General features: G+C 29.5%; 8 protein-coding genes and 1 non-coding gene across 10 annotated transcripts; 5 read left to right on the forward strand and 4 right to left on the reverse strand.

Annotated features, from left to right (window-relative positions):
• Nucleotides 1-1,699: 1,699 nt before the first annotated feature.
• Nucleotides 1,700-2,618, reverse strand: LOC124910127 (protein LURP-one-related 4-like). Its single transcript, XM_047450743.1, has 3 exons — nucleotides 2,364-2,618; nucleotides 2,005-2,277; nucleotides 1,700-1,907 (listed from the first exon to the last, which is right to left on the reverse strand). The coding sequence occupies exons 1-3, from the start codon at nucleotides 2,616-2,618 to the stop codon at nucleotides 1,767-1,769; spliced, it is 669 nt and encodes a 222-aa protein (XP_047306699.1). The 3' UTR covers nucleotides 1,700-1,766.
• A 9,244-nt stretch (nucleotides 2,619-11,862) lies between these two features.
• Nucleotides 11,863-16,787, forward strand: LOC124945741 (probable LRR receptor-like serine/threonine-protein kinase At1g63430). Its single transcript, XM_047486229.1, has 13 exons — nucleotides 11,863-12,207; nucleotides 12,389-12,524; nucleotides 12,597-12,668; nucleotides 12,749-12,892; nucleotides 12,986-13,123; nucleotides 13,191-13,307; nucleotides 13,392-13,456; nucleotides 13,862-14,125; nucleotides 14,209-14,414; nucleotides 14,819-14,951; nucleotides 15,034-15,191; nucleotides 15,261-15,479; nucleotides 16,274-16,787. The coding sequence occupies exons 1-13, from the start codon at nucleotides 12,117-12,119 to the stop codon at nucleotides 16,535-16,537; spliced, it is 2,007 nt and encodes a 668-aa protein (XP_047342185.1). The 5' UTR covers nucleotides 11,863-12,116; the 3' UTR covers nucleotides 16,538-16,787.
• LOC124910939 lies at nucleotides 13,614-13,714 on the forward strand. The gene has a single exon (XR_007096540.1). It is a non-coding gene; the product is annotated as a U6 spliceosomal RNA (small nuclear RNA).
• Nucleotides 16,788-18,854: 2,067 nt separating the features above from the next.
• On the forward strand, nucleotides 18,855-21,151 carry LOC124944803 (tubulin beta-2 chain). The gene is made up of 3 exons (XM_047485145.1): nucleotides 18,855-19,343; nucleotides 19,415-19,684; nucleotides 20,277-21,151. Exons 1-3 carry the CDS (start codon nucleotides 18,950-18,952, stop codon nucleotides 20,948-20,950), a joined length of 1,338 nt encoding a protein of 445 aa, XP_047341101.1. The 5' UTR covers nucleotides 18,855-18,949; the 3' UTR covers nucleotides 20,951-21,151.
• A 37-nt stretch (nucleotides 21,152-21,188) lies between these two features.
• On the reverse strand, nucleotides 21,189-22,917 carry LOC124944804 (serine racemase). 2 transcript variants are annotated; one of them, XM_047485147.1, is made up of 7 exons: nucleotides 22,766-22,917; nucleotides 22,433-22,645; nucleotides 22,254-22,340; nucleotides 21,947-22,177; nucleotides 21,791-21,864; nucleotides 21,529-21,715; nucleotides 21,189-21,454 (listed from the first exon to the last, which is right to left on the reverse strand). In XM_047485147.1, the coding sequence occupies exons 2-7, from the start codon at nucleotides 22,621-22,623 to the stop codon at nucleotides 21,208-21,210; spliced, it is 1,017 nt and encodes a 338-aa protein (XP_047341103.1). In that variant the 5' UTR covers nucleotides 22,624-22,645; nucleotides 22,766-22,917; the 3' UTR covers nucleotides 21,189-21,207. The 2 variants fall into 2 exon arrangements, with proteins under 2 accessions (XP_047341103.1, XP_047341104.1); XM_047485148.1 differs by lacking the exon at nucleotides 22,766-22,917 and having other exon boundaries at nucleotides 22,433-22,730.
• An 851-nt stretch (nucleotides 22,918-23,768) lies between these two features.
• Nucleotides 23,769-25,303, reverse strand: LOC124944805 (probable phospholipid hydroperoxide glutathione peroxidase). Its single transcript, XM_047485149.1, has 7 exons — nucleotides 25,127-25,303; nucleotides 24,915-25,021; nucleotides 24,728-24,804; nucleotides 24,572-24,633; nucleotides 24,372-24,490; nucleotides 24,124-24,291; nucleotides 23,769-24,043 (listed from the first exon to the last, which is right to left on the reverse strand). The coding sequence occupies exons 1-7, from the start codon at nucleotides 25,287-25,289 to the stop codon at nucleotides 24,011-24,013; spliced, it is 729 nt and encodes a 242-aa protein (XP_047341105.1). The 5' UTR covers nucleotides 25,290-25,303; the 3' UTR covers nucleotides 23,769-24,010.
• A 247-nt stretch (nucleotides 25,304-25,550) lies between these two features.
• Nucleotides 25,551-39,983, reverse strand: LOC124944802 (lysine-specific demethylase 5B). The gene is made up of 33 exons (XM_047485144.1): nucleotides 38,390-39,983; nucleotides 37,884-37,941; nucleotides 37,107-37,229; nucleotides 36,784-36,841; nucleotides 36,566-36,702; nucleotides 35,827-35,985; nucleotides 35,665-35,751; nucleotides 35,112-35,276; nucleotides 34,041-34,193; nucleotides 33,776-33,967; nucleotides 33,611-33,682; nucleotides 33,394-33,489; nucleotides 32,991-33,077; nucleotides 32,785-32,901; nucleotides 32,488-32,695; nucleotides 32,339-32,403; nucleotides 31,356-31,414; nucleotides 31,137-31,268; nucleotides 30,895-31,054; nucleotides 30,475-30,810; nucleotides 30,064-30,243; nucleotides 29,904-29,965; nucleotides 29,594-29,672; nucleotides 28,878-29,027; nucleotides 28,645-28,778; nucleotides 28,302-28,422; nucleotides 28,155-28,225; nucleotides 27,603-27,747; nucleotides 27,162-27,311; nucleotides 26,849-26,944; nucleotides 26,656-26,751; nucleotides 26,019-26,224; nucleotides 25,551-25,934 (listed from the first exon to the last, which is right to left on the reverse strand). Exons 1-33 carry the CDS (start codon nucleotides 39,727-39,729, stop codon nucleotides 25,721-25,723), a joined length of 5,508 nt encoding a protein of 1,835 aa, XP_047341100.1. The 5' UTR covers nucleotides 39,730-39,983; the 3' UTR covers nucleotides 25,551-25,720.
• A 3,669-nt stretch (nucleotides 39,984-43,652) lies between these two features.
• Nucleotides 43,653-46,611, forward strand: LOC124945340 (serine/threonine-protein kinase BSK7-like). Its single transcript, XM_047485758.1, has 11 exons — nucleotides 43,653-44,008; nucleotides 44,196-44,320; nucleotides 44,402-44,622; nucleotides 44,696-44,831; nucleotides 44,907-45,040; nucleotides 45,115-45,220; nucleotides 45,300-45,385; nucleotides 45,469-45,657; nucleotides 45,720-45,872; nucleotides 45,977-46,090; nucleotides 46,174-46,611. The coding sequence occupies exons 2-11, from the start codon at nucleotides 44,239-44,241 to the stop codon at nucleotides 46,414-46,416; spliced, it is 1,464 nt and encodes a 487-aa protein (XP_047341714.1). The 5' UTR covers nucleotides 43,653-44,008; nucleotides 44,196-44,238; the 3' UTR covers nucleotides 46,417-46,611.
• Nucleotides 46,612-49,672: 3,061 nt separating this feature from the next.
• LOC124910128 lies at nucleotides 49,673-54,043 on the forward strand. Its single transcript, XM_047450744.1, has 11 exons — nucleotides 49,673-50,037; nucleotides 50,182-50,244; nucleotides 50,406-50,927; nucleotides 51,061-51,195; nucleotides 51,900-51,983; nucleotides 52,454-52,595; nucleotides 52,660-52,898; nucleotides 52,980-53,201; nucleotides 53,272-53,364; nucleotides 53,442-53,558; nucleotides 53,633-54,043. The coding sequence occupies exons 1-11, from the start codon at nucleotides 49,693-49,695 to the stop codon at nucleotides 53,921-53,923; spliced, it is 2,253 nt and encodes a 750-aa protein (XP_047306700.1). The 5' UTR covers nucleotides 49,673-49,692; the 3' UTR covers nucleotides 53,924-54,043.
• The last annotated feature ends 12,932 nt before the right edge of the window (nucleotides 54,044-66,975 follow it).

Raw genomic sequence — 66,975 nt, forward strand, 5'->3', positions numbered from 1 at the left:
AATGTCACGTTCTGGACAATTGTTTTAAAATATCCACTTAGCTTCGTTTTCTTGGTTAATAAATTAAACTAATAACTCTTGAGATTCTGTATGTATATATGACTTATATTAATAGTTCAATAATTGAACATAAAATCAAATAGATCCTTGAACTTAGAGATGATGATCAGCTAATTACTCTAATAACTTTTGAAATTCTACACTGTAGCTATTGGATCGATCGTGGTCTTAACTATGGGTGAAGTCTTTTGTTGCATCTTTCCCTGTTTGTGTCAATTTTGTATTTATCGAGATCTAGCAATTAGTTTTCTTTTTCTGACTCGGGTTTATTTTTATGTTGATTAATATGACCTCTTACCTCTTATTAATTCAAAACGTTTTTAATTGGATTTAAATTTGAGACCGATTAATTAAATTTTGAAAAGAAATATTACTTGATCTTGGCTACCCATAAAAAGAATTTATTTTTAGAACTAAAATGCTAGTTCATTCCTTTAATAAAAACTATATTCCTAGCTCTTTAAGGAAAATGACAATTTTTTTATCAAGTATTGAAGATGACATTAGTCTATTTTGGGTAGCCAACCAAAATAAAATATTTTGTAAACCTCACTTCTCTATCAACTTTAAAGTTGACATTTCAAATTATATATTTATTAACATCACAATATAACTCATGCATTATTGTTTGAAGCAGCCAAAATTTATAATTATTTTAATCTTAGTCTAATTTAGATTTTGAACATTTATATTACATATAGATAGTTCAGATGATGACTATAAGGAAAATTAGATATTTGTTTCTAGATTATCCACTATTTAGATAATAAGTGAAATTAATTAATTGTCAATTTTCATGGGAACATTTTTTAATTCGCAATATTGTATAGTTTATTTGGCTATATTTTGAGAAAAAACTTTATTTATTTTTTGTTGAATTAAACGTACAATAATAATGTGATAAACTAATTAAAAATAAGTTATTATATAAATTATAATAAATTTAATTAAAAGAATTACGATAATATAAAATATATATATAATATTAGTCAAAAGAAACATTATCGATATATGCAACAATAGTAAATTATTACTGATTTAGAATATTAAGCTCTCGAAGAAACTAGGTCGACCTAATAATTATATATGTACTGAGTTTTGAAGATTTTATTATATTCTCATAATTGAGTTGTATTCTTCTCTTATGTTATTTAGCTTTCCTCAATCCACGTTTCTTATTTTTACAAACGAATTTTTTCGCCCATCTCAACCATGTTAGTGGCATTTCCCACTTTAAAATATTTAAGTTAATATTGTACTCTTCTTTCTTTTTAAATGAATCCAAAAACTCGATTATTTAAATTAAACAAAACAAAAAATGGTGCTAAAAGATGTATGAAGCCATAGAGGATAAGTCATTCCGGCCCCTTTCACACAGCATGTGTGACACATATAGGTCCCAACTCCAAAAAAATATATATATAAAGGACATCAAATTCAATTTTCTATCTTTGCCAAAGAAAAATTATAAAAAACACAACGTGACTGATTAAGCTTCTAGTATATACTTATTATCTCTTTTATTTATAAAATTACCAATTCATCCTTAAAAAAAGGAAAATTAGAATCTCATAGATTATGAATTAAATAACCCTTTTATACATGAAAAGATAAAAAAAACAAATCTCAAGAGAGACCCTTGAAACTCACATCTTTCCAAATGAAAAGGAAAAATAAAAGGATTTTGTTTGAAGTATGATATTAATTTACATGATAATATTGGTCATCAATCCATACACAATCACTATAGCCATAACAAGCGAATGATCTTCATGGGGTTCGACCACCAAACTCAACACATCTTCTCCCAACAACACGCCACCGCATGATGATTCCTTTTGTTTCACCTATTCATCGAGACATAAAAAAAACAAATAAATTTATGTGTCTCAAAATGATAATCAAACTCGTGACATGCAAAACAAAACAGTCTAGTTTAACTACTTGAGCAACAAGGTCGCCATGGCTGTCTCTGATGACAAAAGCCGCTTTGCCGGCGCCGGAAGTTTCTTCAATTCTATAACTGCTCTCTTTACTTTCATAATCACATCCCATAATGACGTGGCAGTTTCTAAGAGAGGATTTCTTGCTACTGTTTTTTCTTGTCTGAAACCAAGGAATTATCTCCTTCTTCCTCGTCCTTAATGTGTCTTGATCATCATTCGGAGACCCTTTATAACCGTTCCAACACCCATTACCATTCCCAATATACAATTTCTGCATACATAATTAACTAGTTAAGAATCTAAATTTATTAATGTTCTTCATGAAATCAAATATTATAGATAAGGAATCATTATTACCTTGGTGCAGGACTTGAGGAGAGAGAAAAGAACATTTCCATGGAGATCCATGAGATAAACTTGTCTACTTTTTTTTATGCCGTAATTATCTACACGATAGACAACTTGACCTCTTGAATCGAAAACTGTGCATCCATTTCCATGGCATATAAGGGATTTCGTCCATATTGTGTATGTTTCTTTACTATTAATACTATTACTATTATTTGAAGAACTGCTTGTTGTGGGTAGATGTTGAGGATAAACTTTCGCCATTGTTGGAAGCATCGACCTAATTAATATCAATTACAGGAGAGAGAAAGAGATGAAGAAGAAGGAGGATTGTGGGTTGTAGATAGAGAAGAGAATAGAATAGAAGTATTCTTATATATGGGTTTTATATATAGATGAATCTTGAAGGGGAAGTAGTTAGGTCAAAGTTATTAATTAATATTCAAACTTTAGTAGGATGTCACCATTTATAGAGAGAGAGAGCTTGAGCACTTTTTCTAATGGTTTCAACTTATGAGTTTCAATGATAAGACTTTTTTGCACGTTAAAAACATTAGTTTCTAGGGATTTTTTATTCTTCTTATGTATAAATGAAAGAGACTCTTCTTTAGTTTTATTGTACATAAGGAAATGTGTTAGCATTTTTTTATTTTAAGAATCAAATTAATCTACAAACTTAAATCAAGAGCAAAGAAAGTTGGTCTACCTTATGTTAATTTTTAAATTAAATTTGATTTTTACAATTATTAAATTATTTTTTAATGAGTCATCGTCTTACTATCAATAATTGTATTCGTCTAAGACATATTGTTCATAACACAAGACGTTATCTGAAATTCATTTTAAAAAAATTGTGAAATTGGCTGAGAGCTCATCCAATTTCACAAATGACATTATTTAGTTGGTTAATTGTTATGTTATTGCATTTGTGGCCTTGTTAGTGCAATTTTTTTATTTTTTTTTCCTTTTGTTAAAACTTAGCCAGCCTTACCTAAAGTCCGGCCATGAGCTCATCACCCATTTGGAGGTTGTTTGATGCAGTGGTTTTTTAGTTTTTTTTATAAGTTTTATGCTAAAACAAATTTATTCGAGAAAATATGAATGGATGAGGATAATTTGATCATAAATATTTAAACATAATAGAGAAAAACTCAAGTAAAACCCAAAAATTCTATTCCTCAAACGAGACCTTAAAGATCGTATTTGTGACCAACAATTGTTTTCATAATTTAATTTTTTTCTTATATATGTTTGTCGTTATGTTTAAATGACTTTTATTTTATAAACTATTTTTTAATAAAATAAAATATAAATTTTGAAAATTGTTAAAGTCCGTTTTTAATGCAAAATATATCGTCGGCACTTGCTGCAAATAAATAGTTTTTTTAGTGATCACCTATTAACATGAGTTACATGGTAATAGTACATGGTAATAGGTTAGAAAAGGGTTAGATTTGATTAGTATAATATATTATTAATTTACTCAAAGTGAGAATATTCCACGCCAAACTAGACTATCAGCTTACATAATTCTCAACTAAGTCAAAAAGCTTACAGTAATAATACTGGTCATTGATGTTCTTATTGCGGTATTGCCGCCCTTTCTTCTCCCACAAATCATAATTATTTAACTAGAATTATCTAGATATGCATCTTATTTTATATTGTAATTAAATTTTGACTTATGCTAATCGTATAGTTTAATTATTTTACAAAAAAAATTAATCACTAATTATCTTACTTTTAATCTTGTTAATTAAAAAACTAATTAATAGAGATTATTGACGTACAGACATAAAGACAAACTTTAGCAGTTATCATTTGAACCGTGTTTGGATGTTTCTCTCTTTCTCTCTCTTAGTGGACAAGCAATAATTGATAATATAAATAAATGTAGTGGTAAACAACATAAAAGTTAGACATTTGTTTAATTAAGGGGCAATTAAGATGTTTAATTAATTTAATTAATTAGTTAATTAATCCCCCATCAGCATTAAACCTTATCTCTTTCTTTGCATATAATATATTCTTTCATTATCTCAGACTTATCCCAACGTACAATTATTGAAGTCAGAAACATTGTTCTGTTATTTTAAATACATTATCATTTTTAGAAGAAAAAAAAAACTATTGTCATTTTGTTGATTTAAACTTATTTTAATACAAAAAATAATTTAAATTTTGTATATATTAAACTATTATGCTTCTGGAAGTATTAGTTGCTTTGTGGAAGAGAAATGATTAATTAATTAAGTTGATTCATGCATGAATGAATATATATCACTTTCTTTTTAATTCACACAAGAAAAATTCAATTAAAGCTATATAATTAAATATATATAATAATATTTTTAATTATATATAAAACTAATGACTAATGAGTTCCTCTAATATTGTTGTGCCCTCTCACTTCAAAAAAAAATATTAAGAACAATGTTTGAAACCTAAAATCTTAAAAAAAAATATTATATCATTTAATTAACTAAATTAAATTAAACTATATAATACAAAATTATTAATCTTTACAATATAACATAAAAAAAAATATATATATATTTTCACACAAGTCCCCAATTTTCGGAATTGTTCAGGTCAGTCCTGACTTCAAATGCATGTATTCTTAATCAGAATAAAAAAAACATATTAGAGAATCCTCTTAATATTTAGTTATCCTTCAAAATAATAATAATTATTAATATTATTTATGTCAAAATAATTATTTAATTGAAAAGAGAATAAAATCATTAATTAGAAAATGGATCTATACTTAGATTCTCATATCTTACCAAATGAAAGTTGTATCTATTTCCAAAAACCACACACACATATAATATATGTTTGGTTTAATAATAATTTGATTAAAGATCTGCTCAATAAATTCTCATTTGACATGAGTGCATAATAAAATATACTTACCAACAAAATAATTAGTTACATAAAAAAAATAAGATGAGATACACAAGTGTAAGTTTTGAATGATATAAATAAAAATAGTTCAAATAAAAATGTATATGCACAAAAAATAATAATAATATGAGGAATATTGCATGCATTAATGTTCATTAAATTCAAATATGATCAATTCATCCAAAAATATTTTGATTAAAATATAGTTTTGATTCGAAAATAGTGATCCAATAATATTTTACAGTTTTCAAATAAACTTTAAAAAATACTTAACTAAAAACTTAAATTGTAATTGAGATTTTTTTTTAAAGAAAATAATAATTAAGAAGTTTCTCGAACATATCAAACCATGACACGTGACATTTTCCAACTCCCTTAGGCCTTGGGCATGCAAGGACAAATGACGTCGGACACCTTCTATCTCTTGATAAAATTAAAATTTAATATTTGAAAACAAAAGGTTTATTATATTTATGGAATTAATAAATGTGACACTATCCGAATAAACCAAATAATTAATTAGGTTGCTTTTGCTTTATTAGAGGCAAGTTTGCATGTTTAATGGCTTAGTGGGCCATCTTATGTTCAGAAATTCTCTTCCAAAACAATAAATAAGTAAATAAATCCCATTACCATTAATATGAGATAAAATATAATGATGGCAGCCATTATAACTACTTGCTTATTTGTTTAATTTGAATGTGTTTTTCTTTTTGATGTCATTATCATTACAACTCGTTTAAGCACTTTAAACAATATCATTAACAGGTAATAACACCTAATTAAGGTATAACTAAGGGTACCCATGGCCTAATAAGGGTCCCAAATTGATATTATAGTTATTCCTCCTATTTTGTGCCCCAAAAATGGTTATCATTCAAGTTCCCCTAGGGACCTACTCTAACGGAAAAATAAAATTGAATATCATCGGTTTATCTGAAGTCCCGGGTTTGAATCTGTCAGACAACACGTCTGGATAAATTGGTTGAGTGTATTTGCGGGCGAGATACATGGTTATTTCGTAGAAATTAATCGCATTTCGAATGAGTTACCGTTTTTCAAAAACAAAATATATAAAATGGGAAGGCTTGCACCTGCTAGTAAGGATCATTATAGGAAGAGCAAACCTACTCCACATTTAGTACTTTTTTTCATTTATCCTTAAAAATTAATAGCATCCTTAAAGTCCTCTCCTACGCTACAAATAACTTTCTCGTACCAATTAAGGTATAAGTCACGGCATTTGCTAGTGCTGTCAAGTATCATAGTAATTAAATCGAAAATTTTGGACGAGACAATGACAGGAAGAAGAATTTAATGTTTATAATTTAGTGGTGTTAATTAAAAAATAAAATTGTTAAGCTCCAAATTTGATGCAACTCCAATCTTGTCCAAGTTTAGTTTTTTATTCAAATAAACTCATCTTTTATTTAAATGTCCATTTATATATTAAAATCTTACCATTCATAATGAGCTTAACTATTTTAGTTTAAGCTAAACTCTTAAACTAGTCAACTATTATTACATAATTTTTATATTTTACGATTCTATAGATTATTTTAATTTCACAATTTTATACGATCTTACAATAAATAAAGTGAATTTATATTTGCATATTCGAATACAATTAATTTTGTAATTATAACTTTATTTAATATAATTTATTCATTATTATTATTTAAATTAATTAATATATACCTAATATATTTTAAATAAACTCTTACCATTTTAATTTTAAGTAATCTCTATTTTACAAATTTATAAAGTAAAACTATTCAATATCAGTGCATTGCTGGTTTTCACCAACAGCAACTCATAGTTTGGTAAAGGCCAGGCCCAACCCAATCCTTTTTATTACTTTTAGTTTGAAAATTGGATTCTAATGTGTTGGGTTTAGCCCATATATATATATATATATATATATATATATATATATATATATATATTTAATAAATATATATATTTAATAAATCAAACACGGTTAAAATATTAAGTTAATTTTTAAAATCTTGCGATTTTACGATTTCATTAAAAGTTAACGAGTCTGATTTTAAGTAAACTCTTAAATAGATAAATTCTTACGATTTTAGATTAAAATAATAAGATTTTACGATTTTTTGAGTTATATAAATAATTTCAATTTTACAATTTTATACTATTTTACATTAGAAAAATATATATATTTATAAATTATTATTTTTTATTATTTACTCAATTTAATATAATTAATTTTATAAATATATATTTTTTATAGTGTTATTTACTTATTATTATTTTGTAATTAATTTTATATTTGAATATATATTTTTGTAAGTTAATTATATATAAAACATTTAATTATATATAAATAATAATAACATCTAAACTATATATTATACCATTTAAATAATTTTACGTAAATTCGTAATTTTGACTATATTTTTTAAAATAATTATTAGAATCCAATTCAACTTTATTTCCAGACCTAAAGGCCCAACAGTAATGACTTACACGTTAGTCCAGGAACCCCTGTAGCCAAGAGGCCCACTATTACTAATGGGACAGTGGGGTACACAATTAACAAAATTAATACTCAGTTTGTCAAACATTTGCTCTTGCAAAACCTTAAAAGTTGTAGGTTCTTATTCTTTTGTTTTTTTTATGTACATTTGCAGCTAAATACTTGTCAAGTATATTATGTTGAATTCTATTGTTTTGTATTTCTTATATACTCAGATCATTTTGTTGTTAATTAGATAAAATGTTTGTAGAATAAAATTTTATTACTTTGTTTTTGTAAATTATAATGAAAATGGAAAACACAATTGTAACCATAAATTTGCACTAAATGAGTTTAAGAATCTTATAGAGTTATTAGGGTTATCAGTTGTTTTATTTAGAATTCCGTGTTATGATTAGAAAATATTTGAAATTGACTTAAAATGTAAAATTGGTGAGCTTGTTTAAATATTTATGGAATAGTAAATTAGATTAAAAATTATGAAATTATAGAGTAATTTAACTTTATTTTATTAAATAAAAAGTTATACGACTTAACCACCACAGCACTAAAATAAAAATTTCTATGGTGGTTGCAATAATAAAAAGACTATCCTTCTAATTATTAAAATAAATAAAATAATTAAGCATACATGAGATATTATAAAAATTGGCAATAGTGTAACTTAGTTCTTGAAATGTTTATTTTTCTATCTCATACTTCACTTGTTTCAAACCAAATATTATAAACTAATCATTTTATTGGAAAACAAATAAATAAATTAACAATGACTTATGACATAAAGACTTCATAATTATATTATTTTTATTATTATTTAGATTAGTATCAACAAATTTATACCCAACCACAATGAACGACTCTTATTACTATTATTATATTTATGTTTGTCACTACTGTATTGTCCTTTACATGTACCTCTCTCACTATACACAAATAGTCAATTTTCTTTAATAGAATATTAATAATTAGTTCTTATTTTTTTTTTATGTATTTATTATATAATTAATGATGGGTCTCTCTGCCTTGCCCTTAGTATTACATTAAAAAAATAACCCTTTTATTTTATTTGACTATTTTCACATGCATATGCCAATCATCCTAGCTACCTAATCATTAATTACAAATTAATCATTTTGGCAACTTAAATAGCATAAAACTAAACAAATAGTCATTGAAAATGATAATTTAATAAAAATTAAATATTATTTATAATTTCTTCTTATTATTTTTTATCACTTAGCTTGTTAAAATCAGTTTCTTATAAATAGCATTCAATGTTATTATTGTTATATTATATAGTCTCTATATGCTCTAGCTTATTTTAGATATTACTGTACTTGATGCATGTGATTGTTTTATATAATTTATAAATATTTTGTGACAAAAATAAGAAATGAAAAAAAAAACATACATTAAAATATGCTAAATATACATAAATTCAATGATTGTACCAAGTACTTCCCTCAATTATTTAATTCACCCAAATGTCTCTTAATTTGTGATCTCAAACCCATATATATAAGATAAACTTCAATTAAAAATTTAAAAAATAATAATACAAGCTTAAATATATTACTATAAATTTAATCACTACATAAATTACCAATTAAGGGTTCAAAATCACCCAAATAATCAATAATGTTCAAACATTTCAAGATATATAGAATAACTTATTTTTGTCACAATCTATAATAATTTTTAAAGATTTTATATTAAAGAATTGAACTTATAACTAGTTTTTTTTATGCGAAATTGACCTATTCTATATGTAAATATTAGTACTACCCTCTTATAAGGGGATATATGATAGTGTCATGTTAATATAAAATAATCAACTCTTAGAAGAAAATAAATAAATAATAAAGTTGGAAAATAATAGGAGATATGGGTTGATAAGAAGGTACAAATTATTTAAAGAGGAGACATTATACAACACACCTACACCTTGAATAGGGAAAACATTTATTAGAGAGACCTAAAAAGAATATAAAATTTTAATTTCAATAAAACAAATACATATGGTCCACATGTAATAGTCCTATTTTTTTTTTTTTTTTGTCACTATCTTATTTAAATTCACCTCACTTAAACAAACATAAATGTCTAAATTACTCTATTTTTTATATAAAAAAATATTTATATATTTTATTAAATTCGAATTGATGACATTAACCTACCAAAGTCACATTATTTTTTTATTTTTCTTCTATTATTGATTATTTACAAACTCTCATAGTCTCAATTTAAAACATCTCAAGCAAACTAAAGTTTATAAATTGTTTTTGTCATGAAATATTATTAAAAGATAAGAATACATACTATCAAAATACATTAATGTAAAAGTAAAAAAAAAGTATATAATACAACTCATTTAGAAATAACTTTTTTAGTACTCTTAATACCAAAATTCATTTTTAGAAAGCATGTCCTATCAAAAGTATTTGAAATTAACTAAAGTTGAGATTATTTGAATATTTATAGATTTTCTACATCCCTTTTGACTTCAATATCAATTATAATTATTTCCTATAATTGCGCACTTTGCATCCCAGCTGTGAGATTACCTATTTTGGTGTTTTATAATGCATTTTTCTTGGTCCACTTTACAATCATGCATCAACTATTATTATCAAATAAGTTCATGAATTAGGAAATTATACACACACAAAAAAAACTATAACTCATTTTAAATATATATATTTGTTGAAACTATGTTTGTTATCAAATTAGTCTATTTTGACTATAACAACAATAAATATAAAGAAAATTAATATAATAGAACATTATGATCGGCCTTAAACAAAATAAAAAATAAATCACTTCTATATTCTCTTATTATATGCAAAATTATAAAAAATTGAAAATAAGTGAATTATATAATAACCATTTAATAATATATGTTATTATATAATTTTATTTTAATGATTTTATTTGGATTTATTTTATAGATTATAATTAAATTATTATGTAATCTTATAATTTTAAAATAAATTACTTTCGAATAAAGATAAAGATCATTTTTTGATTTACTGTCTATAAAAATCCGTTAGAAACTAGTAAAATTATCAAAAACAGAATAAATTAAATAAACCAACCGGAATTTAAGTCGATTTAATGACAATGAAACCACCTTCAATGATTAAAAATTAAAAAAAAAATATTTAATTACAAATAATTATACCTGAAATTCTCTTAATATTTTTTTTTAAAGAGTAAAACAGATGTTTGAAAAACAAATAGTACAATATTATTTAAATAAATAGATTTCAACTTAAATTCATTTATATACAATTTTTAATTATTGTTGTGGATATATTTGTTTAAGTATTTTATTAGTAAATATTTTATGTACAATTTAAATATACAGGTCATATCCAATCATTCTAAGAGAAAGAATGAAAAAGGGAATTTGGAGGCTAAAATGAGTGTCCAAAAAAAATATCTTTTCTCTTTAATCACACTTTCTTCACCCTGATCCAACATTATTTTCTCCTAATGACTCTCAGAAGAGATCAGCTACTTGCTGTGTTATTTATATAAAGATATATATTTAATCATTAAACTATGTTTCTTATAAATGATACAGCAATGGGATAAGGTGTGAGACAGCTGATCCCTCCCCAATAACTCCTTTAATTTTAAATTGATTATAACTATCCATTATCGATAATACGTTTATATGTACCAATAATGACAACATTTAGAAAAATTATATTTTAAATATTTATTAAGATATTAATTTAAATAAAATAAATATATATATATATATTAACAAATTTAATAATATTTATCTATTCAAATTTCAAACTTATCTGCAATTCAATTAAAAATGTTTTCAAATTAAATTGCCTCAATAAAACCGCCTATTTAAAAATATATACAGATTGAGATTACAAATATAAACTGGTTACTTTATTTATTTTTGTTTTGTTTCTTTATTTATTTTCTTCTAAAAGAAAGAAAGCGAAAACTAAGAAAGCAACCTCAATGTCATAAATACTTTGATTCAGACACCTCTCTGCTCTGTATATTGACGAAATTAAACGAAAATCACCATTTTTATATGATAAGATTAATAAATATTACAGAAATAAAACATTCTTCAAGCTCAGATCTCTCTCTCTCTCTCTCTCTCTTCTGCAACTTACCTCTCTTTGAATCCAAGTCTTCCTCCATTTATTACTTCTTACTTCACTCTCATACTCTCTCTGAAGACTCATGCTGCTTCAGTAATTTGCGAATTCGGATTTACTCAAACCCTAACCGCTGATGAAACTGCAATTCTACTTCAATCGTTCTTGGACGACTTCTCTGTTTCTATGACTTAAATTTGTGCTACTACACTTTTTGGAAGGATGATGAAGCGGTTTACTTCGTTTCATTTTACTGTATTGCTATATTTGGTGCACATTGTCTTACAATCTGACTCTCTTGTACCAGAAGAAAGTAAGTTGTATCAATTTATCTTAGATCTTAATTCATTCATTGTTAGAGGTAGGTTTTGATTAGATTTAAGCATTGTTTTTAGTTGTTGACTTGTTTCAATGGAGAAATGACTTGATATAACAAGATCTGTTCTCTAGATTTGTGTGATGACTGATGAGACTCTTCTTCTGTTTATGTGTAGAATTAGCTCTTACGAAATTTAAGGAAGCTATATACGAGGATCCATCTCATGCTTTGTCAAATTGGAACGTTCTGGAAGATCATTGTGATTGGTTAGGAGTTTCTTGTTTTGTAAGCCGAGATCATGTCCAAATCCTGTAAGTGAGTTTAGTTTAGAAATTACTTTTGTTCATCAGATTATATGACAATTAAGATCATATGTTGTACAGGAATATTTCGTGGTCATCCTTGAAGGGATTTCTTGCACCAGAGCTGGAGAAACTATCTTACTTGCAAACACTGTAATGTTCTCTTCCGAAATTCCTTAGCATCATTTATTTTCATACTGTATCTAACACGAACGGAAATAAATTATCTATAGAATTTTGCATGGAAACACGCTGATCGGCACCATCCCCAAAGAAATTGGAATGCTGAAATACCTAGAGATCTTGGATTTGGGGAAGAATCAGCTGACAGGACCAATTCCTCGTGAGCTTGGGAATCTAGCTAACCTTGTAAAGATGTAAATGGAAGTCCATATTATATTTTTTCCGTGGATTAAATAAAGAAATTGCTTTGTTTCTTACTTTGATTTCTCTTCACTTAACTATCACAGTAACCTGCAATCCAATGGTTTGACTGGGAGCTTACCATCTGAGTTAACTAGGTTAAAAAACCTTACAGAACTCAGGCTCGATAGGAACAGGCTTTTGGGAAGTGTTCCTGGAAACAATCAGTCAGACTCAACAGAAAAGTAAGTTTGAAACTCATCCACATGTTTTTATTTTTTTTCAAAATGCTGAAGATTCTTTCTTCTGCAGGTATGCATCAAGTCTAAATGCTACTGGTTTCTGCGGTTCATCTCAGTTGAAAGCTGCAGATTTTTCATACAACTTCTTTACTGGGAGCATTCCAAAATGCTTGGGTTACTTGCCAAGGTAATCTTATATAGTTCACCACAATACATATGCTTTGCACATGAAGTGCTGAGAATTGAAAATCATTTAGCTCTTCTAATACAGCTCAAGCTTCCAAGGGAACTGCCTTCAGCACAATCATATCAAACAGCGTTCTTCAGCACAATGCGGTAATTTTATATTTCGTTTATGGGTTTTATAATGATGCATAAAACCTTGAAGATGCAGATTAACCTTAATTATAATAACCTTGTTTCCTTCTTAAACTTGTAAACCTCTTATGAGCAACAAATACTCACGATACATTAAAATATAGTAAATAGTTCAGTTCCTTCAGGGACATCCAATATAATTGGAACAATACAGAGAAGATTAGTTTGATCCTGCGTAAGATGACCCTCACAAATCGTGAAATTGTTCAATTTATTATTATTATTTGAAAAAAAAGGAAGAGTAAATAGTTCAGTAGCTTACTGATGGCTGCTTTTAGACCATGCCATCTTCCATCTATTGATATTGCTATTGTAAACTGCCCTAAACAAATTGTTATTGTGTTTTATTTTATCCTCTTCCAGCTGTTCGTCCACCTCCCAGTAGCCTCCCGGTGTTCTCAAAACACCCATCTCGGGATTTAATAAAGCATTCAAAGGCTTCAAGACCTCCTCCTGCTTCTAAACCTAGATGGGTATTGGCCATAGAAATTGTAACTGGAACAATGGCAGGTTCCATTTGCCTTGTTGCTATTTTGACAGCAGTTCAGAGATTTAAAAGTAAGTCTTCAATCATTATTCCCTGGAAGAAGTCAGCAAGCACTAGGGATCACTTGGCAATTTACGTTGGTGAGCTGAGCTGTTTTACATTATTGTAACTTCGACTTGCAGTCTGAAGTGAGTGTGATTTGATGATTCGTTCTTGTCTGCAGATACGGAAATGTTGAAGCAAGTAATGAAATTTAGCAGAGATGAACTTGAGATAGCATGTGAGGACTTCAGTAATATTATTGGATCTTCTGTAGATAGCCATGTCTATAAGGGAACTTTGAAAGGCGGTCCAGAGATTGCTGTTATATCCCTTTCCATAAAAGAAGAACACTGGACTGGCTATCTTGAACTTTATTTTCAGAGAGAGGTATAGTTTATAATACCCATTTGGAAACACTTTTTTTCTTTCAGATATCTCATCTGGAAAATTATTAGGATTTCATCCAATTATCCCCTTGTCCCATCATCAATCACTTTATCAAGATCATTCAAATCTCTATACTAAATTTACCCTTATTTTATTTTGGTAACATTTTAAATTATTAAATACAAAAGATATTTTAGTCATTTAACCCTAATAACCTTAAATAATCCATACTTTAATCAAACAACACCCTCCCTAAAAGTCGGATTTTTTTAATAAAAAACTCTACATCAAACAATTTCTTAGTCAGACACACATTCAATTTTTTGGCGGTTTCTCATATGGATTAAGATCCAAAATCATAAAGTGTATCTAACATAACGTAATTTGTTTTCTCACATTATCAGGTGGTGGAATCAGCTAGATTAAATCATGAGAATATCGGAAAACTTCTTGGTTATTGTAGGGAGAGTTCGCCATTCACGAGGATGCTGGTTTTTGAATATGCATCCAACGGAACTCTGTATGAGCACCTCCATTGTAAGTAAAAAGCTTGATTTAGAGAGTTTCTACTTACTAGAACCTTTAAACTGAGCTCTCTCTATGTATGTCATTTGATCAGACGAAGAAGGATGCCAGTTTTCTTGGACACGACGAATGAAGATAATAATAGGAATTGCTAAAGGACTCAAATATCTACACAAGGAAATCGACCCACCATTCACTATATCTGAGCTTAACTCAAGTGCCGTATATCTTACAGACGATTTTTCTCCAAAGGTATAAAAACTTGTATAAATATGAAAAAATCACTCATTATAATAATTGTTGATTTGATCTGTTGTGCAGCTAGTTGATTTTGAAAGCTGGAAGAGTATTCGTTCGAGTTCCATAAAGAACTCTGGCTCCATGGCCACCAAAGGCCCTGTATGCCTTCTTCGGAATTCCGTGGAGGCACGCGATCTCTATGTGGAAGGGAATATTTATGCCTTTGGTTTACTTATGTTGGAAATAATCAGTGGAAGGCCTCCATATTGCGAGGATAAGGGCGGACGGCTAGTGGATTGGGTAAGAATCTTGACAACTTTAAAATTTGAATCCCTATCTGAAGATGAATTTACCATTATATGATTGAATCTTAGTTGCCCCAAAATTAACCAAGAGCTTACTGGATTATGGGTAAAAAGCTTAAGCTTGTTTGATCAATCTTAAAAAATAAAATGTTTTTTTGAGTTCTTTTACCAAAATAGAAAATACCCTTTAAACTTTGATGATATATAATAGATTGCCTTAAAAATGATTTTTTTTGTTATTTTAATCATTTTAGTAATTAGACTGAAGTTGAGATAGTTGATGAGATGGTGGTTCATTTAAGCTTGTATGTTAGGTTTTGATTTATTTGGTGTTATTTACTTTTTTTTTTGTAAATGGTTTGTGTGAATACTCAAACCCATGATCTTGAGGACTATTTGGGGTTATTTACTAATAATCTCGATCAGTATAGGTTATTCAAAAGGGAATTATTTGGATAATAATAAATTAAGGTATAAACATATATTGATTAAAAAAAATAGAAAATATTTTGGTTGATGATTTGCATTACTTGGAGCTTGTTTGATCTTGAGTTTTTCAGAATTTTTTATGATTTTTTTTTTTTTAAATTCCCTGTTTGATAAATTAGTGTCTTATTTGAGATTTTTTAAAGTTGAATTACTAAAATGTGTTATTGTATTTAAAATTTAATAAAAGTAAAGTAGACTAAACCAAATACATATACATATTTATAGACTGTTTGGTTTCTTCTATATTCAATTGGAGATTTAACAACATTGGTTTGACTACCTAAATCTGTTAATTTTCAGGCTAAGGATTACATGGAGAAGCCTGAAGAAATGAAGCATCTTGTTGATCCAGAGATTAAACATTTCCTCGAAGAAGACCTAGAAGTTATATGCGACGCAATTAAACGCAGCATCCATCCGGATCCTTGGAAACGAGCATCCATGGAAGAACTAAGCAGTTATCTGGAGAGCAAAATCGACACTTCTGTGTCATCAGAGCTTATTAAGTCATCTTCTTTGGCTTGGGCTGAACTAGCTCTTTCACCTGACGAGTTTCAAAGCTAACCCCTAGTGTGTTTGTGTCTGTTTCTGTACATTATTATTATTATTATTATTAATTGATTAACTTGTTGCAATATCTATATATTTCTATTTTTTATTTTTGTTGTTTGTTAATGGACAGACAATCTGTTAATGTTACGGCTAAGCATAGTTAATTCCTCTCATAGATTTAATGTATTATTTGTTTAGGGTATTGTTGCTGAAACAGATATAAATATTTTAATTATTATATTTATCTTAACTTTATATTCTAGTGGACTGATTGCAGTTCTTTATTGTTGAGTTTTGATGATATATATTTAGAATAGTTCTATTTTATTTATAATCAAAATTATTTTAAATGATATACATCAAATCTTCTATTATGATATTTGTTAGGGATGGATATCTTCCATCCGATTCGAGTGGACAGGGAGAGGTTTATCAATCAATTTCCACTAGTGGGAATATTATTATTATTTTATTTTTGAAAATAAATCAAATTTTTTATTAATAAAAAGCCAAGATCCGTATTACAAAAGGATAGAGAAAAAGTAAAACAGATTTCAAATATTGTCATCTCATCTAAGCCAAACGAATACACATAACATTAATATTTTAAGATTGAGATAATTGAACTTACAATTTGTTCCTTTGAAAACATTTATATGGTTTTTTTTTTTTTCAAGATTACAATAAAGAAGAATATAATTAATGAATTTTTACTTTCAAACAAATGTTACAAGCTAGATGAAATTCCTTATATGTCAAAATTCTCTTTTAATAACTTCTAAGTTAAAAAATGATACTTTTGAAGAAATTTTTGAATGATAAATATAGTTGGTCTTTAAATCGGGAGAATATGTAAGAAAAAACTTGTATGAATGATTAATTATCTAGTTATCAACAAAACAATAATTACTCTAAATTGGATTAATTAATTCGGACATAAAAGATACTTATTAATTTTCTATATATATTATCCACAACCACCACCTTTTTGTCTGAGCTGATGTAAGTTAAGCAATCTTCATCAGTCTCCCCTTCGTCTCAAAGTGTCATCATTCTTTTCAGAAGTGAACAATAAGCTTAATCAATGCCTTCTTATTACTATACCCAGTTACCACCCACCAGAATAAAATTAAATAAATAAAATATATTGACTTAGATTTTTAAAATTTTATTGTAATAAAAAAATATTTCAGTTATACAAAAATTGATATACACGTATAAACAACACTATTTATATGTTTTTGTTTATAAAAATTATAGAAATACATTCTCAAGGAGGGTGAAATCAGTCAGCTGCTCAAAGAGGTTTTTTTTTTTTTTTTAAAATGTGATACCGAGTCATTGAGAAGTTTGGATCGAGATGTTTGATATAACATATCTACATATTTTGGATTATCATCCCGGTTATTTTCAAATGAACTATTTGGTTGAAGAGAAATCATCAACGTCGAATTTTTAATGATTGTAGTTGAGGGTACATTTAATTTATAATGCTATTATTATAAAATATTTAAAATTGGTTTAGGAAAGTCAGTTGAGATGATGGAGGAGTCAATCATTCTAAACCTATTAATTTGATAATTTTTTATTATGTTAATGTTTGGTGACTTTTTATTTTATTTTTATTTTTTATTTTATTTTTTTACCACAACCTTTATTTTTTGTTGTGCTTAAATTTATTATTATTTTTTAATATAAATGAATTATTCTAAATTATTATTTTTTTTTAATAAAAATACAGTCTTCTAGAACAAATACATTAAAATTTTTTTAAATGTTGGGAGTTTCAAATCATATAATATAATAATATATATATATATTTGAATTTAAATTTAGATCCCCGTTTGTTTTAGTGGTTGTAGCAACATACCACTTATTTTATTTTAATGGTAGCGTGATAGCTTTTTTTGAATATTGCAACATACTCCTCAGTTCTAAGGAAAGTTATAATAAATAAATTATTTATGTGACTATAATGGTATATGAGTTTGAATTTATTTTCTTAAGATTAGTTTGATTTTGAATTATTTAAATCCCTTGTAACATTTTATAATAAAATATTATGTATTTTGTTATAAATATTCCAAAAAAAAAAAAGGCTACTGATAACCCCACATCAAAAGATATTTTCTATAAAAATTAAAGATCAAACAAGCTTTAAGATAAAAGTAAAACCAAACTATCCTTATAAAGAAAAAGAAAACGTTCTGATTCAAAAAAAATTCATTTCCCACTAAAATGTAACGGCACGTTAGCGTTTTACAGTTGTCATTGGTTAAAGTAAAAAAAGACGTAACGGAAACCGTCGTCTTCGACCTATAACTCTATTTCACGCCATCCCATTTCTCACCGCCATTGCAACTCTGCTTCATCTCTCTACATTTCTTCATCTCTGCTTTTCAAATCTCTTCAAAAGGAGTCAAGATGCGTGAGATATTGCACATTCAAGGTGGCCAGTGCGGAAACCAGATTGGTGCTAAGTTTTGGGAAGTCGTTTGTGCCGAACATGGAATCGATTCAACTGGAAGGTATAGCGGTGATTCAGATCTACAGCTTGAGCGAGTAAATGTCTACTATAACGAAGCTAGCTGTGGACGTTTCGTTCCTCGAGCCGTGCTTATGGACCTCGAGCCTGGAACTATGGACAGTGTGCGATCTGGTCCGTATGGACAAATCTTCCGTCCTGATAACTTTGTATTTGGACAGTCCGGTGCTGGAAATAATTGGGCGAAAGGTCACTACACTGAAGGCGCTGAGTTAATTGATTCTGTTCTTGATGTTGTTCGGAAGGAAGCGGAAAACTGCGATTGCCTCCAAGGTAACTAACTACGATCCGTTTCTCTACTTGAATTTTCAATTACTTAATCGTGTTGGTGCATTTTCTTTTAGGTTTTCAAGTTTGTCATTCGTTGGGAGGAGGAACTGGATCAGGAATGGGAACGCTGTTGATATCGAAGATAAGGGAAGAGTATCCGGATAGGATGATGCTGACCTTTTCCGTTTTCCCTTCACCGAAGGTGTCTGATACAGTGGTGGAGCCGTATAACGCGACCTTGTCTGTTCATCAGCTTGTCGAGAACGCTGACGAGTGTATGGTTCTCGATAACGAAGCTCTCTATGATATTTGCTTCCGCACGCTCAAGCTCACTACTCCTAGCTGTAAGTTTCTCCATCATTCTCTATTCATACATATTCCTTATCTACTTGTTTTGAATTGCTTGCAGTAGATTCAGTGTTTATTGTCATAATCATCAAATCTGATTAGAACAGAACAGATTATTCACCAGTTTACTAGTAATCAATTCATATTCATACCTTTACCCACAAAACCTGTAGATGAAGTAACTTCACATGCATGAAGTAGACTTTGCCAGAGCCATGTGCAATGGCAATGAGAGATTCCTTTTTGTTTCTTCACTCAAAAGGGAATAAAAATAAATGTAATCCAGTTGTTTCACTTGATTCTCAACCCTACTTTATGATGTTAAAGATTATGCCTAGATTGTATTATACATGTTAGCTTGTCAGTTCTAAAAAGTCTTTGTCTAATTGAAGTAAAAGGTCATAGCTTTGAGTATAGTGTTAGCTTCTTCTAGAACATAAGATTATGAAACTGTTGCTTCATTTAGATTCATACAATCTTTCTATTTAGCACTCTAGTTTTCATCTTCAAATCAACTAGATGATCTGGAAGGATCAATAGCTGATTATTTACATAGTAACTCATTTTCATTATTATTATTATTATCAGTTGGAGATTTGAACCACTTGATCTCCGCTACAATGAGCGGGGTCACATGTTGCCTTAGATTTCCCGGGCAGCTAAACTCGGATCTACGCAAGTTAGCAGTTAATCTCATCCCATTCCCAAGACTTCACTTCTTTATGGTTGGCTTTGCGCCACTAACCTCACGTGGGTCCCAGCAATATCGGGCACTAACAGTCCCAGAACTGACCCAACAAATGTGGGATTCCAAGAACATGATGTGTGCAGCAGATCCTCGCCATGGCCGATACCTAACCGCTTCAGCCATGTTCAGAGGTAAAATGAGCACGAAGGAGGTTGACGAACAGATGATGAATGTGCAGAGCAAGAATTCGTCGTACTTTGTTGAGTGGATACCACACAATGTGAAATCTACTGTTTGCGATATACCACCAACTGGCTTGAAAATGGCTTCGACCTTCATTGGAAACTCGACGTCGATTCAGGAAATGTTTAGGAGGGTGAGCGAGCAGTTTACGGCTATGTTTAGGAGGAAAGCTTTCTTGCATTGGTACACGGGAGAAGGGATGGACGAGATGGAGTTTACAGAAGCTGAGAGTAATATGAATGATCTGGTTTCGGAGTATCAGCAGTATCAAGATGCAACTGCTGATGAGGAAGGGGAGTTTGAAGAAGAAGAGGCTTATGAAGAAGATTGAAGAGAAAAGAAAGTAAGTTTCATTCTAGGGTTTGGTTTTTAATTACTTTTGGGTAATTTGTGGTGTTATGTTTGGAATATACTATTCCATGGGGATTGGATTGGATTTTGGTTTGCCTAACAAAATATGCAATTTCTCTTCATCAGAGAAACTGCATTTTCTATTACTACTATATTATATATTAGTTGGTTGTTGTTTTTACCTTATATTTCTCAATACATATTTTTGTTTGTTTGAGTAGACAAATCTTGTTTCATTTAATTATCCATGGAATTCCAAAGTAGACCAAGATCTAAGTTACCACCCGAAACTACAATTCCAACATTCCTGCATTCATTCCAAGTTGGATTTTTCCTAAACGTGTCTGATAAAACCGCAGCAAGACCTATGGCTCCACTAGGCTCAACTGCCACTTTAAGAACCTCGTAACAAAGTCTCATGGCGGCTATTATCTCCTTATCCTCCACAACTATGATATCATCCACGAGGTCTCTCACAACGGGCCTGATGATTGGTCAAAATTATAAGTTTTAAGATTGAAATGAAAGATAAATAGCTAGCAAAAATAGTATTTTTACCATGTAAGATCTCCAAGAAAGGCTCGAAGGCCATCAGCAATAGTACTAGTCTCATGTAACTTTATGATTTTTCCAGCTGATTTCGATAGAGCAGCATCGTTTGCTCCTTTAGGTTCAGCACCCAGAATTCGAATCGACGGGTTGATGGATTTGGCAGCCAAAGCAATCCCTGAAATCAAACCACCACCTGCATAGGGCAAGCAATGACCATAAAATGATATATGACGAAGAAGTATCAAATCAAGCTAATATTGAAACAAACCACTTATAGGAACCACTATTGTGTCTATTTGAGGAGCTTGTTCCAAAAATTCCAGAGAAATTGTCCCCTGTCCACTGCCAAAAATTAAATCTTTGTAAGTCACTAATATATCCATCCTACTAACATGGCCAATTTATATAGTTCTTGTTTGTATACCTTATAATGCGTCCATCATTATAAGGATGAAGAAAGACAGCACCAGTTTCTTGTAAAACTTTGGCTGCAGTTTCCTCTCTAGACAGCAAATTAGCCTCACTCCAAATAATCTGTCCACCGTATCGCCTCACATTCTCAACTTTGCATTTAGGTGCGTTTTTTGGTATAACGATATACGCTTTCACACCTCGAAGTTTCGCAGCCAAAGCCAATGCTGCAGCATGATTACCACTAAAATTTGACAACAATTAACTAGTGGAATTTTGATGCATCAAAATTTTGACCAGGAGAGATCAAGCTAGCAAACCTGCTATGAGTTAAAACTCCTTTAGCTGCTTGTTCTTCGTCGAGTGATAACATTGCATTGCAAGCTCCACGGAATTTAAAAGCTCCACTAGTAGTAATCGATCCACAACAAAGAAGGAAATCAATTTGAAGTTAAACAAAGGAAATCTCGGTTATCTGTTCTCAGTTTTCAGTTCTCACCCCTTTTGAAAACATTCGCACTTGAAGAATAAGTTCCTTCCTGCCATAATATTTAGAGATTCTGAGGTGAGAACTGGAGTTTTGTGGATAAATGGAGAGATCCGAGCATAGGCAGCTCGTATAGATGAAATATCAGCGGCGTACTTCCCTTCAATTTCTTCCTGGCTCTTCGTTTCCATTTCCATTTCCATTAAAATTAGGCGCCTCAGATCTCTGATCAGGAAGATTTAGAAAGTATTGATTTGCGAAATATGCAGATGTCGATCTATATCTAGGAGGTTTTATTTCATTCTATACGGAAGAAGGATATTGATAGAGGAGATAGATACTTACAGTAGTGAAGAGAATAAGAGCGATCAGGAATCCGATTCCCAGATATTGGAGTCTTTGGTTCAATCTCGCATCTTCCTCCTCCCTTTCTCTTAAATTCAGTGAGACGATGAAATATGAATTAGGACTAAATGTGCTTATGGACTATGTTTAACTGAGATTAGTAGCCCTCAAGTGGACTATGTGCTATATTTAACTGCGAGATTAGTCGGCCCTCAGAAAGAGTGGACTATGTGCGAGATTAGTCATCCTCACAAAAAATGGACTATGTTCTATGTTTAACCGAGATTAGTTAGCCTCAAAAGGGTGGACTATGTGCGAGAATAGTCATCCTCGGAAAAAATGGACTATGTGCTATGTTTAACCGAGATTAGTTAGCCTCAAAAGGGTGGACTATGTGCGAGATTAGTCCTCCTCGGAAAAAATGGACTATGTGCTATGTTTAACCGAGATTAGTTTGCCTCAAAAGGGTGGACTATGTGCTATGTTTAACCACGAGATTAGTCGGCCCTTAGAAAGAGTGGACTATGTGCGAGATTAGTCATCCTCGAAAAAAATGGACTATGTGCTATGTTTAACCGAGATTAGTTAGCCTCAAAAGGGTGGACTATGTGCTATGTTTAACCACGAGATTAGTCGGCCCTCAGAAAGAGTGGACTATGTGCGAGATTAGTCATCCTCGGAAAAAATGGATTATGTGCTATGTTTAACCAAGATTAGTTAGCCTCAAAAGGGTGGACTATGTGCTATGTTTAACCACGAGATTAATCGGCCCTCAAAAAGAGTGGACTATGTGCAAGATTAGTCATCCTCGAAAAAAATGGTCTATGTGCTATGTTTAACCAAGATTAGTTAGCCTTAGAAAGAGTGAACTATGTGCTATGTTTAACCGCGAGATTAATCGCACTTACCGGGAGGAGAGAACTTAGCGTTTACAAAAAGAAAAGAAAAAAGAATATAATAATAATAAAAATAAAGAAGAAAATTGGCATATAATTTGTAAGCATAATAAGAATGAAAAATTGAATTATCAACCAACCAAAAGCAAACACCATAAATATCTTGGAAGGAAGCATAAAACACATACATCGGTTGCTTTGTTTTTATTACATATCTAAATAACCTTCTTCTTTCTTCTTCTTATTATTATTATTTTAAGTGACAGATGTTATACATAATAATAAACTAAAAGGTAGGTAATAGGTAGGTAGGTAGGAATGAAGGCATTTCATAACTCCAAGATCATCATCATTCAACTCCCAACAGTTTCTTGATGTCCTTCTGGGAAATATGAAGAACAATTCTTTCATCAGCAACATGTTATATTATTAGAAACAAATAACAAGAGTTAAGAACTTTACCTCGATGCTGGTTGGGGAAGTGGTGGGTGCATAACGATCTACAACTTTTCCATCTTTGTTAACCAAAAACTTTGAGAAGTTCCACTTAATTCCATCTCCAAGAAACCCACTTTTACTTTTCTTCAAGAACTTATAGATTGGTGCTGTATTCGCACCATTCACATCAACCTACATAATCATAATCATAACTATAAACATCCAGCACCCACAATCACTCTACTACATACAAAAGGGGGAACCAACCTAACCTTGTCAAAAATTGGATATTCAGCCTTAAATCGAGTGCAAACAAACTCGACAATCTCCTCATTATTTCCTGGTTCCTGTCCTCCAAATTGATTGCAAGGGAATGCCAGAATCTCAAGACCTGTTCTCAAAACAAACCCAACAATTTCAACACTCAACATCCAAACCTAAATTAATCATAGGGTAGCCATGTTTATGGTACCTTGATCTTTGTATTTCTGGTACAACTTGGTCATATCAGCATAGTTCGAATTCGTTAAACCACTACACAAAACAAACAAAATTCAAGGATTATTGGTCCATCGATGGATCATCAAACTCAAAAGAGTTAATGTTATAAACATATATAATAGTATACCATTGTGATGCAACATTAACAATCAAAAGCACCTTCCCTTTGTAAACACTCAGATCAACATCGTTTCCTCTGGCATCCTGCAGTGCCAGAAATTGTCAATTACACCACTAACCCAAAACCCAAAAGAGAACTGAATCTATAAACAACAACTCATATAAACCCTAAACCTAAATTAATCATAACCAACCTTGACAGTGAAATCGTGGACGGATTGAGCAGTCTCAGATTGGCTCGCCATTGAACAACTGGTTATCGGATTATATTGGTGTGAATCGCTGCAAATCGCTTCAGAAACTAGAGGACAAAGAAATCGGGATTCTTATTAAATGGTCGGATTCTATATGTATATATAGGGATGTGAACGCGAATATAAGCGGGGCGTGATAAAAGAAGTCAAACCTCGAACGTCTTCGCTTGCAGTTGCAAAAGCCAAAATGGAGATGAAGATGATAAGGGTTAATAAATGACAAATGGGGAATATAATAGTGTGAATGCGAATTGAAAAGATACTTCTTTTCACTTCTCTTTTTCCTCCTCCAACCATTTTTATACGATCATTCATCTCATCTGTGGGTATCTCTTGTCCTTGTTTTAAGTCTTTATAACAAGGATAGTTACGTCTTGTACTTGTTCTATGCACATCTGTTAAATCAGTTTGGTTTGTCTGTACTTTTTATCGAAATCGTTCAAATCGTCAACGATTGTTCTCGAATTCGAGATGAGTTAAGTAAATTGATGGGTGGAGGGGGAACTGAAATAATTTTTTATTATGTTTGAATTTCCGAACTTAAGTAACAAAAACAAGAATACAAATGCAGCTTAATTCATCTCAAAAAACAATAATATAGTTAAAAACCAAAGTACCAGAGACAAAAGAAGATTCAGAAAAACAAAATTTTCTATGCTATTGCAAATGGACGGACCGGAGAGATTAGATTCAGAAAGAAAAGAAAAAAAAACTATGAATGGAAATGAATCAACAATTTTGATATTCTAATTGTCGACATTAAGTGGTGAAAGGCTGGAAAGGTCTAGCCGTTTTCTAGTCATCCTTCTAGATGGCTTCTTGTTTTTCCATAACAAATCCCGAATCTCACCAAATTGTCCTCTCATACAATTATTATTGGACCTTAACAACTTTGAACTTCTCGGCTTTCTCCTCAGTTCCATCGATTGTGGGGTTGGTGTTTGTGGCTCGTTTCTTGATCTGAAAAAAAGGATCAACAATTAATTATTTGTTAGGCATCCTAGATTTGGAGGACGTTGATGATGTTTTGTTTGAAGCTCTTACCTAATTGCTGTCTTTGTTGGGAACAAAACGAGATCTTGCTCTGTTGAAGAAGGCTTACAGGCTGGGCAGATGTACAGCTTCGGCACGAATATCAGTTTAATGCAATAAAAGTGATACCATTCGTTACATTTGTCACAAGCAATCATCGGTTTTTTATCATAAGGTTTACGACAAATGCAGTAGAGCATACTTCTTTCTCTCAACAACTGCATAGATCAACAAAATATATATTTAAATTGAAAATTGGATTACCTTTACTTTAAGGAGACATGATAAAATTGTCAGACACCTTGTTTGCAAATAATCTGGTTTATTTTAGTTAAATTACTAAAATATCATTTTTTAATATTTAAAATGTTTAAAATAAAGTAAAGGTATTTTAGTATTTTCGTTGATTATTTGAATGATTTGATTGACGATGTGATAACTTTTGGGGCAAGGGGTTATTTGAACCTTCATCAAACAAGGTCTTAATTTACCTGAGGACCAGATAGCTCGTTAGGGCGGACATTAAAATATTGTTTTCATCTCTTAATTTCGTTAATGTAATGTAATGTTAGCTTTTTCTCGTCATTCTGCCTAAACGACTTTTTTATGCAATTGTTTTAAAAATGAAGACGTGATAAAATTTTGTTACCTTGAGTTCCTTTTCCATGTGAACCGGGATGTTTTCACCTTCCGAGATAAGGTCGAACACTTTATCGAGTTCAAGTTCCCCCGAGTCCATTGAAACCTGATCATTCATGTTTAAAAGAAGGAAATTTGAAGTATGAGTCAAAGGCAATGAGATTAGTTTCAGACATCAATAGTAAATCATCATTTATGTAAACCTTCTTAGCCTTGTCAGCCCACTGAAGAGAAATGTTCTTCGCTTCAGTAAGTCTCCGCCACATGCTATCTTCTGGAAGAATGCTTATTTCCAAACCCTGGGATATTGTAATTTTAAAAAAGAAAATTAGAATTTACAGTATATGTTGCCAATTCTTCCATCTGAGAATTTCCTAATTAATTTTGTTCACGACTAAACTTGAAGACCAAACTACATTGTTCAGGATAACATCATCCAATTTACAGTTTAGGGTTTTTTTCCCAAAGGAAAAAAAACTAAACATCAATGTTGCAATTCAAAAGACAAAAGATTACCTCATTAAAGTGCCTATTAATGTCTTCTATTTGGGGCTTCCTCGAAGCTACCAATAACTTGTTTGCCCTAATTCTCCAGGAGTTTATTGCTAGAGCCTGCTCAAGTTTGGAGTTACTCTGCTCATCATAAACACCAGCAACTTCCAAAGCCTGCATAAATTAGACTCAATCAATGGGAAGAAAAGAACTATACATGTAGAGCTCAATTCAATGGGTCTAAACTTAGACAGCAGAACTCCAGAAAATTTAGGGCTAAAACGACCGCCATGACTATTTCAATCAAGGTGTTTTTAGTGGGAATCGAACTCGAGAACTCAAGCTCTTAAGTTCATGACTGTTACCACTTGAGCTACCCTGGATGGGTCCTATGGACTTGACCTCCTCAAGATAATATATAAAAATCTTACCCTTTCAATTAGCCAAAAGAGGATGTAGTAGTACCTTGATTGCAGTAGCTAACTTTTCGGCGGCAACTTCCGGATCTTTATCAAGGTAAGCTATTGCAAATCCCACTACTTCCGATAAATAAGCTCTGCATGCAAGAGCTTTCTCCACAAGATCCTGAAGTAGGTTTCTCTCTTCAATGCTGCCACCAATAGCTATATCAGATATAAGCTAAAGCCCCAAGTTCACAAAGAAGTAATGAACTAAATAAGAACTTCAAACAAATAAAATGTGTGATCCTGCTGATCCTGTCATTTTAAGCACACAACAAAGAGTGCACTTCTAATGGAGGTCTAATAAGTGTTCTCTTTCACTTTAGTGCCAACTGCCAACCCCTTAGGAGGTGAGGATTTGCATATATACATCCTCAAAAATATACACATATACATCCTCAAGATTAGTGACTAAGTTGGAAGGTTGCAACCCTAGAAATGATAATGGAGTTCATCTATGGGAAAGTCACTTCTTTATCCCCTGGCATCTATGGGGAATGATGATGCAGATCATCTAGGTTGCAACAGATGAAGTAAGCAAGAGAATCACCCTTACCATAGTAAATCTTTGGCCTCTGATAGAAGAAGAAAAAGCTTATTGAAGTCTGGGCGAGTCCCGGGTAATTTCTGAAAAATGTAAATAGCAATTAACATGACAGCCAGAAAATTTGGAACAGTATGTTTTTTTTTGTGAAATGCTCACCAGATGTTTATTTACAACAGCCCAAACTTTTCCACTCATTATCAAGGGGCAATGGGTGCAGATAAAGGATGTTTCACTATTTTTAACATCATCAATTCGTCCCAGGCACTCCAAATGGTAGCTGTTCATTATAATTAAGACCATGAGATAACTGAAGGCAACAAAAGTAGCAAGGTGAACACCCCCAAATAAGTAAGCAGATCTTATAGGAAAAATTACTATATTTCATATACAACAATTTAGATTAAAATGCTACAGAATTTTACTATCTTGCTGAATTCTACAAGAAAAGTTGCATAGATGACCAAAGCTACTTAAAACAGAGTTTGACTTTGTGCCTTACCAATGCTTGCATATGGAACATGATAAAAATGCCTTATTCTCAATATTGTTGGAACATGCCGTGCAAGAATTTCTAGCTTTTGGACTGTTGGACATGTCATATATGCACAACGATATATCAAGTGAAACAATAATCTGTATGATCCACAAAGTTTGTTAACATTATTAGCAAACAATATCAATACAAAAAATCTAATTATAGAGAAACACCTTGTGGTGTTACTTAAGCATAACCTTTGCAAGAGCAGCAACCAATAGACTAGAATCTCCAGCTGGATCCCCAGCAATATCCCAGCATTGCTGCTTCCACAGCTCAATTTTGTGTACCTCCAAAAAAATCATGTCCAATTCTGGGCAGTTGAATGCGTAAGAAATTCCAAGTTGCTGAGAAATACAAATACGCAGTCACATCAGAACTCAGGAGTATCCAACCCAATTTCCTAAACTTATAAATGATTTATGGCCAGGTTCATTTGGTATTATCAACCAGACTATGTATTTGATATATCTTTATTGAAAGGGTGATCAGAACAAGGACTCTCTGGAATGGGTAAAAATAATTTAGCTAATATCAGCAAGATCCTTAAGTATTCAATCAGGAATCATCTTTATGCTAGCAGTATGATTTGCCTAAAACTTCCTGTTCCAGTTTAAAATAATAGGTGCAAGCGCAATACAGAAGCCATAGCAAATCTTTCTGAAGAGTTGTGGAGGTTCTCAGCATAAAATCAACTGCAACAAGATACTAGAACAAAATTCTAGTTTGTTTATCATAAAAAATGAGTCCTAATAAAACACTACTCCAGGCTGGTTCAAATTAACCTAAGAGCGAGAGAAGGTTGCTCCATTGAAACATACTACTAAAGAAAGATCACAGCCACTGATTTCAGGGTATATATGTAGATATATTTCTTTCAGGTAATCACATGGTAAAGAGAACAAATTACTACCTTCAGTTCAAACAATGCCTTCCAAGTTCGATCAACAGGCTTTAGGCTGAAGAATGATTTCACTTGCTTCTCCCATGAACTACATAAAACATAAAGTTTTCAGGCATTAGCAAAATAGTTGAAGCCTTTCAGTTTTATTATGATCGTTTTCTTAGATGTGTTAGGGTTACATGGGAACATGTGCCACGGAAGTAGCCCCTGTAGTTTATTATTTTATTTACTTTTTTTAAGTAGGTATTCCAGCTAGTCAAAACTAAAATTGCAGATTGATGAAAGAATCAAATTTTAGGAGAATACAAACAAGACTAACATGTGTTTGCTGATGGCATTAACTAGCTGGGCAACCATCAAAGGGAAGGATACATTAAGTTTCTGCAATAAAAACAAGATAGAAATCAGTGATTCAAAATGAAAAACGAGAGCACACAGTGAATGATGTTGATCATGATAAACTTATATGTAATGAACACCTGAGATTCCTCGATAGCTTCTTCGGCATCAGAAATCATGAACTTTCTAGAATTGCATACAAAAGAAATCTCAATGGATTTCTTTATCCATTTTAACCCTTCAAACAATGAGTTAAACAAAGAACTTGAAACATGTGTTATTGGAAGAGTCTCTGCAGCTGCCAACAACATTTCAACTTCCTACAAGAAACATAAACTTATGCTTTAACTATATGGAAAAAATAATTAAATAAATTATATGGAAAAATGAAATGTGCAAAATGAATAACATAAGTAGCACATAGATAAATATGGCCAAGCCTCTGGACATACAAACTTGATTAACCCTTAAGTCTAATATTTTATCTAAGAGAAGATACTTATCATGGAATGTTAAGTCATATTTGAGATGGAAACCATTGAATCACATACCTCAAGTTTGGGGGAAATAGAACAGAAAGAGAGGGTTTTGGAGCACCAGCAAAGAACAGAACAAGCTTCTTGGAGCCTTGTAACCCCACTTAAGTCAAAGCCAAGGGATGTACCAACATTTATGGAGGATTCCACTGCACAAACATGCTTTTCAATTACTGAACCCAGACTAACGGCAGTTCCATCAGAAATGCACTTGATATCTAAAAGGCTTATCGCATCATGCAGCAATAAGGAAGCATTTTGTTCCCACTGCACGCAATTATTCAAAATTTCTTGAAGCTTTGATGGTTCTTTCAAAGATATCTTCAGATACTGTGATTCTGAAATTAGATCCTGCAAAAGAGTAGCATTTCAATTTCTGAAGGACTCTCCCTCAACCACTCTAAGACACCATGCTACTAGAAGAAAGAAATTAACCTTGAGACATTCAATTTTCAACAGAGAAGCTGAGCTAGGGACTGCAGGTATATCAGAACTCAAAAATGTTTTACTCTTGAGTAACCAGGAATTAGCCATTGACAAGGCATCCTTGATATTATCAAGAGATGGAAGAGTAGCACTTATATCTTCAGAAATCCTAGAACATTCAGGCAAGGAAAAGGTCAAAACGGCCACAATAGTTGCAGTAACCAGAATACTTTCAAAAAACTAGTGTAAACCTTAGAGCATCCTCAAATTCGGAAATCTGAGCTTTGCTTCCAAGGATATGTTTTGCTCTTTCTTCCCAACATTTAGCAGTTGCAAGTACTTCAGAAATTTTACCAAACAATTGCTCCTTCTCAATCTCTAGTCTGAAAATTGATGCATGTGAATATTAAAAAAAAAGTGCAGCTCCTCAAATAGAACCTTGTAATGCAAAACTAAATAATATCGCATACGTGGTGGCCTCCATCATAAGTTGTTGAATGATCTCTAAGGGCATCTTACTGCGAATCACCTGTGACAATTCCATACAAAGTTAATTATAAGTATGCAGGCAGTCCATAGATGATTATCAACAAGTACAAATCAAAATAACATTGCAATACGATGGAACTAATAATTGTTCAAGAGGCATAAGTACTTCATAACTGATCCATGCTTGCTTTACATACAGAGGATATAGAAACTTCTAAATCGTACCGATGTTACATAAGGAAAATTGAATTTTTACATGGAATCTTCAATCTATATGCAAGCCATAATAAGTTGTTAATACTCCTTGCTTAAGCTAAATACATTTAGGAAAGTTTATTTGATAGTCCAACAGTTAATGTTATGAAAAAGTAAATCACAGGAAAAAAGAGTTCCTGTATGACGTTTAGCATGCCAAACATCTCACCTTCACTTTGTCATGTAATGTGTCCGTCTTACACAAACAATAGGACATTTCTAAATGAAATAGAAACAGGAAAATGAAATTTAAACATACATTTTACCTTCATTAACAATGCAATGTCCATTTAGTGAGTTCTTTTTGTCACACTACCCCAATTTGTTGTGTTCATATTCATATAATTAAACCAGGAATATATAGCATTTCACAAATAAAATAACGATTTATTTAATGGAATGATAAAAAAAAATAAGTGTCAAATTGGATGCTTAAATATTGTTTAAATTTAATAAACTACTATTCTTCCTCAGTATTATCTTCTGCAACCATCATTAACATGCACACCTAGACTCATTACTTTGCTAATTTACTACCACCAGAAGAACTGTTGGCATGATTTGATTGGTCATCACTTGAGATTTGGGAACTCCTACCCTTAGAGAAGTCATCCTTTTCCAGATTTTAGTATGCAATGTAAGATTAACTAAACTTCAAACGACCCACTTTGCAGATAATGTTAATCAACCGTGAATTTTATTCAGTTACCTTAAGAGCTTTTACCCTCCAGCAGGCCTTCTTTAACTCAATCTCAACACAGGACAGTTCATCAACTGCATGAACAGATAACTGTACATCAGCTCCTTGAAAGATAAAAACAATGCTGCATATAGGATTAATATTATCAGTATATAAACCTTCAACATCCAGTAATGCTCTCTCTCTCTGAATATTGTCCAACTCATCAACAATATGTTCTTGATCTTCCCTTTCCTGAATGTTATCTAGAACAACCTTAAAGCGGGAAATCAATGATACAGCACTATTGTGTTTTTTCCTTAAGAGTTCCAACTCTGGAATATTAACACTGAAACCATCCAATTCCTTCAGAAAAGGTTGCAGTTTCTGCAAATCCATAGAAGGAAGATAAGTACATTAATGCTATATCTAAATCAAACATTCCAAAGGCCAATTAGAGCATCAGTAGAAACAACCTTGTGGGTTATAGAACCGTTCAGTAGTTCACGGCACTGAGCCCGGCATGTGTCTACTTGCTTTATCAGATTCAAAAGCAAGCTAGATTCAGGATCTTGAACACCTATATCTGACATCTACAAATTTTGCATTTGTGGGGTGATAAGAAACCAGTCCTATGTGAATGCATAAAAACAAAAAATAGACATTAGAAAAAACTCCATACCTCCAACTGTAACTTATAAAGGGTATCAACCTCAACTGCAGCAGGGCATTTCTCCGATATACAATTTCTTACATTATCGACCCACATCTGTAGCACCACAATCATAGTGTTAACATAGACAAATAAAAACTCTCTATGATACAACTTTGTCCTGAGAGAAACTAGCTTATCAAAATGTAATAGCCCTGCAAAATCCAATGAATTCAAACAGGTATGGTAGAAATATTTCTCCCTAAAACCTCTGGTGGGAGGAACATACAAAATTTCCTTATTTTTGAAGAAAAATACTCAACTTGCGCCTACTTCAACAAAACAAATCAAATTACAAGAGCTGATGGTGGAGAATATGTCACAATGGAGTTATATAACCAAATTACAATGTAACTATGCAAATGATGTACACCTTTGTTGAAGACAGCCTATCAAGTAGTTTTTCGCTTTCTTTCAAAAGGATTGGTAAGTCACAAACTTTGGAATACAATCTTTCAAGATCTGCAAGCTGAAATTTAAGATAATCTGAGGTAAGAAAAAACAAAGGGTATGGTCCACAAAAGAGCTTTGGGCATGTTGGAAGCTACAATTAAAAGGAAATGATGGAAGAAGGGTGAGAGGTAAATTACACTGGTGTTTGGGCATGTTGAGAGCAATGCCTCTATCTCCTGGGTAAGAGCTCTCGCTTCTTGTTCATAATGCTGGAACCAAAAAAGAAAAAGCTAATGTAAATCTCAAGCTTGAACAAACAAAATGTAATAGAAACAATAAGATAGACATGAATTGCAGCTAGCCTTTAATTTAAGATAAGCAGGCTGATTGCATGGTACAGGGTCAAAACTAAGCAAGTTATTGACATGGTCAAATTGCACTTTATCCTTGTCTTGGCTATGATTAATCGTCCATTTTCCCACTTTAGAGAGAGCATGTTTTATGCCATCAGCCCAAGACTGTGCTGCAACCAATTTCTCCACCATTTGGCGCACCTATATTTAGCAGTCAGTAAAGACAATCTCCAAATAGAATACCCAAAGCAGAACATGAAGATCTTAGACTCACTAAATTCATCTCCGAACCAGCCCATAGAAACTGTTCAGCTTCTTTTAGTGCATTGACATAGGTTCCACGACAATATGGAATCTGAAGTATCTTAGATGAATTAAGACACCATTCTTCTGCGAGTTGAGCAAAAGTGACATGAGCACCTTTTACCTACACATAAAAACAGGTAAGATGCATGACATTTATGCAAGAATTCCCACTAAGAGCATGTTTGATCTTGGGTTATTTGGATTATTTCCAAGTAATCCCTTATCACATCTACAACAATTAAACCACTTAATTCATCAACCAAAATACCCACCCTACTTTATTTTAGAAAATTTAAATTTCAAATACAAAAGAATATTTTAGTAATTAACCCAAATAATCCACTTTCTCATCAAACAAGATTTGAATTCATAACCGGATTTTTTTCAAATAACCCACAGAAAGATCTAAGGAAGAAATTCGGAAGATTTTGTAGGACTCCACAGAAATCTGATAGTAACATAGACCTCCAACTCAGTTCATTAGAGCTTTCTTGTAAAAATGCTTCCCACGCTTTAAAAGAACAACCATACCTATTCTTTGCTCTCATTTCATGTCTCAAACAAGAAAATAGACTAATAAAAAAAGTCCAACTCCTATGAAACTATAGGCTGTTGGGTAAGAGCTCCTATGAGATAACTCTTTCCGATTGAAGGAAATGGTCCGTAAAAAGACCAAAGTTTCGGACGGAAGCTCCATGAGTGATAAGAAGATTCTTATGAAAGAGAGGAATAGGTACAATCTTGTCCCTTGAATCTTGAATTTCTAATACCTATTCAGGCTTACTTACCCAAGACTTTTTTTTATAACTTGAATGCGACATTTGTAAATAATAGTTTATGTGAATTCCTTCAATACCAGCTTAAGGTAAAATTGGTCAGTCACAAAGGTAAATTCATGGGTGTTGAGTGTCCCAAAAATTACTAGTTACAAACAGAAGCACACAAGTGTAAGAATCTATCTGTTGTTTTAGATAACTGACAAGCTAAGTCCTCAAAAAAAGTATGCATAACAAAGTCAACCCAAACAAGCACAATATACCTTTTTGCTCAAATCACACAAAACATGCTTCTTGCAATCTTCATCTTTTACTAATTTTGGATCATTTTGATCTGTTATTACCACCAAATTATTCAATTCTTCCAGTGTGTGACGATAAAGAAGCTGATGTCTGCTGGGACTGCATTCACAAAGGTGCTCCCAATGCTGCAGCATAAACATAAGAACAAAGTTAAGTAATAAACATCTGAATCTTTGCATTTCTAGAGACCATCAAACAATGTAATCCAAGTGACCTGGGGTGAGAACCAGTTGGATCATCATTAGCCCAAGTAAAGAAAATGTACGTGGAACATGCATCATTTAGATCATATTTAGCATAAAATATAAATAAGATATTGACTTCAAAAACAAGCTGTCAGAACAAGTAAACTAACACAAATTTCAAGCATTGTCTTATGAATCTAGACAGCTTATATTAAATGGACTTTAACCTGCATATCTAACTATGTTTACAATCAACCAAAAGTAGATCTATCAACTTCACCTAGTACCACATAAGAGAATTTGCAAAAGCAAAGTCAAAATCACTCACCTCTAGACAGACAAATTCAGATGGCCTACAGGGACAACTAACAGCTGAGAGATATAAATATTGGTGGCATATGATACATGCAGGATCCTGCAAACAAGGCAAACAATCAAGTTAAAGTCCTTAGTTTCCATATGCAACATAACGTAGTGTATGAAACAATACCTCTTCCATACCAACAGACAGTGGTTGTTTCCGTGGTGACATGGGAGATGAGCTCAAGATGCCATTTCTCCAAAGAGAGTGTCTCCAGGTTTCCTCTTTGTCATAAATTCTTCCTAGTTCCTTATTTAAGTAAATTGACGTATTGGTATCAAGGCTACTCTGCAAGTGAGAAAAGTACACATCACCAACATGTACCAAATTTAGTAGGGGGGAAAATCAAAGGTATCCATCATGATAAGAGGCCAATCCATAGACTAATAAATCAAATGGAAAAAAAATTCATTGCGGAATATCCACAATAGAAAAACTCCATATTTAAATAGAGGTACGAAGAGTTAAAACACAAATTCTAAAAAAGAGATGCTTGTTATTCTTTAGCAATATCCACAAGACTAAAAATGAAATGCTTGTTATTCGAGCAATATCCACAAGAGAAGAACGGGGTTAAATCAGGAAGGGTAACTGTAAAAATACATTAAGATTATCATAAACAAAGCAGTAGAGATTACATAGCTACACACATACTATCAAACAGGCCAAATGTTCTCACCTTCTCCGCTCAGCAACAAATAAATAGAAGTGGATGTTAGACTAAAAATAATATGTTATGTTGTTCTTTCCTCTATATTTGTATATTTTCCTTACATTTTCATTTGGCAAACACACAGATCTTAGTACTACGTGTTCTATAACATTCCCAATAACCAAAGATTGCAAAAAGGAAGTAAAATCTTGTGACCTTGGCAACCGCATAAAGAAGTTCCTCATGAGAAAAAACAGCAGCTTTGCGATATAATCGATACAGTTCTGATCCAAAACCACCATGGGACAGCCAGTCAGCAGGAGCAAAGTTGACAGCCTCAGCGCAGTTTAAGCCTATAATGAAAAGGGGGAATATTCTGTTAAAAACTACTTGTTCGGGAAGAAAATTGAAAAATCACTCTTATAATCACTTACCAAAATTAAAGCCTCCATGGTAAGACCTAGGGAATGTGATGACAAAACTTCCAGATTCCTGGCATAAGATAAATGCATAAAAAATAATATCACATGGAATAACTGCAAATGTATATCATATGCATTTCGAGACATATCTTAATATACACCTTTTTAACTTTTCAAAATAACAAACAAATCCAATTACACCAAAGTGCAAAAGTGCAAAAGGACGAACAGATAACTCAAGACAATATAAACTTTTACGCAAAATAAACATCTTTTTCATGTCCATTATGCAAAACTAAACCTCCTCTACATGTCGAGGTGTATGCATCACAAACCTGCAGCACACTGTAAACAGGAACCTTATTTTGTTGTAGGACAGTTGGATTGAGCATGGTCACTAGTTGAAACAACAGATCTGGTTGAGCGTCAAATAAATCAGGAAGACTATTCCTCATGACCTGCAGAATAAGACTCTAAGGTCAGAAACTCACATGCTCAAATACAAGCAAGTACACCAGTGGCCAGCCAATAGTTGCAAAGTTCTAAACCATCAGGTCCACAACCAGTTTGACCAGTATGCTAGAAATGATAGTACAAATAACTAATAGTAACACCTTTCTTACAAAAGAAGCGAAAAAAATAACTTCTCAACTTAAATATATGTCCACTGAAGCTATCACTCACTAAGGAAACTTCTTCAATTCAAAGGGAGATAAATACTATGTGACAAAAAGAAGGGATTTCATCTAGGATCTCCAATCATCTCTCCAATGGGAGCCAATTAGGTTCCCTTAAAAAGAATTGTGGAAAGCTAAAATTCTAAGACAACGATCTACACAAATTAAGCGAAAGCAAAAACTGAAAACGAAAAATTTAGAGCAACATCAATATAAATTAAGCAAAAGTAAAAGCTAATTCATCCTAAGCTCCTCAATATTCTAAGAACCTAAAGGGAAAAGTTTCTTGGCTAATGATAAGTGGTGTATGACCATTGCAAGCAAATAGAGAACGCAAGATATAAAGCATATTGAGACAAATAAAGTTAAGATTCAAATAAAATATACATGTAAATAGGAGCAGAACAGATTTTCAAGCATGTCAGCTTACACTACCTTCTCAAAATCACTAGCTTTACACCCAGGGACACTGTACCAGTACTTCGGCTCTCCCCTGAAAAAATGCAAGCAGAAATGAGAAAAGTCTGTAAATAGGGAGGGGAAAGGAGTGGCAGCATTTATTTGGTTTTTGTTTAATGTAAAGTGCAGGGATCAGAAAATATAGATTATTGGCATTGGATGAAGGGATCTTAGTAGGCTAATTCAATGGAATTGATTGGTCTTAGAGGGGATCTTCAATAATCTCACATTAAAAGAGTTATGACATTAAATTGTGCAATAAGTGTATGTCCTGATTAATATGTTCAAGTCAAGTGCTCATTTCCAAATCCACAAACAACATGCAGGATTTATATTCATAAATTATGTTTCAATTTCTATTAGAAGTAATATTTTATCAAATATTCTAAAATTCTCAAGTCTCCAAATGTAACAGTGTTTGTTCGTGCAAATAGGTTTAAGAACCAAAAAAATATGCACATCCACAGGAATAAGAAGCATACCAGTGCAAATAGTTCATTGAGTAGAGACAATGGTCTTCAAAATGCCAACAAAACGATGAGAATAGCATCCCAATGTAAAGCCAAGGCACCATAACACCAGCAATGTTATTATGAAGAGTACGAAGCATAGAACCCTGAACCTTAGGCAAATTATTGAGATTCCAAGGGCTTGTACTATATTTATCCCACACCTCTCCTTCAACTTCAACAGACGGTGACTTTTTATCATTTAAACGTGGAAAACCACTTCCAAACACGGATGTATCTAAATCACTGCCATACATAACTTCTACCTCTCCGACTGATCCTTCCACAATTTCCCAAAATTTCCTCTCCAGTTGGACCCGCGTTGATGGTGTAGGACCAACCCACTTTCTCCTTGCTCGATCAGCCAATCGTCTGAAACTTTCCAACGAATATTGCTTACCAGGCACAAAGCCAAAAATATCTTTATCAGAACTAGTGCATTCCAAACAATACCAATTCCCAGGAGGAATCCGCTTTAAGGGTGGCGACAAACAATAAATATGCCAACCCTTATTACACCTGTCACATAATAGCATAACCTCGCCATGTAACCCACTTCTGCATTGTTGACATGTCTGATCGAGATCTTGCTTTTCCGTCTTGCAAACTTCAATCCTCTCACCCTTGAGATTCTTTCTTCTCCTTTTGTGACTCGATTTTTCATAAATGTAATCACTTATCTTCTCATCCAATATATCTCCTTTTGGAACATTATGTTTTTCCTTGCTTAAACCAGTATAATATTTCTCATAGTCATACAAGTGCTCAAGATACAACTGAGACAGAACATATTTTCCACACTCAGATGCCTTCTTCCCAGAGCAAACAAAAGAAGCAACTTTTCCCCATTTCTTCTCCTTCACAACTTTATCATATCCACCATACCGCTTAACAGCATTAAATAGCATACACAAATCCAATTCCTCCCCTTCAAATATTATCTTCCTCTTCAACCTCTTACCACCGTGTCTCTCCAAAAACCTATCATACTCTAATTCAAACGTAGTAGGATCACACGGCGCAGATCGTGCTTGCAACTGATGTAGGGCTTGCGTTTTCGTGGGAAACGTAAAAGAATTCAAATCCAGAGCAAAAGGTGGCTTCCAGCTCTCTGGTGGAACAATTTTACAAATTCCATAAGGCTCAGCTTCAGCCCTGATTTTTTGAATAAACTCGATTGGATTCTTAAACTCATCTTCAGTTGGATGATAAACAGGGCCAGATGGTATATTAAATCCCCCATTTAGTGACGACGATGTTGAACTCTGCCCTAATACTCCTTTCTCAACAGCTCTGGGTCTTCCTTTCCCCATTATCAAATTCTAACCATATATATACCAATATATAACCAAACATGCATACGCAATATACGCTTGTGGATATAGATAGAACAATCAGCAGAAATTAAACAATTTTCTAGGGTTTCAAAAGTACCTGATGAAGAGAGAAAGCAGAGAAAGTGAACTGATTTGTTCTTCAAGAAAGTCTTCTTCTAATTCCTTTCTTTCTGTTAGTCTCTCATTTGTATATAAGTTCTATAGTAGTGATTCTGATTTTTTTTTCGTGGGAGATTTTTGCCCCAAGGTTCGTTTTTTTTCGTTGGTTTTGGGACACGATAAATCAACGATTTACAAATTTACCCGTCCCGATTTCATTTTCTCTCTTGTTTTGGTGAATCAACTGTTTATATTTTATTTATTCTCTGCTAAAATTAATTTTTTTTATAAAATATATGATTTATTCTATTAAATTTTCGTATTGTTTTAAAAAATAAAATAAAAAATTGTTATAAAATATGAAAAATACATGAATATATTTATAAAAAAACTCACTTAGAATTATATAATTGTAAAACTAACTCAGTTCATTTAATCTCTTTCTAGTAATTATAATTATTTTTTATTTTTAAATTTTTATATTTATTAATTAAATATTAATATATTTTTTATTTCCTTCTTTTACATTTTACCTGAATTAAACTTAATAATTTATTTCATTTTCAAATTTTTTATTCTCTTTATATTAATTTTTTTTTATTTCATCTTATTTTTTTATCAGTTTTTATTTTTTATAGATCTTAAATTTTCTCATTTTTAAAAAATTTTAACAACTTATTTATGAATTTTATGTTTTATTGTAATATTATTTAAAAAAAAATCTTATTTAAATTAGTATGAACAAAAATAAAATTAATAATTTTTTATTTAATTTTTATTCAAAACTTATAGTAATAGTAAGTAACTTTGTTTTGTCTAAGGTATTTCTTTTGGTATTTGATGAATGAGTGACTAAACAATTTTAAAATAATTAATAATCAAGTATAAAAAAAATAAGTTAAAATAATTAAAAATGATAAAATAATTAATAATAAATATTCATATAAAAATAATAAAATATTTATAAAAAAATAGAAGATTTATTTATTAATGAAAAAAATGAGAGAGAAAGTTTATTAATATTTAATTAATAAATATATAAATTAAAAAATAAAAATTAACTATGGTTTACTTAAAATAAGCTAAATGAGTCAATTTTTGATAATATATATGTTTAAAATAATTTTTTATAGTATAAGTAAATACATCTAAGTGAATTTTTTTCCTATATTTATTTATTAATAATCACATTCTTACTATGAACACAAATATAATCATTACTTTCTTACAGGTTAATTACTAATCAAATTCGAAAAATCATTTCAACTAGGATAATTTAGATTGTCGCAAAACAGTTTATAATTTATTTATTTTTCTTTAATTGGAAAGTTTATACAACTTTGTTTGATTTTAACATTTGTATGTTTAATAATTATATATATAAAATTTAATAATGCAGTCTAAGTCTACGTACATAAACAAAAACAAAATATGTATCTTTCTATGAATATATAAATAAATTACATTTTATTTTTAGATTTTTATAATTCAAATAATATTTAAGTTTTTAATAAATAATTTGTTAATTATACATTTTGTTTGTATTGGAATATTTGTTATACTCTTTTGAGTGATTTGTTCTTTTCTTAACAATAAAGGTTATACGTGACATGTGACATGTTTATATATTTGATTTTTCTTCTTTTTATATATATTAGAGTAATTGAAATTAATTTTTATTTGTAAGCTATTTTACATAGATTCTCACATTATTATGTAAAATTTTCGTTATTTTGATTATATACGTAAATGATCATTTATAATATGGTATTACTTTTTTCGATTTTACTTATCAATAATACAATAACTCAAAAAGACTTTGTAGATAATATTTGGCTCTTATTTATCTTTTATATTATGAAATTAATTATTTTTAAAAAGAAATTAAATTATTTTTTCAAAATTTTTCATTGATATATATATATTTTTTAAATTGTAACTATTTAACATATATATTTATTTAATTATTTTGGTTTAAAAATGTATTTCGAATTATCTATAAATTAATTATATGTATATAACTTTGTATTTAAATGAATAGTAATTAATTATTTATTAAAAATAAATAAATAAACTCAAAATATAATTAATTGTAAGTTTTTAAATTTTTATTATAAATTAACCTATAACAATAACTAAAAAATAATACATACAATGAAATATTAAAAAAGAAAAAGAAAAAAATAGCAACATGATAACGACACTATCCTAGTTATCAATAGTTTTACAACACGTCCTTCCTTTTAGTCTATAGAGTTATGTCCTTGATGAAAATACCTTTTAATGTAGTTTACTCCTAAATTATAAAGTTTTTAATAAGAATTTAATATATTGATATTTATGTTCGTTTTCAGTTTTTTTTAATAAACTATTACAGAATACTCCTTTTCACTTTAGTTAAAGGTTATTATATGATTTCTATTAAATTCAAACCAAATTTGATCTTTTAGAGCTATTAAGTGTTTGTACTTATATTTATATATTTAGATTCACATAAATATTTAAATTATTTTTTATACATTATTACATGACATAAATTAATAATTAACAAATAATAATAAATGAAACTATAAAATACAAACATTATGGATATTAAGTACCAAGATACAACTTAATAAATTGTAATTTTAAGCATTCTACTTAATTAATTAATTGTAAATAACTAAAATCCCTTTAATTTAAAACAAGAACCCTTCAAATTCAAAAACTATAAATTTTTAATAATACTAATGGGCATAGGAAAACCAAAAGATTGCATTTATATGCAGGGGTAGAAAACAAGGAGACAAAGTATATTGTTTTTTCATAAATTAATTAATATTGAACTTTAATATTTCCCATATATATTTAGTGCTCAATTTTGTTTTATATATCTTTATTTTTTTTAAATGAAATCAAATGTTTTGGACTCGGTTTTCACTAAATACTTAAATTAAAATTAAAAAAAAATAAATATATTTTTAAGAGAAGTTTTAATAAACTCAACATTTTTAACTAAATTGGTCTAGTAATAATTGAGTAAATCTATTATCCAAACAATTCATAAGGAAACCATTTAACTTAATATATTAGTAATATTATTTTTAATAAATTAGTAGGTGATAGTAACAATCCGATAACGTTGGTCTAAATCATGGCTTCAATCTATAAAACATATTAATATTCATTTAATGAAAATAATGTAATTTAAATCATGAATCATGGTAAGAATTTATAAAAACACATTAATATTTATTCAATGGAAATAAATGTAATTATTTATATAGTTATCCTCTTGATCAAATTGGGACATGTCAGTTGAATAAATTAAATAATTATAAATACAAAATTACAATAAATTTTAATAATTAAGAAAACAGTGGTTACATTAATTCAAACCATAAAAAGAAGAAGTCTACATTAACTTTCTTTATTAAAATTTATAATGAGTTAATAACTATTTTTATACAAACAAAGTTATAAATAATATTATAATTTAGGTCATGAATAATAAATTATTTTTTATATCAAATAAGTTAAAAAATTATATTATTATTTAAATATAATTAAAAAGAAATAATATTATATTTTAATTTGAAATAAACATTATAACAAAATAAAAGTTCCATCTCTGCATTTGCATTAACTGTAAATAAATAAAGTAGTGATGCAAAAAAAGAAGTTTAACCTTCATTTTACCAAATAGCCACACAAAACTGATAGAATATTAATTAAAAAAAAGTCGTCTCAAAATAAATTATATAAATTGATTATTATCAAGAATGGACTTCTTGGGTAATTTAAGATGAGATTTGGCGAGACGGGTCTTGAATATTTGGGATAGGAAAGCTAAAGGGTTCATGTCGGTGGAAATTGGGGAACATAAATTCAGCAATTACAGTACATATATATATTTTATGAATTTGTATGTATTCAGCAATTTCATCGTCGATCTTTAACATAAAAGTTGCCTTTTATATATGTTCAGAAGGCAAGATCTTTCATTCAACTCAACTCCCATCATCATCAACAGTTAGACTCTATCTTCAAGATCGACAAAGATTTTCTTGATTTGATGGGTTTTCTCGTGTTTATTATTTGAAGTTTACTATTGACTTGACTAGAACTGGGTCTGATCTTGACCATATATGAATCAGGAGTTGAATCGAGTTGACTGGTAAGAAATGGTCATGGGGTTTTCTCTTTACGTTCTTCACGTCGCATTGAGTCAGCTTGATGTTGGTTCATACTTTCAATGTGTATTGTCTTAATGCTATGATCCAAAATTCAATCGTTGTTACTGGGTTAACTTCCATTTTGTTGAATTTGAACTTAATTTTGGAAAATGGTGTTTTTTCTGACAGCATTGGAAGATTTTCAATTCAAGATTAGATAACAGGTTAGAAAATGGGCTGTGAGTATTCAAAACTCACTGCTTGTTGCTCTGTTTCTAAAAGTAAGGGAAAAAGTAAAGAGACTAGCAGTTTTGGTAAGTAGTTTATGTTATTTTTTCCTCATTTGTTTCTCGTGTCCAATGCGTTTTTCTTTTCGTGTGCACCTTTTATGGCAGACAATGAGAAAAAGAGTGAAACGGATGGTTTGATTCCGTTTCGCGAATACACAATTGAACAACTCAGGATAGCCACGTCTGGATTTGCTGTAGAGAACATTGTTTCGGAACATGGGGAAAAGGCTCCTAATGTAGTTTACAGGGGAAAACTCGAGAACCAAACTCAAATTGCAATCAAGCGTTTCAACAGGATTGCTTGGCCAGATACTCGACAATTCTTGGCAAGTTTTGTTTGTGATGTTAACTCTCAATTCTTGACAAATCATTTGAATTTTGAGGCAAAAACAATTTCAGGAAGAGGCGAAAACAGTTGGTCAACTCAGGCACCATAGATTGGCAAACCTTCTTGGTTGTTGTTGTGAAGGCAATGAGAGATTACTCGTAGCAGAATTCATGCCAAATGAAACACTTGCAAAACACCTGTTTCATTGTAAGTTTCTGTTTGTAAGACATATTCGGAAATGATTTCCTTTGAATAGTTCATGATATCGATTAAACTCATCAGGGGAATCGCAGCCCATGAAGTGGGCAATGCGTTTAAGGGTAGCGTTATATCTTTCACAAGCTCTTGAATACTGTACCAGCAAAGGCCGGGCACTTTACCATGATCTTAATGCTTATAGGGTAGTCTTTGATAATGTAAGTTTATTCTTCGTATTTTTGTTATTTCTTTCTTATTCTCCAACCTAAACTAACTTATCGGAATTAAATAGGATGCGAATCCTAGATTGTCTTGCTTTGGCCTAATGAAAAACAGTCGAGATGGAAAAAGTTACAGCACAAATTTAGCATTCACACCCCCAGAATACCTCAGAACAGGTTTTAACTGTAATCATCATTAAAGATTGCTCGAAAATTTTTGTTTTCATCAAATCAATTGTCTGACTATTTATTGTAGGAAGAGTAACAGCAGAGAGTGTGATATATAGCTTTGGTACTCTTCTGCTTGATCTTCTCAGTGGAAAACATATTCCTCCAAGCCATGTGAGACAGTTTTTTTGTTTTGTTTTTGCTTTGTGTTAATTTTTGTAACCATAATGTTGAATTTGTACTACCACTACTACTAGGCCCTTGACCTTATCCGGGACAGGAACATACAAATGCTGATGGATTCTTGTTTGGAAGGCCAGTTATCTAACGACGAAGGTACTGAGTTGGTACGTTTGGCTACAAGATGTCTCCAATATGAGCCAAGAGAACGTCCAAATCCAAAATCACTCGTTACTGCTTTGATTCCTCTTCAGAAGGAGACTCAGGTTGGTTGAGATTCTTACGTTTTGTGGTTAATTCTTTGAGATTCATTCTTTCCTTTTTGTAGGTTCCTTCTCACGAGTTAATGGGTATACCACATGGCTCGAAAGCTTTAACTTTATCGCCACTAGGTGAAGCTTGTATGAGAATGGACTTAACCGTGATACATGAGATATTAGAAAAGCTGGGATATAAAGACGATGAGGGTGCAGCAACTGAGGTCAGTTAGAGTAGTAAACACTTTATAGATATGGGTCTTGTTCTGTTTTTAAAAAATGTCAAAATCCAGACCAGTGTAAGTGTAACTCTCTTCCTGGCTTTCAGCTTTCGTTTCAGATGTGGACTGTTGATATGCAAGATACTTTGAATTCTAAGAAAAAGGGTGATTCTTCATTTCGTCACAAAGATTTCATAACCTCGATAGAAAGTTACACGCAGGTTTAACATTGTTTTTCTCACCTGTTTGTAGCTCAGCTCAGTTCAATTCTCTTTTGTGGATTTAAAGACTTGTTGTTTTACAGTTTATTGACGTTGGATCGATGATTTCACCTACAATCTATGCTCGACGAAGCTTATCGTACCTAATGAGTGACATGCCTCAGGAAGCACTTAATGATGCGGTTCAAGCGCAAGTAATATCGCCTGTTTGGCATATTGCATCTTATTTACAAGCGGCTAGTTTTTTTGCTTTGAGAAGGGAGAATGAGGCTCAATTGGCATTGAAAGAGGGATCCATACTTGAAGAGAAGAGGATGATAGCTTAATTAGCTGGTTTATGAATTATGATCATATATATATATATATTCATATATTATAATATAACTATTATAAAGGAGAAGGAACTTACATTTTACTCTAACCCCCTTTCACTTATTTCTCACCAAATTGATATGTTGAATCAATTCTTTCTCAAAATTGTAATGGATTTTCTTTGCTATTTATGGAAATAATTTTCAGTTTATGTTTTTGTCTTTTATTTTGATGCATTGTTGTAATTTATGTACTTTTGAAGTCTTACTATTTTTTCTTAACTTTTCAAATATATATATATATATATATATATATATATATATATATATATATATATATATATTTATTTTAAGAGTATTTGATAAATTATTACATTGCTGTCTTGTTTCTTAGAAAACAAAATATTGAAATAAAGACCATTTTAATGGGTGAGTGAATGAGGGATACATAAATTTTAGGATAAAAGTTCATTTAAATTTTTTATATAAACATATATATTATTAAAATTTAGTTCAATTTATAAAAATTTCCCCTCCTTCTATACTATTGTCATGTTTTTATTCTATTTTTTATTTTGATAAAAAATAAGTTTATAATATTTTTATATCTTTTAATATAAATAAAAGGAAAAGGTCAGTTAGACGTATGTACTTGTACAACTAGCTCATTTAGACGTATGTACTAATAAAAAGTCATTTAAACGTACGTATTATCAAAAATTGGTTCAATTAGCCTCTTTTAGTAAATCATGATTAATTTTTATTTTTTAATTTATATATTTAATAATTAAATATTAATATATTTTCTCTCTCATTCCTTTTCATTTATTACTAATAAAAGAAATCCTCTATTTTTTATTATTTTTATATGAACATTTATTATTTATTATTTATTATTTTAATTTAATTTTATATATATACGAGCATTCATCATTAATTATTTTAACTTTATATTTTTTCTTCTTTCTTATATTTTTTTTTATATTCACATATATATTATTAATTATTTTAAAATTATTTGGTCTCAATAACTAATAACTAAATATAACAATGAAAATCCTTTCAATAATGAAAATTCTTTTAACAATAAAAATTCTTCAACACAAAAATAAATTAATTAAAAATTAAAAATTGAATAATAATAAAAACGCATTCAACAAACCTAAAAGAGTAATAATCAAATATTAGACAAAACAATGCAAGTCTAAGTCGTGATTAAAAATTAAATAAAAAATTATTAATTTCATTTTTGTTTATATTAAATTAAATAAGAAAAAATCATTCAAAAAAATATTACAGTAAAACATAAAATTTATAAATAAGTTGTTAAACATTTTTCAAAAATGAGAATTTAAGCAATATGAGAAATAAAAACTAATAAAAAAAAGGAAGATAACATATAAAACAGAAATTAATATTAAAATAATAAAAAAAAAATAAATTACCTGGTTTAATTAATAAAAAATAAAGAGAGAAAATATATTAATATTTAATTAATAAATATATAAATTTAAAAATAAAAGTTAACCATGGTTACTAAAAAATGCCAAATGAGCCAATTTTTTATAGTACATATGTTTAAATGATCTTTTATTAGTATATACGTCTAAGTAAGCTATTTGTACAAATACATACGTCTAAATAAACTTTTTTCCTAAATAAAATACTTCTCACTCAAAATTATTTAAATTTAAATATAATACAAAATTAATATTATTTTAAATATAATATAAAATGTAAAAAATTAAATAAAAAGAATAATATTTTTTCGCATGGCCCCTATACTTCTTGGATGTTCAGGTCGGTCCTGACTTAGGTTGATGGGACTCCCTCCATTCCTTAGCTCAAACTCTCACACAAATTTAAATATAAAATATTATGTTTATTTCATTTGGGTATTTAAATAAATTAAAAAATAGTAGTTGATAATAATTTTGAAAAATTGATATTTTTTATAATAAGATTTAAAATGTATTAATATAAAATGATAAAATAATTATAAAAAAAAGAACTAGAGAATATTTTGTATTTTGATTTATAAATTGAATAATTTAATTGATTATAAAAGGGATTAAAAGATTTTATACAGTGGTCCGGACAAAGCTTTAAGTAAATTATTTATTTTATATTTTAATAGTTAGTATAGTTTTTTTTAGTTAACATAATTTTAAAATATAATAAAATAGTCTAAAATAATTTTAGATAGTTGTGGTCAAAGATTATCTAGCATTTAAATTGTGACAATATTAATAATTATGATTCATGAGTTATTACTAATTAGTATTAAAAATTTTAAATATCATGGAAAATTATCTTAATAGAAAGAAATTATTTTTATCGTAACATTCAATTGTAATTAATATTATTATTTTAAATTAAATAAATAAAATATATTTTTTAAATATAAATAATATAATAAATATAAAATTAATATATATCTCAACTAAACTTATAAATTAAAAAAAAAAACAGTTACTAGAAATGGATCTAAAAGTTATTTATCGGTTTTGAACAAATAAGATCATCTTCCAGTTATAACTCTAGATCCAAGTGTGTTATTAAAAAAGAAAGAGATAAGAGAATTAAGAGATACATGAGCTGTTGATTTATATTATAATTAATAATTAAGAGATATTTATTATTTATTTATTTTTATTAAAGTTGGCTTGATTATAATTTTATAATTATTTGAATGAGATTTAAAAAAAGTTGTGGTAATGGATTTAATAGGCTAAGTCTATCTTCAAATTATTATTACTATTTTTAATAAAATTAGATTAAATTACTTTATAATTTTTTATTTTTTTATTTCACTTTTCACTTTTATTTTTTTAAGCTCGTTTTTTTTTAACTTATCATAAAAATGTTTAAAAATAATTATATAAAAAATACATATTAAAAATAATTCGACACAAAATTGATATTCGAGGAATTTGAGTTTACTGATATTCAAGATAAATAATAGTAAGAAAATAATTTAACAAAAAAATAGAAAAGTATAAATAAATGAGAAAAATGGTATTATGAATTTAAGAAGATAAAGAAGATGAAGAATGTAAATATATTATATTATTATGTTATAATATAATATATTTCATAGATATATTTACTAAATATAATATATTCTAACATCTAAGGTTTCTATATATATTATATATTTTGAGGTGAGAATAAAGAAAAAATATTCTAACAATATAAAAAATAAAATATTATTTATTTATAATTGTATTATTGAAGTGACGGTTACAAAATCTCATAGTTTCAAAATCAAGCTAGCGCAAAGAGTGAGAGATGGCGAAGATGAAGAGGCATTGTCGCCGGCAGATTCAAAGCGATGACGAAGACGAAGAAACCTTGCCTCAGCCGCGGGTTGTGCGTACGCAGGAACCAGAATACCATGGGAGGAGGAAAAAAATTAAGCTCATAGACGAGGATGACGAAGAGGAAGAAGTGGGAGATAAGAAGAAAAGTAAGCAAGTAAAACCGTCAACGTGTGAAATCACTGGAGATGATGTCGAGGAAGAACATTCGGAGGACGCCAAGCCTATTGGTGAATCGATTAGGGTTTCTGGAAAGAACAGTACAAAGCGATACCACTTCAAGTCTTTCCAGCAGGAAGGAATCACCTTCGAGCTTGTGAGTCTGTTTTCTATTAACAGTTGTATTCTTTGTGGAATTTGATATGGTACACATAGAAGATTTCTTCAGTTGAGGCTTTTTTTTGTTAATATATTGTGTTATGTTTTTCTCTTAAAAATAATATTATTTTTTCCCTTGCAGGAAGATCATGTGCTTATAACTCCTGATTCGGAATTTGAAAACCCTGGTGTGGCAATAATTAAGGTAATTACTGATCGAAGTACTTCTTCATCATCTAAAGTTGGTAATATAAATATTATGGGACTTCAGATCAACGTGCATTTCTTTTGTGCTTAGCTTGTCTATTTAAACCATATATAGTTCTGATTTTGATTTTGACTTTTATTTTCAATGCACTTGCACAGGATATTTTTCAAACTGTAGATGGGAGTATCATGATTAACAGGCAATGGTTTTATCATCCCAAGCAAGCAGAAAAAGAAGCAGGTAAAAGTTGGAAATCATGTGACAGAAGGGAGCTGTTCTTTAGTTTTCGCCTTGAAGAGATCCCTGTTGAATCGGTTATGCACAAGTGCATAGTGCACTTTATCCCTAAACACAAGCCGATACCACCACGTAAACAACATCCCGGGTTTATTGTGCACAATGTGTATGATACGAAGGAAAAAAGTATATTCGAGCTCACTGATAAACATCATGAGGAATCGAAACAGCATGATATTGATCTTCTTGTTCTGAAATCAGAAACTCCGGGAAGTGTTACAAGCAATGAATCAGAGTACTACAATATTTTGTCGAAGTTTAAAGCCCTGACTGGTGAAACAAAACGTGACAAATGGTTAGAGATGTATCTTCAAGGAATTCAGTTTATCTGTAGTCCAAAGGACAATGGAGGCGTCGGTGCAGAAAATGATAATAGGCTTAATGTAAGCAACTAGCAGTGTGAATTATGTTTGCCTAATTTGAATTTTTAGTCATTCTGTCCATTAACAAATGTTGGTTTCTAAGTTTCAAGGCTGAGCAGTATCTGATCAAGAGTTGCTACTTTTTATTTCGCAGAATGCTGTAACTTTCCTGTGGCCTGACGCTGCTGTTGCAGCTGTGACTGCGCTTGAGAAGGCTGCACATGAAACCCATTCTTCAAATTTCTTGATGTATAACCAGAAGATGAATCAGCTTTTGGTTAATATGAAGGTCAGATGTCTGTTTTCCAATGTGTATTTGTTTGTGTTGTCTGTGGTTGTCAAGGTGCACGTTTCATATTGTAAAGTATGCCCCTGATTTATTCTTGGTTGACTTTTTAGATAAAGTAGGAATTTTAGTCTTGATGTTATGTAGTTTATCTGTTTTTGTTTATCTAAGTTCTGGAGAATGTATTCAAATCTTGTAGCTTGTTTGATATTATATATATATATATATTCTTGAAATAATCTGATTATTTGAAAGAATTAACCTTGTTTGATGCAAGAAGTGGATTATATGGGTTAAATGAGTAAAATATCCTTTGGATTTTATTTTTAAAATGTTATAAAAATTAATGTAAGGGTAATTTAGTATTTCGTTTGATAGTTTTATTTTGAAGTGATTGATTATGGGATAAATTCCTTCATCAAACAAGGGCCTTAATTTTTTTATTGTGTAGTATCCACTGACCTTTTATGCTCATACTGTATGATCTTATGCCAACTCTATGGTATGAGCACTTAATTTAAACACTGCCTTGTGTGATTTTTACCCTTCTTTTTTTCTCATTTATCCAGACAACTGAAAATGCTCCTAATTATTTTGATGATTGTCAGATCTAGCTAAAGGCAATATGCTCGTATGTTTATCCATTATGTGTTAATTTAAAATATGCTAACATGGTCGTGTTGCTTATTTCCGAATCTGTCTGACAGAACAATACCATGCTAGCCCAGCGTATGCTAAATGGAGAGTTAGAACCTTCAAAGATACTGAAAATGTCGTCAAATGAATTGAAGGTATGGTTCTTCATCACCATCAAATGCCATTCATGTTTTTTTTCCAATGAAAGACCAATCTCCATTTATTTAAATAATAGTGGCGACTCCCCACGTGGTGGATTTTTTTTTTAAAAAAAGAGAAAAAAGAAAATTGACAAAACTAGCCCGCCTCTTCCCACCTGCGATTTTGATCTAAATTTTTCAAAAGGTTTGATCGCAAACTTCTGTTTCCACCATCTCGGCAAAGCCGTCTCCCGAGTTCTCTGCTCCGTATTTACCATCTCTGCCGACACTAGTAGAAAAAGTGTTTTCTGTAACGAAAATCAGTAATGGTCTTATATGACCGTTACTAATATCAGCAATATCAGTAACGACATTTTCATAGAACCGTTATTAATAGATATATCCTGATAAAAATGAAAATTTCGTTGATGCTGTTAAGACATTTTACTAATTGTTGGATATTTCGAAACTACCTTTGTATGAAGGACCCTCTAGCATTACTCGACTCTATCAGTGACATCGATTTGGACGGGATATTAGAGAGGGATGATGATATGGCCATTGATGGTGTACAGAACACTAACGTCGATGATGAGACACAGCCCCTGTCTCAGTCTGATTATGCAGGTACCGGTGTTTGATTATTTATTTTTGTTATGATTCTATCTAATTTTTTTTGTTCATTTGTTAGGATCTTCGAGGAGGAGACGGGGTAAAAACAAGAACACGGCAGTTGGTAAGTTGAAGGTGGGGCAGAAGATGCCTTTGAAGTTCAACCCGATAGATGGTAAGCCTATGTGTGATAATAGGACAATATGGTCGAGACATATAGGGAGTGTCATCCGGAACCCCACTGCATTACCGCACAGGACCTTACAATGGACTGATCTGAGCTCCACACAGTTGGATCACATTTGGCGGGCTATCACGGTAAGTTTTTCGTTTTGGGTACTAACCACCATATATAAAAAAACTAAGTTGTAATTTAATTTGAAGTTGTTGACATTTTAGGATCCTTTCCGGTCTGTGGGGGAGCACATCGACACTTATCGCCGCCAAGGGCTATATCATGCAAAACAACTTTGGGGTAGATGGAGATGTCAGTTGAACACGCAGTACATTAAGGCTCTAGAAGGTGACGAGACAGCTATTCGGGCAAATCCCCCTCCTGAGATCGCCCCGAGTGATTGGCATTATCTTTTGGATCGTCGCTTTTTCACTCCGGAGTTTAAAGTAAGTTAATTTTTTTAATAAACCCTTCTTTTAATAATCTTTTAAACTAATCAACATCTTTTAATTGTAGAAAACAAGTACGTCTAATTCGAGTAACAGGTCGCATGTTGTGTACAAAAATCATGCGGGCAGCGTCTCATTTACACAAGTCGAGAGACAAATAGTGCGTTTTATCATTTAATATGAAGTTTCAAATGTTTTTTTGTTTTTATTATAATGTTTATTATTGAATTTGTACAGGAGAAGACTACCGGACAGTCCCCTAATTACGCTGACTTATTTCTCCACACGCATACAAAGAAACCAACATTGCAGGATTCAACTCCGGAGGTTCCCGCTATTGTTTCTGAGAAAGTGGTAAGTCGTGTTTATAGGTTAAACTTGAAACCTATTTACATTTGTACTAATCAAAATTTAATTTGTGTTTGTAGTCTGCGTTGCGCACTGCCATTGAAGAAGATCCGAGTCGGAATGAGCTGCAGTTGACAGAGTACGCGTTCGGGTCTCAGCGACATGGTAGAGTCTTGGGTATGGGATCCGGCGTACGACCTACATCATTTAGAGCAGATGCTCGGGGGAGTGCATCGAGCAGTCAGCGCACTGACATCCAACAATTACGCGATGAGAATCGGGCTTTACAGGAGGAGATGCAGAGGATGCGGGAGGAGCGTGAAGCTGAGAGACAACAAAAGATGAGGGAGTGCTCAGACAAATCACCATGATATTATCCATATTAACCCACCCTCCCTCTCCGACTTCAGATTAATATATTAATCTTGTATATTAATTATGAATATTGTTGGGATTAGTGTATTTATTTATGTTTTTTTGCAAAACAGCTATTCATTATTGTTTATCGGAATAAATAATATTACGAAAAAAATTGGAACGACTTTCTACATCAGGATCGTAACTGATAATAGTAACAATTGTTCAAATTTATAGTGAGGAATGGTAATGCTTTATTATTGAAATTTATTAGTAACTGTACACTTTTAGTAACGACTTTAGTTGTCGCTATACCTTTTTTCTACTAGTGCGAAGCGAAGACGACTAATTACCCTTTCTTTAACCTTAAACGACACCGAGTTCTCTTGCTTTAGAGTTTTCGAGATCTAGTGCAGAAAGTAAACACGGAATACGTTAACAAAAATTCCAAAAGCAACTACTTTCTTTATGTATTGAGTGATGTTGTCTAACTTGCCAAGGCTGTTAAAATCTCGAGTTAACTCTTAAAATCTTACGATTTTACGATTTCACATTAGGTTAACGAGTCTGATTTTAATTAAACTCTTAAATAGGTAAACTCTTACGATTTTAAATTTACGATAATAAGATTTTACGATTTTACGAGTTTATAAATAATTTCGATTTTACGATTCTATACGATTTTACTTTAAAAAATCAAATTTATATTTAAAAATTAAAAAATAAAGTTATTGGTTATTTAAATTAATTAATTAATATAATTAATTTTGTAATTATAATTTTTTATTGTGTTATTTATTTATTATTATTATTTAATTAATTTTATATGAAAGTATATTATTTTTTTAAATTAAACTCTTACGATTTCACGTAAATTTTAGATTTTACGAGTTTACAATCGGCTAACGATTCTACGTAAACTCTCGATTTTGACAGCCTTGTAACTTGCAACTTTCTGTGATGTTTATGAATCTAATAAACAAATGGTCTCCTTTGATGAATCGAATAAGTACGAAGCAAAGAAGAGTAAGACAATGCATATAAAGTTGTCTAATAAAGTTGAAAGGTAACAAACTAGATTTAACAATGTTTTAGTTAGAACTATTGTAGATGTTGAATGACTGTGTTATGTTCAAATATCATCATGCCTTAAAACGTTTAGAAATAGTCTTAAAACATTTTAGAAACGTTTTGAAATTATGTTGAAGTTGTTTATCTAAGTGTAAGCACAAAGGTAATGTTCGGAAAATGTAATTCTCTGAAAACCGAAAATGTCATTATTGAATACTGCATTGTCATGTTGTATAAATTGTGTTGTCGTGTTTTGAAAACGTCAATGTAATGTGATTTTGAACTATCAATTTTGACTATATTTTGAGTTATTCTTAGGTTGAATTGTGCAAAAACGTCTTAGTAGACGTTTTGATATTGTTTATGTAAGTTTCCAACTAACATTAGCTTAAGATTGTAATGTCATGTTCTCAAAACTGTATTGTCATGTTCTCAAAACTCGAATGTCATATTTTTAAAACTAAAATTTCATTTTCTCAAAACTGAAATGTCATGTTTTAAAATTTGAAATGTCATATATTTTCATAATGATATAATGATATGATGATGTCTAATCGTACAAATATTTTTTTTTGCAATGTGAATGTATCTAAGAGAAAACTTTCTCCACCCCTGTTTTTTCTAAGAAACAAAAAGTAAGAAAACCAGCTATTATAAACATCTGAACTTCGTCAAAAGGTCTTTACAAACTAGTTTGAGAATTCTCGGACGTCCAGAAAGAGGCTGTAAAGGCCATCGGTTTTGGCTCTCTCCTGTCCTTGGGTATCTCAAAATATTCTTACGAGCTATCCTGTCACCTCTTGAGCAAGTTCGATGTCAGAAGGAGTGCTCTGATACTAAGCAACGTGGAGACGGTAAAATCGACAAAAAATATATCTAGTGTGTATTGAATCTCCCTAGAGATAACGTCGAAATAACATAGTCGAATGGGAAGAACTCTGATGGACCCAAGTACCTTATAGCAAACAAATATGCGAATGACGACTTCAAACATGACTTTGTTGTATACGTCGTCTCCAGCTTTCTGTGGATAACACAAAATTCACAGTGTAGGTAAATAACAACTATTGTTCTTACAAATTAGTAATCTCATCTTATGAATATTATATTGTGATGTTATGAATATTGCGTTGTCATGGTATGAAAACTGAATTTTCACGTTGCTTAAATTAAATGTTATTGTTTCCAAAACTGTAGGTTTAAAATCCTTAAATTATTAATGGATGTTGATAGAATAAAATACCTAAATTGGTGCAAGTTCACACTGAACGGACTTGTTGATAGTGTGAAAAAATGACAAGCGAACGAAATCTCATATTATCACGGACCACTCACATTCTTATTGGTAATTGATTTATGTATGCACATATCATAACATTGCTTTTTAGTAGACATTTAATTTTTTTTTTTTTGAGAACGGACATTTAATTTTTTTTTTACAGTTATGATACATGGACATAGTAGCAGATTACATAGTAAGACATAAACACAAGAGGCAATTCCCCATCTTATCATGTTGGGATGACAAGATGATATATGAGAGAATACATATCGAAGATGGACTAAGAGGGTTCGACCTAGGAAGAGTGGTTGGTAGAATTCAACTCCCGATTGTCGAGAATCCACTCCCAACTGTGGAGAATGAGCACTCCCAACTGTGGAGAATGAGCTTCAGCCTGAGTCTTTAAGTTTGAGAGGGACTAAGAGGGTTCAATCTGAGTCCTTAAAAACAATTATTGTTGGTGCTGCATGGAAGAGAATGACTGATGCAACACTTCAGTTATTAAGGGCTATGAAGATGTGAGAAATGCAGCGTAAAACTTAAAGATCTCAATCTTGTATGAGACACCCCATAATACTTCATTTGTTGAATTGTGTGTCAAACCTTTCATCGACAAAATCTTACGGAATGACATGCTAAAAATAATTTTCATAGAGAGACTTCATAAAACAACTAATCAAAGCGCTAACGATCAAGGTGACATGCCTTAGACTCAACAATCTTAATCCACACCAATTGAGGCACAACAAACTCCTCCATTTGAGCCTTATGAAACTGCTCCATCAATACCTGAGCCCAAGAAAAATCTATCAATGCCTGAGCCTCCTTCTGTGAAAATATTTGACCTTTTTGCGAAACCAGCTATAATAAAAGTTGAGGATACGCCATAGTTAGACTTTTGACATTATACTAAATGTCGTTCCAAAAACCAATCGAGAAAGCATTCCCACAATTAATTTTACAAAAATTAAAAAGAATATATTTAAAATTATAAAAATATTTTGAAATTTACTCGACGTTAATATACAAAATAAACATTAAGATAAATAAGTCTATACTTATATTTGAAATAAAAAAATTACATGATAAATTAAATAATTCACATATATTAATATAATATAATATTTTTCACTAGTTATAAAAGTTTTATAAATTAATAAATATATCTATCAAGGTGTAGCATTTGGAGAGTATTTATTTGATGTGAATAAATTTAATGAGCAGTCCAGAGATTCATTGTGCGGGATAGTTTTTTATCAGTTTTTGTGACGACATTTGATGTAGTGTCAAAAATGTAGTTACAACATATCTTTAACACGTTTCCATTGCTACATGTTAATGACATTTTTGATCATCGATCTAGTGGATTCGCTAACCGAATTAGATATAGAAATAGATTAAATATTATGGATAGTTTTTCTTTTAGTAGAACGCAATCAAGTGTTCTGTCTAAACAAGACGTTTTGTGTTGGTAAGACATGAATGACTTTAATGTGATAGTAATATATTTAATAAAAAATCTCATCTTTTGGATGAAAAGTTATTTATAGTGGATTTTTACGAATGATATGTGCATTAAAATATGTTGTATTATTGTTAGGGTATGTGTCATGAGTATGTTGAATCCACAACTCATTTAATTTTTGCATTATCGAGAGGTGACTGATATCTTTAATCTTTTGTGAAGTGTTACTGAGATTCATTGGGTAATACACGAGAATTTTGGATTGATGCGGCTGATATGACATGTCTACCTAGTTAGGTTATCATCCCATTTTTTTGGTGAATAATTTGGTTGGAGAAAATCGTCGAATGTTTAATGATCGCAGTTGTCACCGGCGTCCACATTCAATCGCTTTTGAAGACTTGCAAGAATGAAAAGATATGATCGAATGGACCAACTACCATACTAACTTACGTCATTTCATAGCTAAATGGTGAAACATAAAAATGCGTATCATTTATAATCTTATTATGAGGAATGATATATAATCTTATTATGAGGAATGATAGAGAACACGACTTTGGGGGAGCGACTCGTACAGAGAAAGAGACATCGATGTTATACGAAAGTAACCTCGCTGTTATACAAAAGAGACCTCGTCCCTTTTGTATAACAACGAGGTCTCTTTTGTATAACAACGATGTCACTTTTGTTGGAATTATTTCTAATATTTGGGTACATATATTATTTAATAATTGTATATTAGTTATTATCATAATAAAGATTAAAGCCCAATTAAAATGATCTATTAAAGTACAAAAGTTATGGGCTTATTTAGACATCTATAATAAATATGGGGACATATTTGTGTAGAAGCAGAAATACCATTTATTATTTCGTTGATGGGCCGAATAATAAATGAGTATATTAGGGCTAGGTCCCCAACCCAACCCATATAGATAGTCTACCTATTTTGTTTCTCTAATCAGACAAGACTATCGATATAGGATTGAAAGACTTAAACCCCCACCCACATCACATTATGATCCAGGTCCAGTTTCAAAACATGAAGATCCAAGATCAAGAAACAATCCAAGATCAAGAGAAGACCAAGAAAAAAAGAATAACGAAGAACAACTTAATGGACCGTTCTTCATTCAAGATCTAGGTACGTTTCCGCAACTTATGTTTATCTCAATTTATCGACATAGAGTATTAAAGTTATAGAACTAAAGAATAAAGATTTAGATTAAAGACTCTAACAAGTGGTATCAGAGTCTTCTCTATGTCGATCTATTGAGATTTAAGTTTATAAATTTTTTTAAGAATATGATTATACATTTTTTTATGTTCTTGATCTAATTTGGTTAATTATGTTCTTGATCTAATTTGGCTAGAACGGATAATGATAGAATGAATTAATGAATAGTAATAACAATATTTGATGTATATATTATCTAAATTTTTGGATTAGATTAAAATAAAGGAAGAAGACATCAAATATCTAAATAGTTTTATATATTCATTCAAGAATATGAATAGATTTTGTTTAAAGAATTATAATTAAAGAATATCAATTATTGTAATATTAATTAATTATATATTTGACAAAGTTTTATATTTATAATGAATTAAAATTTTATTATATTAATTATTTAAATTATAATTAAATATATATATATATGGAATTTAGTAATTATAATTAATTAAATAATTCAGATTTTAGAATAATAATTAATTATAATTAATTATTATTATTTAAGGAATTAAATAATTATATATAGAGGGAAATTTATGATAAGAAAGTTGAAACATATTTTTTTTAAAGTTGGTCAAATTAATATCTTTTTATTATTAATTGTTATTAGTTAGATAATTAAGAAAATATTAATTAATATATCATATATATTTCGGTTATATATATATATATTTATTATTTGGAGTTATATATATTAATTAATATATTATTTATATTAGTTATGAATTTAAGAATTCATAATAATTATAAGGAATTTTAACCGAATTAATTAAGGAATTAAAGAATTCAGTTGTTAAAATAATAAAGGAATTCAGTTTTAAAATCATAATTAATTATTATAATTAAGTGAGGTATTTAGATTTTAAAATAATAATTAATTATGACTAATTATTAATTTAGAAATTAAAATAATTATTTTAATTAATTAAAGATTAAGTAATATTTATACTGAATGGTTAATATATTAATACATTAATATATAATTAAGAATAAAATTAAAATATTTTATAGAAATTAAAATTAGGAATTATAAAATTTAATATATAAACCTATAATATATATATATATATATATCATAATTGGAGAATTAAAGAAAAATATACATGTTTATACTTAACATATTTATAATATTTTATAAATATGGATTACATTAAGTTTTTGTAATACATTTAATAAATTAGTATAAAACGAATGAATACACACAATTAATACAATTAATTTATGACTTAATTAATGTATTAATTATTTATATGAATATATTTAGAAATTAAGAAAAAGTAAAGAATAAAGGGAAAGAAAATAGAGAATTATTATTATTTTATTATTTATAATAATTTACAATTAAAGAATAAATAAATATCAATAACTTATTTATCAAGAATTAAGGAAATCAATTAACCTAATATTTCATAAATTTAGAATATTATTATTATTATTATTATTATTATTATTATTATTATTATTAATCATATATATTTACATATTGTATATATATTGTGTTGATTGATATTAAGAAGTATTTGGGTAATAAGTAAAATCACAATTATTTGTTTTGTGTTACAAGTATATGAAATTTATGCGATTTTGATATATAAAACATTATTCTGATTTTTAGTATTAATAACACATTCAAAATTTGGTACGATTTTAGGCCCACTTAAATTTGTAATTATGCGGTTGTTAATCGACCCAAAGGAAGGTTAATAATTGGTCGGATTGCAAATTTAAATAATGTACAAATTATTAATTAATAGAACATATTTGTTTTATAAGATTAAGACGGTTGTGTGTGTAACTATGCGATTATTAATCAGACAAAAGAAAGTTTAATAATTGGTCGAGTTACACACTTAAAGTATGTACATAAGTTATTAATTTATTAAAACAATTAATTGAAGCAACATCCTACCAAAGTAGGCTCTCTTGTGTAGGTTAATATGTTTTATTTTGTTTCAAAATTAAATGCATTAAAATTAGAGTTGCACTAATGTATTCTCGTGCATCTAATTTGAATTTTCTTATCCACACTTAAGTTAATTTGATGTGAATTACATTTAAGTAAAAAGGGACTTAGTCTCTATATTAACTCACATCATATTGTGTATAAGAAAATAAAAGATTCAAACAAAAAAAAAAATATAAATGGTGTTCACTTAGCAAATACCTTAAAAGATAATAAAGTAATGAAGTTGTAGAATTACAGATGTTGCACCTAAAAGAAAATTACTAAAGAAAGTGGTGCATAAAAGTATACATATTATAGTCTTTTTTTGTTTGTTCTAAAAGTAATTTAACTTTAGTACTCATACACATTTGATGGTAAACTTCATTATTACTATCTAAAGTAATGTGTTGATGTACGGTTGAGTTAGTTGTCAAAAGTCAATTGATGGTGAAACAAACATCAGTGTAGGCATTAACAATTCATATTAAAGATGAAGAAATAAAGATCTACTTTAGATACTTTTTAATTGGAAACAAACATTTATGGAATATCTTCATGTAATTGATTCATTTGGAAGGAAGAGTTAAGAATTACAACTTATATATGGAATAAAGATTCAACTAAAACAACTAGTGAATTCTTTTGGGGTTGTCCAGTTAAGGTCAGGCCTTATAGGTCTAAAGAAAATAAACTAGACTAAAGAATTATTAGATGTTAATTATTGGATATTTTGAAAGATCTAGAGACAAATTTAGTCTCATAAGTACTTCAAGATTAACTTTGAAAATAAATATATACATAATACTCCTTAAACAAGAGTCTAGTGTATGTTCTAGATTATATGAATCAAGAAATTAAGTATATTTATGATGTTGGACAAAAATACTTGAAGGATCCTAGTTTGGATCATTAAGAAAGCAACCAAACAAGTAATGAGATATTTTAAGAACAAAACATTACATACTCATATAGTGAAATCGAATCGGATAGAGATCATTTAGTATATTGATTCGAATTTTATTGGATACCAAAACAGTCGGAAATTCGTGCCACATAATTTTAGTTTAATTATTAGTTTAAAAATTAATTCTTGTAAGAGTGTTAAGCAGACACTCGAATTATTTCAAGTTGATGGCAAAATTTATTAGGTATTTTGTGGCATCCAATTAAAGAATCTGACTGCAAAGTTTTGTCACGAGGTTGCAAATTATGAATGATATAGAAAGACCACTAAAGATATTACGTGATAATAATTTGCAGTTCTTTTACTTTAAAAGTAATATGAGTTCGACTAAGTCGAACTATTTGGAAAATAAAAAATTCATAATGTTTACTTATCTATTGAGAATATTTGGACAAACTCTAAAATTACGGATCAGTTCTCTAAATATTTGTTATTCGAGGTTTTTCATGAACATATTGTTCATATGGATATTGCATATTTAGATGATATATAGTTTTAGTGGGAGTTTGTATTGTGATGCTTGTATAGGTATAATTTGGAATTTATGTGCACATTAAAGAATCAGTTTCTAAAGAAATTAAAGATTTAGTTTTTAAAGAAATCAAGATTATAAAGTTATTTAGATTGATCTCTATAAGGAATAAAGGAGAACCAGTTGGTATTAGACATTTTAAAGATCACACTACATGTTAATCCACACTACACACCCATGTTTAATCTATGTCATTTGATTGTATTGACATATGTGACTATTGAGGGTTTAGTTACGAACTAATATAACAAAATCGCTTTAATTTTATGTTGATATAATTGATAGACAAGATTGATATAGATGTATTTGGAAATGATAACAATATTTTGAGCTCTTAAGGTTATAATATACAATTGAAGGAAATATTATATCATCCAAGTGGGAGATTGTTGGAATTATTTCCAATATTTAGGTACATATATTATTTAATAATTGTATATTAGTTGTTATCATAATAAAGATTAAAGTCCAATTAAAGTGATCTATTAAAGTATAAAAGTTATGGGCTTATTTAGACATCTATAATAAATATGGGGACATATTTGTGTAGAAGTAGAAATACCATTTATTATTTCGTTGATGAGCCGAATAATAAATGGGTATATTAGAGCTAGGTTCACAACCCATATAGATAGTCTACCTATTTTGTTTCTCTCATCAGACAAAAGGTTTTAGTTCATCTCTCAAGAACAAGACTATCGATATAGGGTTGAAAGACTCAAACCCCCACCCACATCACATTACGATCCAGGTCCAGTTCTAGAACATTAAGATCCAAGATCAAGAAGAAGAGAATAACGAAGAACAACTTAATGGACCGTTCTTCATTCAAGATCCAGATACGTTTCCGCAACTTATGTTTATCTCAATTTATCGACATAGAGTATTAAGGTTATAGAACTAAAGAATAAAGATTTAGATTAAAGACTCTAACAACTTTCGTATAACAGCGATGTCACTTTCTATGTAAAAGTCGCTCCCTCAAAGTCGTGCTCCCAATCATTTTTCTTTTATTATTATGACACATTTCTGAATACGTTTCAAAAAACTAGTGGAGTCGGTCAGAGTTAACTATTGTTCTCTGGTACTTACAAGCTCGTTAACTTAAGTAATTTTTTTATAACGGTGTGCTCAGGGAAGGACTTATGAATTATATTTAGGGTGGGCTTGAAAAATAAAATTAATAAAATTTTTAAAATTGACTTTAAAAAATGAAAAAAATATATATGTAATTTAAGATAATTGAATTTAAAAGTGTCACATACGAGTAGATAATTTACTATTATAACCTTCCTTAAAATTTTGTAAAATAAAACTTACACTCTTATAATACTTAAAGATATACCTTACATGAAAAATTGTAAAAGACAAATTCATGTATTAAAATAAAAATAAAATATGAAAATAATAAAAAAAAAAAACTTGTAACACTTTTAAATTTATAAATAAGTAAATTATGTATTTATAACTAATAACAATAGAAATTATGAGATAAAAGTAATCTTATTTGTCTCAAATATACATTGATTTTATAAAAATAAAAATATTTACAACAACCTAAAACATTATCTATATAAAAAAATAATTTGTTTATACAATTTAGTTTAAATTTCATCTTAATTTAAAATATCTCAAATAATAACTTTATATTTTCTTTAAACAGACCTTTAAATCTCAATTTTACTTCAATTAATAATTTAAATATAAATATTTAATTTAATAAATTGATATATATATATTTAGAGGAAGGAGAAAATAAATAAAAAATAACAAAAGTAAAAAAGAATTTGTAAATTATATGATGTCTATGTGAGTTTCTTTCTTTAATGTATGGATTTATGTATACTTATTGCTTGGGATGAGCTTGGGTGTGTTTAAGAATCAATTTCCAAACTAACATGTTTTTAGGTTCAATTTCTCAAACTAACCTACTTTGTTCATCTATTCCCAAACTAACCTACTTTACTATTCAAACTTAGTTTTATTTATTTATTTTTATTTTTTTAATTTATTTATATTTAAACTTATTATTATATATATATATATTTAAATTAATATATTTTTTTATTAAAATATTTAAGTTTTTTTTTTTTTATAAATTAAATTATTTATATTTTGAAGTATATATTTACATTATTATTTATATTTTGAATTATTATTTTTATAAATATTATAATTATAATTTTAATATATACATTTACATTTCAATTATTATTTATTATATTATAATAAATATTCACCTACAATCCTCATCAATAATTAATAAATACTAATATATTTTAACCATAACCATATATAATAATTTAATAATTTATAAAAATAATTACAATCATTTTCTCTAAATTATTGACAATTCTCTAAATTATTGACAATTTTATTCAAAATAATATTTGACTACATATAACCTTTTTGGTCACACCTCTCACAAATTATAATGTGATTATTCATGTATAACATTCTTGACCACACCTACTACAAATTATAATCTTTCCTGAGTTATCCATCTCAATTTGAATACACTGAATTTGACTTCGTTAGTTTTTCTCTTTCTCAAAATTTCACTAGGAATAAAATTATCATATTTCTCCCAATTGAGAACGTCCAATATTGATTTTCTTGAACATATCTCAAATCGTTAACACTATATTTTATGTTATGTTTGTTCGTTGATAAATATTTTTTACTTATGTTTTTATTATTGTTTCCCATATGCTTAATCTTGTTATTTTTCAATTTATTTGGTTACACTTTGAACGATCGTTTTTTTTATAATATTTTTGTCATCATATTTAAACCATTATCGTTTATATAATATTTTTTAAAATAAAAACTTATATAAAATAATAATTAAAATTAAATATATATTAAAATATAAATAATCAAATTTATAAAAAATAATAATTTAAAATAATAATTTAAATATAAATAATCAAATTTATAAAAATAATAATTTAAATATTTTAATAAAAATAGTAATTTAAATATATATATATATATAATAATAATAAGTTTAAATATAAAAAATTAAAAAAATAAAAATAAATAGAAAAACTGAATTTGAATAGTAAAGTAGGTTAGTTTGGAAATGAAGGAATAAAGTAGGTTAGATTGGAAAATTGAATGTTAAACAAGGTTAGTTTGAGAATTGGTTCGTGTGTTTAAGCCCACCTCAACCTAAGGTGTGTGTTTAAGCCCACCTCAACCTAACCTAAGGTGTATTCGTATCTGGATAGCGTGCTTAAAATATTTTTATCATTTTTAATATACATGAATTATTTTTTTTAAATAATAAATATATTTTAAAATGGTGTAATTATGTGTATTATATATTATTAATAATTTACATATATAATTTTAAATTATTTATATACTGAAAAATAAAAAAAAATAGTTAAAAAGCTAATGAATAAAAAATAATTAAAAAAGTAACTAATAAATAATTTTAAACTTAGTTTATCAATTTTGTTGATTTTATTTGAATTTTCTCATTTTTTGAAAAACAATAATTTATTGTTAATAATATATTAAAATATTTATAAAATAAAATAATTTTAAAATTTTAATAATTTGTAAATATAAGATTAAATATTTATAATAAAATATAAGATATTTTTAATATTAAAAATAAAATAATAAAAATAATTTTTAATAAAAATTAAATTAAGATAGTGGAGAGATGAAAGATGAAATTATAGAAACTAACTCTAATAATTAATATTAAATGAATGAATTTGTAATAATTTATATATTTAAATAAATTCTTTTATACAAATTTACACGTTTAAATAGTTTGAATAAATGTTTGTTCTCAATTTTATTATTATTTTAACTGTAATAAAATACAAAGATAATGGTGACTCATTTCCCAAGTGAGGAGACTAACCGCATAGACTTTGTTAACAACTATGACTAAATATTTAATTCCCGAGAATCCGACATAACAAAAACAAATATTTTATTAAGTAACTCAATATAAAGACACTTTTGAAAATGTTATAATTTAGAGTACATTTTCTTGAATTAAAATTATATTAATATTTATTTTTAAATAATTCACATCAAATAAATTAACAAGATCTTAGTTAATTATTTTTAACATAAACGTAACTTAATTAATTATTATTTCACTTCTCTCATTAATTAAATAACTTAATTCATTAACTAAAATATTATATATATATATTTTTTTAAAACTAAAAATTTTAAATAATTTATATATTATTTTAAAAATAATAATAATGAATTATCCGTGTGAATAAAAAAATAAATAATTTTTTATTAACAAATAAAAATAAAATCAACTGTGACTTTGTTAACAACTATGACTAAATATTTAATTCCCGAGATAACAAAAACAAATATTTTATTAAGTAACTCAATATAAAGACACCTTGAAAATGTTGCAATCTAGAGTACATTTTCTTGAACTAAAACTATATTAATATATATAATTTTTAAATAATTCACATCAAATAACTAACCATACCTTTAGTTAGATTTTTTTAAATAATTATAACCTAATTAATTATTATTTCTATTCCTTCGTTAATCAAATCACTTAATTCATTAA

Source organism: Impatiens glandulifera, chromosome 7 (genome assembly GCF_907164915.1).
Source record: "Impatiens glandulifera chromosome 7, dImpGla2.1, whole genome shotgun sequence".
In the NCBI taxonomy this organism is placed as follows: Eukaryota; Viridiplantae; Streptophyta; class Magnoliopsida; order Ericales; family Balsaminaceae; genus Impatiens; species Impatiens glandulifera.

What these genes read in the sequence shown, in the direction of transcription:
- LOC124945741 (XM_047486229.1), top strand. Translation starts at nt 12,117, where the DNA reads ATGATGAAGCGGTTTACTTCGTTTCATTTTACTGTATTGCTATATTTG. An exon ending in CAGTCAGACTCAACAGAAAA is followed by an intron (nt 13,124 to 13,190) that starts GTAAGTTTGAAA and finishes TTTCTTCTGCAG; the next exon opens with GTATGCATCAAGTCTAAATG. An exon ending in GCGGACGGCTAGTGGATTGG is followed by an intron (nt 15,480 to 16,273) that starts GTAAGAATCTTG and finishes GTTAATTTTCAG; the next exon opens with GCTAAGGATTACATGGAGAA.
- LOC124910127 (XM_047450743.1), bottom strand. Translation starts at nt 2,618, where the DNA reads ATGGCGAAAGTTTATCCTCAACATCTACCCACAACAAGCAGTTCTTCA. An exon ending in TCCTCAAGTCCTGCACCAAG is followed by an intron (nt 2,278 to 2,363) that starts GTAATAATGATT and finishes TTATGTATGCAG; the next exon opens with AAATTGTATATTGGGAATGG. An exon ending in ATGGCGACCTTGTTGCTCAA is followed by an intron (nt 1,908 to 2,004) that starts GTAGTTAAACTA and finishes CTCGATGAATAG; the next exon opens with GTGAAACAAAAGGAATCATC.
- LOC124945340 (XM_047485758.1), top strand. Translation starts at nt 44,239, where the DNA reads ATGGGCTGTGAGTATTCAAAACTCACTGCTTGTTGCTCTGTTTCTAAA. An exon ending in CCCAGAATACCTCAGAACAG is followed by an intron (nt 45,221 to 45,299) that starts GTTTTAACTGTA and finishes TATTTATTGTAG; the next exon opens with GAAGAGTAACAGCAGAGAGT. An exon ending in ATGAGGGTGCAGCAACTGAG is followed by an intron (nt 45,873 to 45,976) that starts GTCAGTTAGAGT and finishes CCTGGCTTTCAG; the next exon opens with CTTTCGTTTCAGATGTGGAC.
- LOC124944805 (XM_047485149.1), bottom strand. Translation starts at nt 25,289, where the DNA reads ATGAATGATCGTATAAAAATGGTTGGAGGAGGAAAAAGAGAAGTGAAA. An exon ending in GTTAATGTTGCATCACAATG is followed by an intron (nt 24,634 to 24,727) that starts GTATACTATTAT and finishes TGTTTTGTGTAG; the next exon opens with TGGTTTAACGAATTCGAACT. An exon ending in AATATCCAATTTTTGACAAG is followed by an intron (nt 24,292 to 24,371) that starts GTTAGGTTGGTT and finishes ATGATTATGTAG; the next exon opens with GTTGATGTGAATGGTGCGAA.
- LOC124944803 (XM_047485145.1), top strand. Translation starts at nt 18,950, where the DNA reads ATGCGTGAGATATTGCACATTCAAGGTGGCCAGTGCGGAAACCAGATT. An exon ending in AAACTGCGATTGCCTCCAAG is followed by an intron (nt 19,344 to 19,414) that starts GTAACTAACTAC and finishes ATTTTCTTTTAG; the next exon opens with GTTTTCAAGTTTGTCATTCG. An exon ending in CAAGCTCACTACTCCTAGCT is followed by an intron (nt 19,685 to 20,276) that starts GTAAGTTTCTCC and finishes TATTATTATCAG; the next exon opens with TTGGAGATTTGAACCACTTG.
- LOC124944802 (XM_047485144.1), bottom strand. Translation starts at nt 39,729, where the DNA reads ATGGGGAAAGGAAGACCCAGAGCTGTTGAGAAAGGAGTATTAGGGCAG. An exon ending in CTGTTTACAGTGTGCTGCAG is followed by an intron (nt 36,842 to 37,106) that starts GTTTGTGATGCA and finishes ATCTTATGCCAG; the next exon opens with GAATCTGGAAGTTTTGTCAT. An exon ending in GAATTTGAGGATGCTCTAAG is followed by an intron (nt 31,055 to 31,136) that starts GTTTACACTAGT and finishes TGAATGTTCTAG; the next exon opens with GATTTCTGAAGATATAAGTG.
- LOC124910128 (XM_047450744.1), top strand. Translation starts at nt 49,693, where the DNA reads ATGGCGAAGATGAAGAGGCATTGTCGCCGGCAGATTCAAAGCGATGAC. An exon ending in CTGGTGTGGCAATAATTAAG is followed by an intron (nt 50,245 to 50,405) that starts GTAATTACTGAT and finishes GCACTTGCACAG; the next exon opens with GATATTTTTCAAACTGTAGA. An exon ending in CACAAGTCGAGAGACAAATA is followed by an intron (nt 53,365 to 53,441) that starts GTGCGTTTTATC and finishes GAATTTGTACAG; the next exon opens with GAGAAGACTACCGGACAGTC.
- LOC124944804 (XM_047485147.1), bottom strand. Translation starts at nt 22,623, where the DNA reads ATGGAAATGGAAATGGAAACGAAGAGCCAGGAAGAAATTGAAGGGAAG. An exon ending in GGAGTTTTAACTCATAGCAG is followed by an intron (nt 22,178 to 22,253) that starts GTTTGCTAGCTT and finishes GTCAAATTTTAG; the next exon opens with TGGTAATCATGCTGCAGCAT. An exon ending in TTTCTTGGAGATCTTACATG is followed by an intron (nt 21,455 to 21,528) that starts GTAAAAATACTA and finishes ACCAATCATCAG; the next exon opens with GCCCGTTGTGAGAGACCTCG.